The following is a 52,761-nucleotide window of genomic DNA, read 5'->3' on the forward strand; positions in this document are numbered from 1 at the left end:
TATACCATCTACTTTATTTTTATGGGTTTATACTATTTAGTATTTACTTGACTACACATGACATGTTAGAATGACTGCCTATGGTTATAATTTAATCAATTGAATAGTAGCGTGTGATCCATTCCTATGCATTGACATATGGGCAAATTACAACTTATTCATCTGTAATTTGGCCGAAATTTAAATTGTTTACTGGTGATTTGAAACTTAACACTTTACTCACCTAAGGTTTGACTGAAATTTTAGTTGCCTACCTGTAGTTTGAGATCCCATGATGCAAGTGTTCTACTAGATTCTTTTTTATCTTATTTAATCTTGTATTTTTATGTTTTTTATGATTTTGGAGGAGAGAGACATAAAAGTGGATCAAAATTACATATTTAGTCATGTTTTTAACAAAGTTAGGTTACGAAATTCTAACTGAACTAATTAATCTCAGGTAGGTAAAGTATCAAATTTTAAACCTCAGGTAGGTAACTTAAATTTCGGCCAAATCACAGGTGGGAAATTGTAATTTACCTTTGACATATTGAAAAGCAAATAAATTTGTATTCAAACATTGTCTTAGAAAATATATTTCACAAGAATAAGAATTTTATAATTAAATGACCATAACCATTTTGAAAGACGAATTTCAAAGTCTTTTAAAAGACAATTATTAATAGGAAAAACATTTTGTTTACTTGAAATCATTTGATTTTGTGCTCATTGATTTTATATATATACTGTAGGGTCGATTTTTGTAGCCTAAGCCCAAAAGAGATTGGCTATAGGCCCAACGAACCCAGAACAATAAATTTGTAGAGAGTGGGTTGAAGGTTTAGGTGCCGGCCGGCGTCTAAGAAGCCTGAACCTCTTTTCCTTTTATTGAAGAAACACTTGGAATAATTTACAACTAGGAGACGCTCCTCGGCCTATGGCCGAAGAGGCTTTTTTCCTCCCTTCTCTCCCCCCAAAAAACCCCCCATCTACATTTTGGTTGTCCCTCTTATATACTACTCTCTTCTTCTTCCTGTTGATCGTTCATTGGCCTCTCCTCTGGCCGCCTGTCCCATCAGAGGTCGTATCTGTGCTCAAGTGGTTCACTCTGATCGATGTAGCCCTGCCCGGGGGTTGCATCCCCATTAATGCGGCCAGAAGGGTTAGGTGAACGTATTAAGTGCTGAGGTGACAACTGGCTCTGGTTCTGTCCCCCCTTCCCCTATAGTTATCCTTAGTATGCCGAGGACGAGGGGATCCTCGGCACGGATCCAAAGAAGGGTTTGCTCCCCAAATTGGCCTTGGGTAATCATCCCTCCTCGGACTGGGCCATTTGGGCCTGGCTTGGAGTGGGCCGTGGCTGTACGATTTCCTGGCCCCACAATAGCCCCTCAAAATCTTGCTGCACGCATCCCTGGGCGGGGAGAAGGATTTTGACATCCTCGGCCTCATCCCTCCCCCACCCCTTGTTAGTGTTGGGGCTCATTGACCTACCAAGGGCATGTCGCTGACGCTTCGGAGCACGTAACGTGTCCATCATTAAATCCAGGCAGCTCTGTGCTCCCCACGTCCAAGGAGGAGTTATCCATCCAACGGTGGAGATTTGTCTGGCATTCATGAGCGGGAAAACCCGCATGGCTCTTCGATTTGGGGTATAAATACCCGTACGAACCGCTTCTTCCTGTTCCTCATTTGTAATCGAGGATATTCGTGCGCCCTTCCCGAGTCCAGATACCCTCTTACTAGCACCTCCAGCACAAAAGCCTGTCCGAGAAGCCCTTTCTCTTTCCTGTAAGTCGCTCTCTCTTTGGCCTCTCTTTCTCGTTACCCTTTTTTCTGCTTCGCCTGTTCTTTCTTAGTTCTTTTAGGCGTCCACTGCGATGGGTAGGTTTAAGAAATATGTTGATACTGAGGAGACAAAAAAAAAAAAAAAAAAAAAAAAAAAAAAAAAAGACGCTAAGCTTGACTAGTTACACAGTAAAAAATAGAGGAAGACAAACAACTATAAGGTTTGACCTTTGCAAGGTTGCATGGTTGACCTTTCTACTTACATTTTTTTTTTTTTTCTTGTAGGTTAATAGATCAGACCAAAATAAATACCTTGAAAGCTTATGTGACATAAAACAATAAAATAAGAAATCAAATTCTAAATATTTATGGAAATACAAAACAAATTCTGGGAGGTTTTCTTGACTTCTTAATAAAAATTGTATTACTTATAAAAAGAAAATGAAACACAACAAATTCTGCTAACATGTTCAATCACATATTCAAGTTTCCTTTTTCACAGTAGGACCATCATATGACCCACTGCACCCAGCCTCCAACCCGAAGTCAGTCAATTTATGGTAAGTTGTATTAAGCAGAGCAAATGGATTAAGCTTGAGTCAGCATTGTAGATTAGCACAGGTTTTGACACTGCTACTTACAAGGAACATTCAATTGAACAAAGAGAGAACATATGTTCATTGCTCTCCTGAACAGGATGAGAAACTACTAATCAAACCTATATTTCAAAAAATGAATAACAACAATAAAGATACCTTATAGGTGGTAAATACCTTTCAGGACCCAGGGAGAGAAAGAACAACGTATGGATAGTACTAGAAAATTGTTACTTTAATAAAATTGAACTCATGACTACAACGTGAACTCAAGGATACATATGTATAATCCATCAGATTGTCGTAAAAAGGAAGAAAATAGCAGTTATAGGTTAAAGGCATCTAGAATTTGCAGGTTTTGTTAAATTCTTAAGATATAATGGTCAAATGATTTTTTTTGATAAGTAGATATAATGGTCAAATGATGACACATTCCCTACACAATTCAATCCCCTTGCAGAGCCTTGCACGTCTCAAGATGCAACAATTCAAATTCTGCATTAAAGATTTAGTGCTTTTGTCTAATCATTTAAAGAAAATAATTATTAAATTTTTGCTAACATGAATTATTGTTTTAACTTAACTTCAAGTAAAGAAAATGGTTAACTTCAAGTAAAGAAAATGGACAGATATGAAATAAAAATTTTAAAAAAGAGAGGAGATAGGATACAATATGAAACATACATTTTGCTTAGGGTTTTAATATCTACAAAGATTTCATTATAGAAAGTAGAGGAAACAAGTTATTGCAAATAGCACCTTTGTAGGTCCTGATGCATTGCCCTTGTACACTTCCCTACTTATTGAATGTTCCAATATCTTCTTTGCCCACTCCGGTGGACCTTTATCCAAAGCTTCATAAACGCACTTTCTGATCCTTGTTCCCACATTTGTGGGTAGTTTTCTAACAGGTTCCAGCACCTTTGCCCACTCAGGTATATTATCACCATTCACACAATTCTTCTCAGAAGCACCAGTTGCATTTGCATCAGAACCTTCATCTTCTATGGCAAGAACATCATTTTCTCTGTTCAAAGAACCAAAAATTTGCTTTGTAGCCTCTGCAAGCAACTGAAGGTTAAAGAAGAAAAGCAATTAGTATGCATCCTATTTTTTCTTTTCCGTTTTTCAACTGCACCATGAGTTACAGCAACTACAGACACTGGAAAATATATGTACTTTGTATAAATCAGAGATTGACCAAATTTTTTTATACAACTAAAATTAAAGGGGAAAAATATCACACAGCAGTGAAGCCATTGTAGTATTTCAGGAAAGTCGAGTATTTAAAAGGCACTGCAAAATCATTTTCTTGAATCACAAAACCAAGAATCAAAGGAACAAATATTGGAATTAGATAATGCAGCAGGGAAAGCACAACTAATAAATAAATAAAATCAGGCACATATCATCGAACCAAGAAACGTACAAATGAAAATCTAGAGATTGAAAAAATGAAAAAAATAAAAACAAGTCAAACAACTGACATAAAATGCACTTATCTATTACCTTTTGTACTCAGAATTTTTCAAAGACAGCCATAACAATGGGAAACTTTTATGTAGTGTCAATGTACAGATCATATAAGAAGAGTTACACAACAATTCCCACAATGAGACAGGCAAGTTCACTACGGATCACACAAAAAGACCATGAAAAGCTCAACATGCTCTCCAATAATCTCTTTCATTCCTAGGCCATAGAAACAATTTTGCAATTTCTGTATGGCAAGAAGAACAAAACTAAACCACTTGAAAAGAATGCAAATTATTTGAAACCATGATGATCACAATCAAGGGCACAAGGTTCAAAGTCAGAGTGACAAAGTTTAGCTACAAAAATTGGTTATAACCTAAAGCTACAACCTTACACAATATCTGTTTATTGGAGGTGAATTTTGACAAATCCATCATTGGATTACATCTTCTTCTTATATTCTCCATGCTTGCAAAATTTCTTGAAAATTCAATATTAATAGTTATGTCATCAATAAATTGTTTGAATTACAAATTTTGTAGTTTAAAATTATACATAAAATATAAGTTTATAAATTATATAGTAACTAACATTTGATTAACACAAAATTTAACATGTGTATTAAGGGTATAAAAAACATACAATTCAACTGTTAGATTTTGAAAATATGTAGTAATGTTTATTTTATTGAGTAAGGTTCTATCCTTAGGTTACAATCAATTTTGTAGCTAAACTTTGTCCTTTTTTACATGTCCTCGCATGAAATATTGAAGGCAATTGTTCTCAACATCTTACTTCAAAGATGCGTACCAATAAAAATGATTTTTTTTATTTGGTGGATAAGTACCAATCAAAATGATGCTGATGCACGTCTAAATCATTGAATTAGGAAGGTTCAGTAAATAATGGCCATAAAAAAGTAAGAGACTTACAAGGGCATCAGCTTCCATTCCAGCCACTCCGGTAAGTGAGCCACAAAGCACCCCACCATCACCTTTCAAACAGCGAAAGACCTTACCACTTTCACGAGCAGTAATCTCTGCAGAGTCAAGATTACCATCCATGGATAAGACAGCCAAGATGTATCTTCGAGCTAATTCTGGCCAAGTTAGTTCATTAATAGGTAGCATATTGATCTTAGTTATTTTTGCAGGAATAACGCTATCCACATCTTTCTTCCTTCCCCGTTTTGATTTTGACTCTCCGGAATCAAAATTTGGATCAACTAGTGCAGCAACCTTGGATTGCAGCTCACCTATCAGCACTCTTAGAAGAGATTTATGAGCCTTAGTCAAGGCTACACCAGAGCTTCTACTGTAAGTAAGAGATGCAAGTTTAGCTAGAGCTGCCTCCTTCGTTGCCCCTGTTTCCATTTGTATAAACACATGCGGATTTTCTGCATCTAGTGAAGGAGCAGATTTACAGCTTGGGGATAAGATTGATCCACCAGTACCATCAATTCTATGTGACTGTACACCACGACTCCCCTGGGTCTCCTTTTCAAATTTCTCTAGAAGATTTGTGCCATCTGACCATGGATTGATTAGTTCTTCTTCAAGTTCCTCCAATGACAAAGGTTCTTTCAGACTCAAAATTTCATGAAAACGCCACAGTAACTCCCAAGCCTAGAAAGATAACAGAAAACCAGTAAGACTTCAGATAGTAGCTATTGAATCATATGCCACAAAGTACAATTATGATAATTAAATCAATCAAATGTGACACTTGCAAGAGTATGGACATACCTGATAAACATCACCAACAAGTTCAGGGGGAACCCTCAAGCACAAAGGCTTACCAGGAGGAGGACAGTCATAAATGACATGGTTTTCGACCAACCTGGCTTTTTTGGATCTCCTAAATAAACCATCCAATGCTTCTTCTTCAATGCAATGTAAAGCACCTTTCAATTTGACCATTAGGAGCCCATTTCCAACTGTTGGTGAAGCAGAATAATTACCTCTATTTATCAGAAACTCATAGCGTGAACAGGCTTGTACCCCAGGAAGCTGTTCTATGATTTCCTGCACAAATTCCGCATCTAATCCAAATCTATCCTGCTCCAACCATTTTTCCAGTACGTTAAATGAAGTCTCCAGCTCATTGTCAGCCCAAAATACAGATGGGATGCTGAGGGAAGCCTGTGAACTGCAGAATTTAGATAACAATGTCCAATTCACTTGGCTTTTATCAGATGCTATGTAACTATTAGGTATGCTTATTTCATTTTCAACATGCTTGCAGAAGAACTTTAAAGTGCCTTTCCGTTCACAGACTTCAGAGCAAGCAGTAATGATTTTTTTAGCCACCTTTTTCCATGCAGAAGATGACGAACGATCTTCTACTAAAATCTCACCAATTTCATCTCTCAAACCTAAATCGCCTAATGTCTGAACATCACAAGCTCCGTTTGAACAACTCCGAAGACAGGACAAAATATCATTTTCTGAAGGTGGGCAGGGGTCTGAAAGAATAGTCTGAATTCCACTATCATTATCACAATCCATATCATGGGAAGTAATATCATTGATTTCTTCATTAATTTGATCAACAAACTGCTCAAGGTTTTGCCTGCAGATGACAGTTACCCCATTTGGAATGGACAACACAGAGCATGAACACCTTCTGACCCTAAAGATAGGTCCAGAATCACCACCATCTGACACTTCACACATAAAAAGAGAACCAGTAATCTTATCGTGCCAACAGGATCTATATCCTACAGGCCAGATCTGGCTAACATCATGATATGAAGCCCTAGCATCAAGTTCTCCAAGTGAAAGAACAAAAAAATCTTCAAACTGCACAGGAAACCCATCCTGAAAATGTAGAAAATAAACAAAAATGAGGCAAGAAGAACTAACTGAAGGTAATTACATCCAGTTTTTTAAATCAAATAGCTTACATATCAATCCGTAAGCAGAGAAAGAAAAACTAGTTCAATAACATGTAAGATGTAAACTTACTTTAGACTGCTGAGACCCAGAGTAAGCATTCTCCTCTGTCCCAGCTTCTGTAACTTTTACATTATTCCCAACAGTATTTGAACAGACTTCCATCGTCAGGCCATTTGATGAGAGCTCTTTATGATTATCACTGGTCAAAATTTCCTTATTTTCAGCAAAACCATTAGCAATCGAAATTCTTGATGACTTCCTTTTCCTTGATAGATGAGACCTTCCAGACATTGACTGAGACCCCTCACTTCTTACTTCAGGTTCCAAAGTGTTGAAGTTAGGCTTCAGCCCAAGATAACAAGCAACTTCATACACTGAATCAAATATCTTCCCATCTGGAGCACAGTAAACAGCACACAGTTCACAATTGCCCATTGATCGTCTAAAGTCCACGCGCCAACCTTCCTCCAGTACACCATGCCTTTCAGAAACAAAATCTCTAAGAGCTTGCAAAAAAATATCGCTAGGATTCGGAGATGATCGTCTAATAACTGTATTATTACTACTCTTACACCTTCCTAGTGGGAAACCCAAATCTACCTCCTCATATTTTCTATTAGTACTCTGTGAATGTTGCAATATATCTTCAAAACCCAATTTGACAGTGTGTGTCAAAATCCCAGAAGCTTTTTGAAATCCAAAGCCATTTCCCGCATACAAAAAGTTAGGGAATGTCACTGGAGCACCAAATGGATTGCGACCAAAAGAATTATCACCTGGAGTGTGTTTTCTAAAACCAAAATAAATGTAACCAGTAACTACTTATGACAAGTTGCATTTCAAGGTATTTGCTAAATATATTAACAAACAAGTATGGATGACATAAATGAAAAGAAAATTCAATAAATTATGAAATAAGATAAACTCACTCACAAAGAAACAAAATGGCAGCTAAACCCTACAAGCTATTAAATGCTTTAGCAAGCACAAGAATGACCTAAAAGCAGTAAGGAACAAGCTTATGTTCAAATGGATTCCACCAAGCTTGATTATCAATTTGCTTCAATGGTGAAGTTTGCAAATGACACTGACATAAGACCACAATGATGGACTCTTACGCTAGCTTGGAGAAAGGTTTTCAGAGCCCAACAGTAAGAAATATATGTGCGATTATGTATAATGGCTGAAAAGACCGATTTGAGCTAAGAAGTCCGAATCTTGTCGGGTTTAGGTTGTTGGAAAACAAGAATTTTTGTTGCATTAATTTATTTATTTATTATAAGTAACAATTCATCATAGAGCACAAAGGAGTGCAACCCATGTACATGGTAAGTATACAAGAGTACAACAACAACAACTATTGTCTAAATTTACAAAGATCTATCATCTCAAATATATTAGAAAATGTCAGCTATCATGAAGCTGATAACCACTCATTACTCATATAAGGACCTAATTAACATATATTTCACTTCTAAAACCAAGATTTCATAACCTTCAAAAGACCAAGTGTTTCTTTCCTTCCAAATTCAAAGTAATAGTGCCCTTAAATCCAATTTGAATGAAATTTTTCACTAATAAGTGTTATTTTCTGAAATTATATCAACATTGGACATTATGAATTCATTTGATGAATAGTCCATGAGTTACATTAACTTATGTATGTGATTTAGGTGTGTTAATGAGATTAACATATGGAAAATCTAAGTCACAATGCCCTTTTGACTCAAAAACTTTAATTCTTAGGCAGTGATGAAATTGGGTATTGCATCTAATTACACAACATATCAATAATGATGGTCTATCTTGATCAAGGAAATGAGGAAAACCTCTTATTGATATGTTGATGTATTTAAATTACATTGAACAGGTTTGTTATGGGTTATTATTCTATAAATTACTGTCACTTGAATAATTAAACTTGTGACTACTAAGAGCATTCACTCTCAATCTTGAGAACATGGTGCATTCAAACATAAAATGTAGGGTGTTTTATGTATATAAAAGCGAAATCATGAATGGTAAAAATCTCAATATATTGGGTAATCACATTCCTCAAGATAAAATCCATAATCTTGACACCAGACAAGATATATAACCTTTAGATAGATTTAATGGGAATTAATTATTCAAAGTATCAGGGCCTAATCAAACTAATCAAGATATTAAATTAGGAACTCAAGGATTGAAGATATAGTGATAACAAACAACAGCGACAACAACAAAGCCTTGGTCCTAAATTTTTTCAGGCTGGCTAAAAAAGTTTTGGGACTAAGGCTTTTTTTTTTTTTTGTTGTTTATCATCACAATATCTTCAATCCTTGAGTTCCTAATTTAATATATTGATAATAAAGTGACAATAATTTTTTTTTCCCCAGTTCACCATGGATATTTCACGGATGGGTCAAATGCAATTTTAAGTAGTCAAGGGATATCAAAAATAATTAAACAAATCCAACAGTGAAATTATTTTTTAAAGTGGAGAAAAATATAATTAATGATAGTGTTGGGCTACTTATGAGATAACATAACTCCAAAATCCACTGGAGCTAAGTTTTATTTTTCCTTTGGTCCCACCTAAGTTATGTACTTAGAACACCCATGGGATGGCCAACCAACACATTGATTGTGATAAGGGGAAAAAAAATAAATTTTAGTGAGAAATAACTCCCTAGAGTGTCGGCTAAAGCACATAAAAGACAAAAATCTGCTCACATTTTTCTACATCTCCCAACAAGCATACATGGTTTCTAGGAGTTTCAACAAAGAGCTCACTCTCATGGCCAAACACAGTTATTGAGGTGATCAATGTGTTTCAAGATTTTTTACTGGGTTTCTTATTTGGAGCATCTAAACTGTGACTTTTTATCTAAATTTCAAGATTCGCGAAAAATGTTGATTTGTGCAAGACTAGATATAGATATTGGTTTTTAGTCCGCAATGCTTGATATGCATGAGATATATATGCTTTTTCAACATACACCACATAAGGCAGGATTTTCTTTTGTGTCAACATACATGCTTGTATTGTGCTTGAATAATAACCTGATTTGCTCTATGCAACATCCAGATGTTGGTAATTTCATTCCTAAATAAATAGGAAAGTAACAAGTGGGTGATACAATTACAAGTTCAATATAAGGGGAGCCTACAAAGCTACATAGAAAAAATAATGCAGCAGGTATTTGACTACCTCAAGGGGATAAATTACAGTGATGACATAATAGGTATTTGACTACCTCAAAATCTTGCATAGAACAAAAGGTAAAACAGGAAGTCTAAAAATAGCCACAAGACAAGCACCATAAAGGCAAATACCATTGCAAGGCCATGGGCCACATTCACATAGACCAAGTTCTAACTTCCAATAAATGGCATTTCTAGGAGTTGGATGCTAGACATGGTATCAAATGCTAGACATCATTTTTGGCAATGATGTGTCTACCTCACAAAAATGCTGGCACGAAGCAACGCATGGCAGTCATGGGCCGCCAAACCTTCATCTTGGCGCCATATATTGGACTACCGCAGACACAAATTAGCCACCGGGGACTGTTTGATGCATCAACTGCTAGGAAAACACAGCATTGCACATCTCAATTCATCTAACCCAAACCCCAAGTCCAAGTCAAACTACACCATAATAATAAAGTACCAAACTTTGAAAACTAGATTGCAAACTACTAACCCTCTAAACCCATTGCCTAACACTAAGTTGTAAACTAGTTAACTACCACTATGAAGCAAAAACTAAAATTTTAGCCTCTAAAACACAAATTTTTACTACTAACCAACAAAAAGTTACACCAATTTCACTCAATTCAATAACTACTAGAGCAATTCTCAAACTTCAAATGTAACAATGCTAACTTGAGTGAATGAACTCGGGCCGCCGCACTTACCTCGAACCCAATATCTCCACCGTGGCCTCACCGTCGGCATCAGCGTCGCTCGGCGGCGAAGAGTTAATGTCCAAAATCCGCTTGGACTTAACCCCAAGAGGCCAACGCTTGCTCTTCACACCGCTGCACTCACACTCCGTACAAATCCACTCGTCGTGGCTCAAAACCTGGCGGCCGGCGCAGCCGATGTGGAAGCCGCGCTCGCAGCCATCGCAGACGACTACTTGGCCTTTAACCTCAGGCCCGCCACACGCACCACAAGCGCCAGAGGAGCGGCGCGCGTGGTTGATATTGCCGGCACCGGCGTCGTTCTCTGCACTAGGGAGTTCCGCAGGGCCTCCTAGCGGCGGCGGAGGGTTGTCGTGGAAGTTCCGGACGACTTCGAACGAATCGGGTAGGGTTTCGTGGAGCGAAGGCGAGGGGATCTCATTGAGATCGATTCCGAGGCCGAGACCGATTCCGATACCGGACCGAGTCTCCTCGGCCGAGTGCCTAGACTCGTCCCTAACCCTACTGAGTTCGTCGCTTGAATCGGTGAGTTCCATCATCCGAGTCTCGGCTCCGAGTTCCATGTCGGCGAGTCACGATGTGGCTCTCGTAACATTGCTCGCTTCGGCTTTCAAGATTCAGATATGATCAAATCCAACGGCTCAGATTATTTTAAGAGAGAGTTTTGTTTTTTTGTTTTTGGGTTTGGTTTTGGTTTTGGTTTTGGGTTTGGATGGAAAGACGGAAATGGAAGGGTCGGTTTTGAACAGCGTGTGGGATTTGGGTTTGGGTTTGGTGTGAAGAATGAAAAGAAAGTGGATATGAGGGAAATATTTTTTTTTTTTTTTTTTTTTTTATAATATATTTTGGGTACTCGCTCTGTGGGAGTGACACATGGGCGAAAGTGGAATTGGCTCTAACTTCTAACAGTTTCACACCCTCTCTTTTATGTGCTTCTGTCTCCAAGTTGGCAAGTACACACGAGGGAGACTTGGTGGAAAAAAGCAAAGTACACATGGTTGCCTATGTACATATGTGAATGTCAATAGGGCTGCTGCTTTGGTGGGTTTGAACTTTGAAGGAAAACCATCGTCTGGTTGACCCTGAATTTTTCACCAACCATTAGGTTTCAATTTCAAGGCTAAGTGAGTAAAGTTACATTGAAGATATTAGAGTATTTGTGGTTTATGGGATAGTCTAATAGTAAGGACATGTTTATGGTTCAAACTCAACCTAAAATTGTATTAGGGTATTCATTTGAGATAGATTATAACTTATCCCTTTGTTTCCCTGGTTTACTTAGAAGAAAAAATCTTCTACCTTTTAGTCTTTTGAAACTTAAAAAAAAAAAATTGCTAGAGAGATTAAAACCGCCCTATAATTTAATTGTTGCTACAGGGAATGAGAGAATTAAACCCTTGATGTCATAGATACATCAAAATGTGTCAATCAATTGAGTTACAAAATTCTTGGCTCAAGTTGCGTAAACTTACATTTGGTTATTATGATCAACTATTTACCTTTTAGTTAAGGATTATGAAGGTCATCCAAGTTATAATTAACTTTGAGCATTACTTTTTCACTATTACCAAATTTGACAACTTTTAATCCCATTTATTCAAACATTTCTATTATATAGGAAAATTATTAAGTATTTCGGGAGTACACAATAATTTCTTCTATGATATGTGTAAAGCACAATTATTTCCGCATTATTACATTAACCAAGTATGTGTTGGAGATTCCATAAAAATAAAATTAAAAAAGTATGCATTAGAGATGGTTTGTTTTCATTTATTTAAAAAATAAATTAAATAAAAATAAAATTATACTTTTTATTTTCAGTGAAAAAAAAAAAGCCTTTTAAAGGTTATATATATACTAAATAATGAGATATGTTTTGTCTACTTTGCTCCATTTTGTCTTGCCTATAATATTTAAATTATTTTTATACATATATTTAATATATTTTTTATTCTATTTATAATTTATTTTTTAAGTACATATTCTATTATTATCCTTAAAACACTTATTTCTTTGTATTTCGAAATATCTCAATATCGCTCTCTCTTTTCTATTTCATCTCTATCTTAATTAGCGACGGTTCCGCCACTTCTACCCTGATTCACCCCTCTCGTCTCGTAGAGGTTCTTTCTCACCCCCATAGAAAGGAAAAGACACCCATAATTTGACTAGCCACTTGACTTCGTTCCATTGTCATCCCAAAGAGATTGAATCTATATATATAAAAACCCACAAAAGTAAAAGGGAAAGCAAGAACGCAATATTTGGTATATAAGCGAAATATGCCACCAATGGCATTGAAGTTATGGCGGTTGCATGGGTCACACCCATTCAGAAAATTGTAGTGGCATATATAAAGTCGACCTCAGAGTCCAAAATTTCCCTTTCAATCGTCAAAATAACTGTTATAATTAATCTACCAACAACGTTATTATACAATAATCATTATCATTGGAATGGTTTGGAGCATGTTGTCCAGTAAGGAATGCGATAATTTAAATAATTAGAGCCTTTGAATTGGAACTACTTTAAGCCGCGAACGTTGATCATCATCAACCTGCTGGCTTCACACCAAGACAGAAAAGACTCGGTACATTTTTTGGTTGCATGGCTTCACTTATCTTCATTGGCATTGGATACAACAAGTTTGTTGCCTCTTTGTGAGCTATGGGAGCTTCATAATCTCACTAGCTACCACAAAGAATACACAATAAGAAATCGAGTAGAGCAGCAGATCATGACAGAAAGTAATTAAGAATCATCGTTATGTTATCAAATATCAGCATTATAGTATAACGCATTCCTGTTTTCCTCCAAAGTTTTGAGAATAAAATATATACTGATTCGATAACAAAAGTGCAGGAAGAAATGAAGCTTTCGGAGCTAGTTATGGCAGAGTATCCAGGTCAACGGCAGAGTCTAGAATTTTTATTTGGGACTTAAACTATGAAGCATATGTGCTGATTCGGGTTCGGTACGGTGTGGCATCTCGGCAATTTAAAAAAAAAAAAAATAGGGTGTAGTTGCGGCGGGATAGCTTTTTAAAAATTATTAAAAATATTTTTATTTATATTTTCTATATATTGCTAAGAATATTTTTTCATAAAATTGTAAAAATATACTAATTTAAGAGCAATAGTAGATAATAATTAAAACATGATATTCATAAATTAGAATACAACTCATAAGTTTGAAACAAAAACATTCCATGATGTTCGGAAATTAGAATACAACTCATAAGTTTGAAACTAAAAGAAAATAAAAGATAAGTATTCAAGACAATCAAATACAACCGTCTTCCACATTGTCATCAATAGCTTCACTTTGAACTTCACTTTCACTAGTAGTAACACTAGTGCTAGCTTTCCCAATAACCATGGCCTCTAACTCTGGCTCATCAAGTGTAAGGGTAGCATTTTCAAGAATTCCAGTTCTTCCACGCATGTTACTCTCATTCCAAGAGTCTCCTACAATATCCTACATCTTTGTGTTGCATTTACGTACTTCTCATTGTGCCTTGACAAGAGTCAAAGATTAGACTGCACATATACCAAATCCTCAGCAAGTGCAAGAGCCATTTTGTTTCTTTTTAAGGAATGAACGAATTTGTATGTGCTCCAATTCCTCTCAACACATGAGGATAAACAAGGTTGTCCAAGAAGTTTAAAGGCAAGGGTTTGAAGTGTTGGTAATGAAGAGCCATGGTATTGCCACCAAACTAAAGGTTGTAAGACTCATCTATCTGTCAAGGCATCTGATGAAGGAAACCTCCCTTCTGAAAATGTAGCAAACTCAACTTTCACCATCCTTAATTCATACTCATCTTCAAAGTATCGTTCCAAACTCTTGCTCATTTCTATAAAAATTTCATGATCCTGATGTGGAGGGACACGTTTTGGATTCTTTGAAAGCCATTCAATGAAGTAATACCTAGTTAAAAAAAAAAAAAAAAATATAGATGATGAAACGTGTGTTTTACTAATAGAAAATGAAAGTACTTACTTAGGATTTAAGAAATGAGCTAAGCAATGTAGTGGTGTACAATTTTTAGTCTATCGATCAAGGGGCATATCATACACCACATTAAAAAATGAGCTATACTCATCTGCTTCTAGACATGGCAAAACGGGCGGGTCGGGTCGGGTTCGGGTCGGGTCAATCGGGTCGCGATTCAAAACGGGTCACGGGTCAAAACGGGTTATTTTTAAATGGGTCAAACGGGTCGCGGGTCAAACGGGTCGCGGGTCAAATGGGTTGCGGGTCAAACGGGTCGCGGGTCAAACGGGTTACAGGACGGGTCGAGTTGACCTGTATTTTTCAAACAAGTTTNCTTTTAAAGGTTATATATATACTAACTCAAACATAAGATTGCTTTTTTTTTTTTTGCTAAAAAAAAAATCCTAATATCTGAATTTCACAAATCTAAGCTTAAAGAAAGAAAACTCAATATATGAATTGTACAGCATCAATCTAGAACCTATTTAAAAAAAGGTGGCATGATATCCAGGGAACTATAAGTCGGATTTGCATTGCCGTGGTCAAACTAATAAGAGGTACCATGACAAGTGTCAGACAAAGTAAAGCGTGTCATGGTGGAGTTCACGCAAAAAAAAACTAGACGCTTCTTCTTCTTTGCACGGCTAAGAAAAGTGCGATTTCATTGGTGAAAGAGGCAGCACAAATAATTGCACATGCTGACATTACTGTTTTTTTTTTTTTTTTTGGTTTTTTGGTCATGCTGTAAAATTAATTGTAGAAGATGGATTTAATTTATCATGATTATATACAAGCAATCATAACATTCACACCGATTTGGTGTCCAACAGTGGAAAAGTCATAAAGACTCAGTACCAATCTAAACAGGAAAATTGGGCTTATTTGTACGTAATGGGTAATCTAGACTCCTCCAAATTTGACCGATCCAATTTTATTAGATTGTGTTCATTTTCTTTGAATTTGATCCTAGCAAACACAAAACCAACAAAGGTTATTTTATTATTTAACTGGTAAAATTTCTGATAGTTAAATAAAAGATATGAATTCAATCTCCCCTCAATAGGTTGAAACTATATATATATATATATATATATAAAAGGTTATTTCATTGATAGCAAACACCATTGTTAGGTTTTTTTTTTTTTTTTTTTTTGGCTAAATGAAAAAAGAGTATGATCCAATTAGTAAAGTCTATAATGATTGAATAAAATATTTAGAATTCAATCAATACCTACACAAAAAATTAATTAATATCTTAATTTGATAATAAAAAGTTATTATCAAGAGAGTACGTTATAAATTAAAACTCTCTTAAAAATAAAAGAAAAAAAAATAGTATATTCGATATGAGCTTATTGACTCTATGTGGAATGGGTAATACTTTTTTTTTTTTTTTTTGAGAAAAAGCAACAGGCGCTAGTGTTAGGCCTATATGGGTAGTAAATAAGGTCCTTTTACATCATGCTGTGCGAACACAGGGCTTCGTATATAATGCAACATGGAATCATGGGCCATGTCTACTAAAAATCTAAAAGAAAGCTTAGAAGGGTTTCTTAACTCTACACAGGTTAGGCCTTGTCCAAAAAGATTTCAGTCTTTTCCTATGAAATTCTGGGCCCAAAAAGATATCACATGTTCCAAGCTATTTCGAACCTATTGTCAAAAAAATCTAGCTGTTCTAACCAATTTCTCATTATTTCATGCGAGTCAACATCATTCTTACGTAAAGAAAATATATAAAGATCAATCCTCGATGATAGAATTAAACAATAAAAAAACAGAATTCCGTATTTGTCTCTTATATGATTTTGTGCAAAAATTTAAATTAATAATGCATGAACATGTTTTTAGATAAACATAAAATCTTAATTGCTGCAGATTTTAATCATGTTACAGCGTATGCTTAGAAGTTAATTCTAATTAAAGATATGTTCATATGAACACAGCAACACATGATCATAGCATTTAACATGAGATGCATAGATTTAAATTATCATAACAAAAACATTAAAAATAACGTGAAAGATCTATCCCAATGAATGTTTCTTATTTTGTTTTGTTTTTTTTTTTTAATTGTATATCAAAGCATAGTGAAAACCTAATCAAAATGTTATAAAAACAAAAGGGATCATCAAATAATAAAAGATTACCTAAATGTACTCTGGGTTTCGAACGGCTGATGGCCACAGGGTGTACCGATTCTTCGTGCTCCTTTATGAATCTTGGATTGTTTCCTTTAGGTCTCCACCTTGCTAAATGGGTTCTCCAAAAAAATTGATGCTTCCTGTTGATGAAAGCAGTTTCCTATAAACTGTGTAAACTGGTGTACATAGGTGAATCCTAGGGGAACTATAGTGATTTGTGCATATTGTGAGAAGGTGTGTGAGTGGTGAAAATATGCCCAAAAGAATACAAATTCGTGGGTTTTACTGGGTTTGGTAAACTAGCTTTAAAGGTTTCCTAAAAGTGATAATCTGGACCCCTTGGGTCACCACTCACCTGTAGACCTTGAGAGCTGAGACTCCTATTTATATATAATAGATAGAAGTGTTTTAGTCTTTAAAAAAAAAAAAAAAAAAAAAAAAACCCTGAAAAATATATGAATCAACAATTGAGGAATTCTTATCACAATAAGTGTTTGAGTCCATATGGGATTAGTTTCTTGAAAGATGGACGCCCAATAGACTTGGGCTCTTTCTTGATTGTATTTGTCCACTATTACAACTCTAATTAATTAATCAAGATAAATACATTTTATCGAAGATAAATATAATTAATTATCTTAAGTAATTAAAAAGATAATATTAACCACATTGAATTGTTTAGTGCTTACATGTATACTATAATTAGAATCATCAACCAATAGGATATCATCTTTCAACTCAAAATTAATTCATCTTGTTAGCCTGTTAGGTCCAATCAAAATATTTGGTTAGTTTGCACTTTACATTTGCACAAATAAAAATAATAACCCAATCACCTCAATCAATGGCTTTAGAACCACCATGAAACGGCCTACACTGAAATGAAGACTCAGTGTGTTCGATAATTCACTTGCCTTTTTACCCTGTTGATTGTCACCACTAGTAAATGTGACGAATCAAATGGCAATGTCTTCTATTCGTGCTTGGCTGCCAATGCTTTAGTTCTTCGTCACCTCCTCCAATGTTGAACCGTCATGAACCCACAAAGGGAGTAGAAGGCTCTGGTGATGTTTGAACCACTAATCACTAGAGCCAAACTTGGTTGTTCCCATTGCAATGGACTAAAGCCAAAACCTAGGCTGTGCAATCCATGACTTGGTTGAATATTTGTGTGTGTTTATACATACATACATACATACATACATACACATATATATATATATATATATGATGATGTTTAAAAACCTCAACTGTTAAACTCGTCTATATAGCTTGTCCACAGAAAAGGGACTCCATTTATTGTAAGCCGTCCATCCATTTGTCCAGATGGACGAGCTCGTCTAAGGATTCGTTCGTCCATCAATCTAGTAAGATGGACGAGTGTCCTGGACATCTCCCTTTAAGCAGACTTCATTTTTCTATTAGACTATAACCGTTCCTACTTTAAAAACGGTTATAGTTAATAGACCCTAAATAAAGTAACTTTCATAGCAGTAATGGGAGTTACCTCAGAATCCTCCAAACTCCACAATGGTAGGAGAGATAACTGCCTCAAGAAAACACTATATAAATGCTCTTCTACAAGAAGGTAAAGAATGAATTCAGAAATTTTCCATCAGAAAATATTTCCCTTTACTGAGATTTACAAACTCACTTACTTCACCATCGGAGGATCTTTGGCCGGCCTCCACCAGTCTCCTCTGACTCCTTGTTTGTTATTTTCAAGATTTTGCTTGTAGATCGTTAACACTCGGAATTTCAGCCCACTGATTCATTGGATTCATCAGTTGGCGCCGTCTGTGGAAAGATAGAATTTTTTACGTTTGAATTTCATCGTTGAATTCTGCAATTTCTTTCTCCAACAAAGGGCTGAAATGGTCTGAACAAGATCGAGGGCCACCAGTCCAGGCCCTCAACAGAATAAAGACTCCTCTAGCAACCCTCATCATGACCATCAATCGGCGTCTGCCATACAGCCTTAATCGGTCCAACAGGTGCAGTTTATGGCTGCCACCATGGCGGAATTAACCTGCCAGAACCAAGAATTGAGAAGGGAAGTTAATCTCAGAGGGCGATGGCATGAGGTCTATGGAGAGGAGCATGGTCAGAGCCAAGGAGATGGAAGAAATGTAGAGTCAAAAAGCCAATCGAGGGGTAATGCACCAAGATGGGTGCCACACTTAGAAAGGGAGATGGATCAGATAAGGAAAATTATGGCTGAGATGAAGGAGAACATGAGAAGAACTAATCCTGTAGAAGATCTAGTTCACTGAACGGACTCCCCTTCACAGCCTCTATCAATGGCCATCCTCTGCCTCTGAAATTCAAGATGCCTTCCTTGGATTCATATGATGGGACGCGCTACCCATTTGACCATATCGCCACCTTAAGACTACGATGCACCTTCAAGGGGTTCAGATGAGATCATGTGTAGAACCTTCCCCACCACCCTCAAGGGACCCGCACAAGTCTGGTTCAGCAAAATACCCCCGAATTCAGTAAGTTCTTTTGAGTAGTTAAGCAAATTGTTTGTTAATAATTTCATTGGGGGACAAAGACACAAGCGTTTCTCGTCTAACTTGTTGACTATAGAGCAAGGAGAGAATGAAAGCCTGCATACCTTCATCACGCGCTTCAACAGGGAGGCCTTGACTGTGGACAAGGTAGATGACAAGCTACTGTTGGCAGCTTTCCATAACGGGGTTAACTCTGACTTGTTCATACACAAACTTTATGAAAAAGAACCTCAGTCCATGGCTGAACTCATCCACTCCGCCCAAAATTTCATGAACGCAGAAGACGCGATCATAGCTAAGAAGAAGAAGAGAGCTGAAAGAATGGAAACAAACCTTGCTCGTCACTCTGAACAGGGTCCTCGTCCAAAGAAGGGACAAACAGAAGATAAAAATAGGATCGAGATAATAAAAAGCCAGGTTCTTCAGCGCGAAATCAACAATATACCCTTTGAACGTGCCACTTGAGCAAGTTCTTATGCAAATAAAGGACGATCCGTCCTTGAAGTGGCCTGAGAAAATAAAGGGAGATCCCAACAAGCGCAATAGGAACAAGTACTGTCGTTTCCATAGATACTACAGGCATGACACGGACGAATGTTTTGATTTAAAGTAGTAAATTGAGAATCTCATAAGGCAAGGAAAGCTTAGAAATTTCCTTGGACGAGACCACAAGGACGAGAAATTGAAAGGGAAGGTAGAGGAATCATACGACCACCACTGGGCGAGATAAGAGTTATCATAGGAGGAAGTTTGATAGGACAGTTGTCAAATTTTTTTTTTTTTTTGGAAATAAATGCAATTTGTCAATTGTTTCTAAGTTCCTTAACTGTGATTAGATTTTCATTGGTGATACTATTACCACTTACCAATTACCACTAAACACTTGATACCTAAATTTGGTGCAACTCTTATTCCAGCTTTCTAGAAGCTAATCTTGGTATAATTTTTGATATGTTTAAAGTAGGAAGAGAAAATGAAGGTGGCAAGTAAATAATGACAAACTATAATGGAGTACATAACATATTAAGTGAAGAAGAATAAGTAAATATCTTATAAGAATTACACCTCAATCTCAATCTACTCAACGTTAGTAGACGTGGAAAAACGGGCGGGTCGGGTTGGGTTTGGGTCGGGTCAATCGGGTCACGGGTTAAAACGGGTCATTTTTAAACGGGTCAAATGGGTTACGGGTCAAACGGGTTGCAGGTCAAATGGGTTACGGGTCAAACGGGTTGCAGGTCAAACGGGTCGGGTCAAACGGGTCTGACCCGTTTTGCCATGTCTATCTGCTTCCAAGCCTTCATGCCGATATATTATTGCTTTCACCTTCTCTATCATTGAATTTCATATTTCATACACAAGATGAAGACAAGGTTTATTTGTGTCAGCTTCTCGTAGCATATCATAAACAGGTGCTGTGAATTCAATGATATAATCAACAACATCCTTCCAATGATCACTTAGAATCAAATCTTTCACTTTTTGAGCTTTTCCAACATCATCCTCCCTATAAGAAGCCCATTGGTCACTAATAGCTATGGCTTAAAGGCATCTTTTTATCAATTTCAACATTTTCAGCATAACAATAACTGAACCAAATCTAGTATCAGCATCTTGGAGTAGTTTTAATGGACACAATTCATTAAACATTGCCAATCTCATTGAATGGTTCATGATAAAAACACGTATGAAGGATGCATAATCAGCAATACATGTAATCCAACTACATTCCTCATATGTAACTTCATTTTTTTAAGTGTGCTTTTTGCTGCACAAATATCATCAAAGCTAGATTGAGAGTCTGGACAACACATGGTGTTAAAAATATTTTGGAAAACTCACCTTCAATAAGAGCTCCTACAGCCTTCATCACATTAGCATTATTAGTGATGACTTGGACAACTTTTTCATCTACAATCTCTTTTATAGCATCATTTAACACCCCAGCAATAAAATGTTTTTCTTTGAACTCACCTGACCCATCAATTGCCTTTATAAACACTAGACCCTCATCTGATGCAGCCATAATATTAATAAGAGGCCTCCTTTATGGATCTAACCATCCATCAGAAACTATACTGACAACATTTGCAAGCCAAGAGTCCTTAATTGGTTTCAAGAGTCTTTCAACATTAGCTCTTTCTTTTTGCAAAAGTGTTGTTCTCAAGGCATTGTATTCAAGAGGAACATAACTTGGAATGTTATGGGTAGTAGCATATGCATAAGAATTATGATAATTTGGGTTCCTTGCAAAGTGAAATGGAAGCCCACTAGTATAAAACATCCTAGCAATTCTACTATCCAATTAAGGTCTAGCACAATTCTGGAATGCTCTCTCCAAAGGAGAATTCACAATCACCTTCCTCCTCTTACCATCAACCACTGTTTCTATACTACCGCTCCTTTCCTATCTTCAAACCGAGGGAATGGACCCATGCAGAGGTGGGGGTAAGGGAATTCGACTTCTACGTTCTCGCTCTAACTTATTCTTCTCAACCTTATCATGCACTCTCTGCATTTCCAATCTATGGCCCGCTGTCACATTCTTACATGCTCTAATACCTTTACCACTTTGTAATAAATGAGCCTTAACCCTAGAATAGGATCCCACAAAAATTCCATCATAATAGTTGCACTTAAAATGTGTGTTTCCACTTGATTTAGAAGTAGAACCAGGACGTTTTTCCAATTTAGTTACATATTGCCAAAAAGGACCATCTGATGAAGGTTCTATGCTAGTAGCTTCATCCATTGAAAATTCAATAATTTCAATTCAAGTTGTTTAACCTACAAATAAATTGGCGAATATATAATAAGTAAATATGAAATCAAGTGATTAACCCAAGTTTCAACATTACAGCTTATATAAAATTTTTAAAAAAAGATCAGATAATAGATACAGATTGAGGGACAGATATAGAATGAGCAATAGAGCATGTGAGAGTATAATGGAGATTGGAGGGTGAGAATGAAAGCAAAATACTTGAGTGAGCTTGGGACTTGGGTCAATGTTAGTGAAAGCTGAACTTGAGACTTAGATTGAGACCGAGAGATGGAGAGATTGAGATTGAGAGATGGAGACTGAGAGAGCTTGGGCAGTGAGGCAAAGGAAAGATTCTAAATTTTGAGTGAGTGGCGCCATGGGTTAGGGAGTGAGAGAGGGGAGATGGAGAGTGAGAAAACGAGAGAGGTAGAGAGGAATTGAGAGGGATTACGGATTAGGGTTTTTTGTTTGTTTAAAGTTTGCTTCAAAGTTCGAAACAGTGAATTTTGCTTTATATATATATATATATATTTAAAATTTTATTTTTACTAGAATTTCAGCTTGAGCCAAAACCGATTTTGGCTTGATTCAGTTGATACAGTTTGATTCAGCCCGAATTGGTGCAAATCAGCCCGGTTTTGCACCAAATCGGCGTGAGTCGGCATGAATTTGAAAATGAAAAAAAAAAAAAAATGACACGGCGCGAATGCGTAGTCAGCGATGTCGCGCACTGCATGCCACATCAGTGTGCGTCGAGTGTGAGTGAGGGGCGCTGGAGTGGCACCTGTGCTTTCTAGGACTTAAATACTAATATTTATTTTTTAATATATAAGAGAGAATTTGAAAAATAATTTTATTTACTTCGTGATAAGTGCTCTTTATTAAAAATCAAGACACCAACTTTTTAGTTCAAACGAGATTGATTCCAAGTCAATCTTTAATTCGACAAAAAACTTTCCCGTTAAGCTATTTGAAATCCATTAAATTATAGTGAATTTTTTTTATAAGCATTAAATTATATTATTGACATACTAGCCAAGACAGATTCAAAGTATTTATATATATAAATATATGCACACACAGACACAAAAAGTATTTGTAAAATGAGTCATAACCTCAAAAGAAAAACTTTATAACTTATAAATATACTTTAGAATAATTTGCCAACTTTGATACATTATTATCTTCTTAAATAGTGATTGGTATAAAAAATTTGTCTATGCCATTTAGAATACTTTATATTACCATTATCAAATAGTGTCTGTGTCTGTATATATATTAAATCTCCATTATTACTTCAAACACTAATAGTCTATCATCCGTAGCATTAACATTTTCCTATTCAACTACTTCTTTAACCACAATAATGAATTTATCATTTCTCGTCTCAATTTAACATTGACAAACAATGGAAAAGTTAATCAACTAAATATATTTCCATAATTACAAGTTCAGAGATCAAACACATTACTCATAAGTCAAAAGTGAATTGAAAAAAAAAAATTCCAATGGAACAAATGAAGTACTTAAAGTTAAAAATGATTCAAAACTTAAAGGCAAGAGCAAATTGTATTACAAAAAAAAAAAAAAAAATCTAGAAAAAAAAAATGGAAAAAAAAAAACCTGTTTTCAATTTTTATGTATAAAATTGAAAATGTTCAATTTCTGTCTCTTAAAGNGGGGGGGGGGTGGTGGTGCAGCGCAATGGGGGCATACAGCCAAATGAAATTCTTGAAAGGACCAACTCTTATTTTTAAGGGCATCCTAAAAATAGGGGACCATTGAATGTGCCTTTGCAATTTTTATTTTATGTTACAGGTATATATAATGTGATATATATCGATGATACCAAATCCTCGTGACTTTGCCACTATATTAGGCTTTTACAATTTTCAAAAGTTTCTCACTCTTACTTTTTAGGGGCAACCTTTGTTTGGTATTGATTATTATCTAGCTTAATTTTTTAGTTGGCAAGGTACAACTTATTAAAATCCCCCTTATTATAGGTATGTATAATAGATATCAATACTTTTATATATTTTATTTTAACAAAATAAATCAATAAAAATAAATTATAGTCTATAGAAGAGACAGGCTTCACTTAGCCCTTATTGTCTACTGGCAATTTCATAGAATCCGATTCATGTCATTGGTTCTATATAGATAAACAAATTATCACTAAAAATAAGGACACGTTGAAGGTGAAATTCAACATTTGCACATTGACAAGTGACAACACAAGATGTCAAAGTAGAAGAATAGACTACATTGTCTCAAAAAAACAAAGAAGAAGACTAGACTACAAAATTTGAAAAGCAAATGGAGAGAGAGAGAGAGAGGGAGAGAGAGAGAGAGAGAGAGAGATTTTTAGTCTAAATTGACAATTTGTGACCAGAAAATCTTTCTCTCACGCAAATCCTGCCTTCCTGCCCAACCTTAGTGCTCCAACAAGCTCTTGAAAATTACTAGTTGCTTTCATTTTTTTTTTTTTTTGCTTGGACCTGTCCTAACTCCTAATTGCAAATTTAAAAGTCAATTATTGACAAACTGAAATTCAAATTTTGACCAAACAAAGGTCCAAATTGACAGCCAATTTTGTGTTTTCCACTTTTCCTAATACAAAGTATAGAACCAGTGCATGTTTGCCTTTCCACAATGACCTGTACCAAACTTCCTAACACAAAGTATAAGCATGAATGCAATTATGCAAGTTTGTCTTTTCAAAGAGACCTGTGCATTTGGGACACTTATTATTATTATTATTTTTTTTTTTGTAACTTTTTAAAAATGAGCTGTTTATATAGATATATATATATATATATAATATAAATATCAATAAAAAGTTGTTCTTAAAAAAAAAAAAAAAGATTTCATGGTGTAAAACCATTGAACCAAAATCTACTGACCCAACAAGACTGATATCCTACTACTCTTCCATTAGGCCTATTTTTACTACATTTATAGATCACATGTCCCAAAAAATAGATAGAGCCACAAAGGCCCAAACTAAAACTAATTCCAACCCAGCAGCAAATTTACATACAAACTCTAAAACACAGCAAGAACCAAGCCCAAGATTACCGGGTCAACTTCATAGACCCAGACCCAAATCCCAACCCGATAAGACCAAAATCAAAAGGCCCACAAAAAACAAACGAAAAAAAAAAAAAAAAGACTCAAATAATCGCTCTTCTTGAATTCTTCTTCATCGTCATCCATGGCTACCTCATCCTCTTCTCTCTTCAACTTCCTCTCCTTTCTCTTACCCTCAAAACCACCAAAAACCCCACCACCCCAGCTCACTCCTTTTCAGACCCACAAACCCAGAGATGGGTTGGTCTCACTTGTGGCTCAGGAGGACCCACACACTTCATCTTCTTTACCTTCTTCGTTGTCCTCTGTGATATGTCCTTCTCTGGCCTATTCCAACACTCTCTACTTCAGCTCAGCATACAATGTGCAAGTGATAGTAGATGACAATGAGCCCGAGGAGAGGCTTCTGGGTCGGTTCAGAAGAGAGGTGATGAGGGCTGGTGTTATTCAAGAGTGTAAGCGCAGAAGGTTCTTCGAGAACAAACAGGACGAGAAGAAGCGCAGGACACGTGACGCTGCTAAGCGAAATAAAAGAAGGTATGGCCTTTTTTTTTTCCTGAGGAAATGGAAAAGAGTAGAATTTTTCTTTTATACTTGGGCTAATTAGTCTTAATTGAAACAATCACATGTTACTGTTTGACTTAGCTTATTTCTTAGTATTTTCTGTATTTGTGGTTGCTGATGATGTTAAAGGTTGATAAAGTTTTGGTCTTTTTTGGGTTCAATTTAGTTGGTGTCCTTAGTTTGGTAGTTTTTTGCTAATTCTTTGGTAGTTGGTGTTTATATGTGGGATTTGGAGTTCTGTCTCCTTGTGCAGCTATCTGTAAATAATACTCAACCAATGTTGATGTTTGGTTGTCTGGTTGACATTAGGATTAAAACAATTGTGTCTTACACATAGAGTAACAGTGAGAGTTCTTCATTTATGGGGCCTTGGAGACATTTGTAGTATTGACAGTTTGGGGATAAGTTTTTTGGGGGTCTTGTGGAATGCCACCAGTTCCCAAATTTCACCATTATATGATAGGAAGCAAGGACACTTCATTTAGGGTGTTGTCCCCATGTCGTACACGTGTTATACCGGTGTCGTATCTTCTGTTTCATGTTATAATTATTTCAGAAGTTGTTTATGTCGCTGTGTCGTACACATACCCGTGTCCGTGTCTGTGCTTCCTAGATTATATGTGTGATAGTGTGAAACATTTTTCCATGACTCTATTAGTGTGATAGGTTTGCATATTTATTTATAATACAATGAGGCAGTTCAATTTTCATTAGAAATCTTTTTTCTTTTCATAAGGAAGAGCAGTAGATATATGCGTGGTTTCTTTTGAAATACATAATTAATATTTTGAGCTTTTTGTTTCAAATTCACATCTCTCATGTCAAAGTGCAAAAAGGCTTCATCGATTGTGCTTTGATTTTAGGGTGTCCATGTTTAAAGCTTTTTATCTTTGGCTATCTTAGTTGGTGTGGGATGATTTTTGTGATTGTAGTGCATATTATTGTGGTTTTGTTTTTTTAGATCCTACAGAATAGAATATACTAACCTGTGATTAAACACCTCACCTACAAGCAAGCCATGAAGTGTTTCTTCTGTTAAATCTCTCCCTTGATAATGATTATTCACTGCTCATCTGTCTCATTCTATAGCAGGCGCCCTTTTTCAAGAACTCCACCACCAAACAGCCAGGAAGTCTCGAAAAACAAGAAGGAAGATGATGAAGAAGATAATTGGGATCTACCTGCAGGAGGCATTCCCTATTAAATATTAACTGTGTTTCAACTTGCCTTTAATTTGTAGAACTCTTCACCTTTGAGTGTGAGAGGCTCTTGGTCCATGTAAGTTCATTATGTGAATCCTGTTCTTTAGTTGACTTGGTGCATTTATCCCTTTTGCATGTTATCAATCTAAAGTAATGATTTTTCATCTTGCGTCCATTTGAAGGCAATTTATGTGTTTAACTACCACACATGAGAAGATAATTAATGTCAAATAAGGAGGGAGATTTCTTTGGACAGTAATAATTTCTTTTTCCTTGCTCAACTGAAAAGTAGAAGGTAACCTGTGTCCAGAATGGGTGAGGCACTGCCATTTGACCCTATTTTAAGGTTCATCAAGTAATGAGAGATACTCAACTTGGGAGTCTGATGTTCCTATTGATGGACTTCAAATGTTATTGTATATGTTCTTCCATAATGTTATTGTATATCCTTCTCTGTGTTTGTTAGCTATTTTTGGTCTTAGTCACATGCGCACTTGTCTGCTGGGGCTCAAGGTAAATTGAAGAAAACTCTCTTTCATATCCCAGTTGTTGCACTGGAAAGGAATTGATGAAAACAAACTTGCCTCACAGATGACAAGTCTCAATGTCTTCAAATTATCTCTTATGGTAAAATAAAATGGAAATTAAGCAAGAACGTTGCTGCTGAGTTATCAAAATAATCTTGCATATATTTGAGAAAGTTGATTGATATTGCAGAATAACGAGTAGTGGAGAGCCTTCTACCAATTGCTTATCCGACGAATCTTATATAAAGTCAGGTAACAAATACTAATAGTAAGTAGTATATTGTTAAGAGTTTATGCAATTAATTAAGTTAGAAAAAAGCTAATGGGAGTATTAGGGAACAATATATTAATAAAAAATTATTACAGTATAACTACTCTTTCGGACAAACTCTTGGTATTGGTTATTACCCAAATGTCTGAGTTTGATAAGATTGTGATGATGTTAGATTAGAATCACAAGAAATAAAAATATCTTGATAGCATCTAGGTGGGTCTGCCGCTTAACAAGCATTGAGAAACAAGGTATAGGTGTTTGAAGAAATTTTGGTTGTTTTTGGAGAGGAAGGGGTAAATTGTTTACACATCAAATAGAGAGAATTGTCATCTGGATGGCTCAATGAGAGGCATTGGAGAACTTTTGACACTTTTTCTGATGGGGGGAAGTTGTAAACTGCCTACTGAAGAAAGAAATTTTTGTAATTGGCTTCCGAGTAGCTCATACAGGGTATTGGAAAAGTGGTAACTAGCAGCAGAATGTATGTTGGTAATCACTGACTACAAAATTGTTTCCTCAAGCATGTTTAATGGAAGAAAAGTTGAAGCAGAAAGGTGGCTCGGATGAGCTTCTAGTGCTCCAAACAAAGGTTTTGTGTCACTGCACACAGAAATCTAATGAAGTAAGAATGGATTGCTAAAGCATGCATAATTTATTAATTTGCCACTTATTCAAACATAGCTGAATGTTTGTACGACACCATATTTTATTATATAAAGACGAAAGAAAATTTTCATAGATAAGGTCTGCAACTTAGCCTTAAGGAGAAATTTCATGTTTCTGATCTAGACAAACTACCAAAATAAAAGGCAATGGTACTCATGATCTATAAGTTGCTACGTACTATGTTTTGCACAAGTAGATTTTAGAAGCTACCTGCTTGGAGTTCCAGAATAAAACTACCCCGACTACAAATAGTTATGAGCTTCTTTAGAACAGCGATGTCCTTTGTTTATGAGCTACATGGTGCAAAGCTTATGAGCTACATGGTGCAAAGCCCTTTTAGGCAAATGTTAACAAGCACCGTGTAGTGCTTGTTAAGTTTAAAATAATGTGGATTCCACTTAATTAATAAACTGGATAAATTGGAGAAAAAGAAGGACATGGTATAAAGTTAACTTTACAACCTAAAAGACTGGCAAAAATACTGACATAAAGTTAGGTGTTAACGGGCACTGAAAGCAAAAATACTGACATAAAGCTGGGTGTTAACGGATACTTTATAGTGCACGTTAACACAACCCTAGTTTATTTTGCCTTTCAAGTTGATCTCGTGATTAATGTTACAAGCAACAAAATAAGATCCTCTCTATTTTACTTTGCTATTATCTGCAAGGCAACTTCATAGAGCTAAATTTAGGTGTAAGCATTTTTTTTATCCCATGCATTTCTTCGGAGCTCTCCATGTAAAAGAGGATGGCTCCATGTTAGCATTAGTTGAAGTTTGTGCTGTGAAGTTGATCTAGTTATCAAGAACAAGCCTTAGGTCATGGACTTTACTCTTGTCACAGCAGGTTGATTGCATAGTATAACTATAAACCTTACTCATATTCTTACTTGGCTCACAAAATCCTCCAAAATAACCCGTGTCCATATATTTAGCGTGCACTTCATTCTTGTGAGCGATATTGCTTGTTGTCATCTCACAGAGATTTGTTCAGATACATGGGGTACAGAAACCTTTCAAAATGCAAGTGTTTTAAGAATTGGATGGCTATTGGACCAGATTTCATGTTATTGCTTTAATGGCATCGAAATGTTCAAATGGATCCCTAAGCCACATGATATCCGCTTCCTGCAACCAAAAATTAACATGCGTATAGAATCATCAACCTTAAATTATATCATAACCATCATCTAGCAAAAGGTCATATTTCTTCTTATCAAGAATGAGGTGATCCAGGCTTGTGAATTCCTTTCTTATAGCAACTAGCAAGTTTGGATGCAAATGGTTTGAGTTGGAAGCAATGGGGATGTATGGAAGTGCAATATTGACATTCTTGATTATCGAAAGCAACAATTAATCACTAGGTGATTCAAGTGCCGTTGGATCCCTTGGCCAATTCGGAAGCTCTCTAGAAAGAGATCAAGGACAGACTACAGAGCCTGGACTTGCCAATGTTTCAGCAAGAATGGTCATCAGTATGACTGTCCTGTCTTGCATGGATGCACTGTTCAGCACTAGCAACAGCTCTCTGGATTCTAAATTCTAAAAACAAAAGCAGAAAATATCAAACATTATTAGATTTAGTTTGTTTTGTTTAGCAAGATTTATAATGTTATCTTGCGAATTTGTTACATGAGCTAAAGCCTAAAAGCCCGAGGTGGTGGCATTATATCTTGAGTGAACTTAATTTGCCAGGTGCAGCTATAATCTAAATACAATATTCTTCCATAGCCAATATTAAAAAAATGAGTTTGTCTACTTTCAATAAGGCATTTCTATTTTTCTCCTTTCAATTAGAAAAATGAATTTGTCTACACAACATATTTCTCAATTTTCTTTACCTTGAACCGGAAAAGAGGTTTTGAGTTTTTGACTCAAAACCTCTTTTCTATGATCACAACCAATTCTACACCTATTTTCATGGCTATCTTATGTGACAAACTATAACTGGCTTCCTGTCACTTTTTACATACACCCACTATATTTTTTTTTTTTGAAAAATGTTATATTCATAACATTTTCACAACAAATTCTAAGTGGTGGGTTGTTATTGGTTGTTATGAGCAGGTAAAAAAGTAATTTAAGTTGTAGATTTAAATTACAACCAATAACAACTTACCATTTATGATTTGTTGTGAAAATATTGTGAACATAGCACTCCTATTTTTTTCCCTCAAATATTCATAGTTAGTCATAACAAATAGTCGTGAAAATATGTGTGGAATTAGTTGTATTCATATAATTTTTATTAATTTTATAAAAATTGATTGTATAGATCAAGGCCCATGAATATGTTTGCTAGTCTATAACAAGAAATTTTTTGGGATCATGATTAAGACACTTACCTCTCATAAAATGCAAATACTAATTAATAATTACTATAGTTAAATTTTTAATACTTCCATATGAAAAAAAAAATCATAATAAATACTCATTAATATTTACCATAATAAATATTTAATAATTCCATATAAAAACACATTCATAGTAATACATATTAACAACTATCATAATTACAAATATTATATATGGATACATAATAAATGAGAGAAAATTATTTTTTTGAGATAAAATTGAATTTTAAATTACTAAAATATTGCCTAAAAAATATGGTCACTTTCTTATTGATTTTCAAATTGCTTTATCCACTTATAAATTAGATTCTCAAAATAAAAATTATATATATATATATATATAAAAAATAAAAACACAAGTTTTTTCTTTTGACTATAAAAAAGTCTTATCGCACGTGCAAAGCGCGTGTGATGAGGCTAGTAATATGTGTGTGTATGATTTACTCAACTATTCTTTCTCTTGCGTTCAAAAAAAATTCTTTCTGTTTGGCAGAAAATATGCATTACTGCGTGTTTTCTATCCATAAACATTAAAAGATTAAACACCCAATACAAAGGCACATGCAAGAATATTCAAAATAAAAGAAATAACATATATATAGCTATGAAGCATGGGTGCGTTTCCGGATTTGGGTGCGGGTGCGGGTGTGGTGGGGTGCGGCGATTAAAAAATTATTAAAAAAATATATTTTTTTTTATATTTTTTATATATTGCTAAGCATAATTTTTCACATTATATAAACATATACCAAATTTAAGAGTGATAGTAGATAATAACTAAAATATGATGTTCATAAATTAAATACAACCCACAAGTGAGTGAATGGCCGTGGAGAGATTGAGACTGAGAGATAGAGAGATTGAGACCTTGAGTGAGTGGTCATGGGTTCTTAGGGAGTGAGAGAAGGGAGATGGAGAGTGAGTGAGCGAGCGAGAGAGTAAAGAGGTAAGGAGGCAGAGACCAGAGAGCAATCGGTGAGAAGAGAATGAGAGATTTTAGGGTTTTGTTTGTTTGTTTGTTTGTTTAAAGATGCTTCAAGTTCAAACGGTGCATTTTGCACTCATTTTTTTTAATTAATTTTTACTTGAATTTTGGCTTGATCCAAAGCTGGTTCCATCCTGAATCGGCCTATTTCGACCGATACGATCCAATTCGACCCGAATCGGCGCGTATTTGGAAACAAAAAAAAAAAAAAAAAATTCTGACACGGCACTGACGCGCAGGTAGTAGTGTCGCCCACCACACCCTACGTCGGATGCGGGTGCGGCAACCCTGTAGCCACGTTGGTATATATATGTCAAAATAAGAAAAATATTACTAAAATCATATCAACACCCGGAAAAAGGTTACAAGATATGACTTATAATTAAAGTAATACTAAAGCCCTATAAATAAAGATTACAAAGAAAAGATTCTTACAGACTAAAAATTGAGAAACCATTTTTTTTTCCTGTCATTCCTGCTGGTATAGAAGATTGATACAACAGCAAGCATACTATACGAAAACGATTAAGAAAGCTACTACAGGCTTTATTAGTCTTGACGCTCCCATCTCTCTCAATGAGTGAACATTCCTCTAAACTTGTTGTGAGACAGGAGGAGCCTTTATGGTTTTTACAATCATAAGGAAGAAATTAATATAAAAGGAAATAGTACTCAGTGGTAGCTCCAGAAATTTTGTTCAAGTTGTTCTTTAGGAAGCATAAATTACACAATCTTATTTCTTTTTAGCCTTTAGGTAATTAGGTTTGATTCAGTGTTATTAATTCCATTCCATTCCGGCCGTAACGGCTGGAAAATACCGTGCCGGTAAACAAACCGGAATAGTAACCCACCTATTCCACTTCGGAAAAAATTTCGGGTCATTCCGATCTATTTTGGGTGTTTCGGCAAATACCGGCCGAAATTCAAGATTCGGCCGGCATGAACTTTGTGCTTAAAAAAAAAAAAAAAATTCTTAAAAAAATTTGCATTCTATAAACCAAAAAACCTCAAAAAGGAAAAAAAAAAAAAATGAAGAGAAAAGAAATGAACAAAGGTATTTGTACAGCTAAAAAAAAATCGTATTGAGAAATTTGAAACTCAAAACTTAAGAAAAGGCGCTGTCGCACTGGTACTGGTAGAAGACACAGAAGTTACGAATAAGGAGGAAGGTAAAATGTAGATGTAAAAGTGTAGATGAAGATGTGATAAAATTTAAAAGTATGAAGTGTAAAAATCGAGGAGACAGAAAACGTGTATGGTTAAGAATAAACAAGAAAAGATAATTAAAAATGAGAAGTAAGTAATATATGTCTGGTGAGGAAAAATAATATTATAATTAAAAATAATAAAAGATTGAAAATTGTGTTGTATTGGGTAGTGTGCTGAGTCGAAGGAATCAAGCCATTGCCCAACTTGTAGTAGTTTTATTATAATTTTTTTTTAAAGATATTAGTTCAATTTTTTTTTTTTTTTGAGTTTTTCTTTTTTGCTTGCAAGACCCCAATGTATTTTTTTTTTGGGCGGGTGGGTTGGACAGCCCTAGTTTTTACAATCATAAGGAAGAAATTAATATAAAAGGAAATAGTACTCAGTGGCGGCTCTAGGAATTTTGTTCAAGTTATTCTTTAGGAAGCATAAATTACACAATCTTATTTCTTTTTAGCCTTTAGGTAATTAGGTTTGATTCAGTGTTATTAATTCCATTCTGTTCCAGCCATAACGGCTGGAAAATACCATGCCGGTAAACAAACCGGAATAGTAACCCACCTATTCCACTTCGGAAAAAATTTCGGGTCATTCCGATTTATTTTGGGTGTTTCGGCAAATACCGGCCGAAATTCAAGATTCGGCTGGCATGAACTTTGTGCTTAAAAAAAAAAAAATATTTCTTAAAAAAATTTGCATTCTATAAACCAAAAAACCTCAAAAAGGAAAAAAAAAAAAAATGAAGAGAAAAGAAATGAACAAAGGTACTTGTACAGCTAAAAAAAAATCGTATTGAGAAATTTGAAACTCAAAACTTAAGAAAAGGCGCTGTCGCACTAGTACTAGTAGAAGACACAGAAGTTACGAATAAGGAGGAAGGTAAAATGTAGATGTAAAAGTGTAGATGAAGATGTGATAAAATTTAAAAGTATGAAGTGTAAAAATCGAGGAGACAAAAAACGTGTGTGGTTAAGAATAAACAAGAAAAAATAATTTAAAATGAGAAGTAAGTAATATATGTCTGGTGAGGAAAAATAATATTATAATTAAAAATAATAAAAGATTGAAAATTGTGTTGTATTGGGCAGTGTGCTGAGTCGAAGGAATCAAGCCATTGCCCAACTTGTAGTAGTTTTATTATAATTTTTTTTTTAAAGATATTAGTTCAATTTTTTTTTTTTTTTTTTAGTTTTTCTTTTTTGCTTGAAAGACCCCAATGTATTTTTTTTTCCCCGTAAAACTCAAAACGATAGAAAACTTTATTGAAACGAAATAGAATACAAGTTAAAGACTGAAGCATTAAGCTCAGCTAGGGGGAATAGTAAACCATTAAAACATGTCCCCAGGGAAAGGACCAAAACAAAGAGTAGCTCATAGGCATTACACCCCTGTCCACTATGAACCTATCAGACCTGTGTTGCCATCATCCGTTGAAAGACCCCAATATATTGTTAAGTTGCTCAAATTATGGACCAAAATTTAATTTTATTGGCATAAAAAAAATTTAGGATGGTCCCAAATTTTTTTTAAAGGTAAATAAATATAAAATTTTAAATTATATATATATATATATATTTAGGTTAGGGTGGTCCTGGGACCACCCTGGCCATAAGGTGGCGCCGCCACTACTACTCATGATCACTAAGTTGCTATGAATATGTTCTGCACAAGTGGATATTGGAAGCTATGTTCTGCACAAGTGGATATTGGAAGCTACCTGTTTGAAATTCTAGAATAAAACTTCCCTGACTATGGGTCTATTTGGATATTGCTTATTATTGAAAATTGAAAACTTATTGCTAAAAACACTGTAGTAAAATAATTTTTAAATGATAAATAGTGCCTGTGGGACCCCGTTTTAAAGTTAAATTTGTGTTTTTCCGTACAACTGAGTCTCATGAATAGTGCACGAGACCCGGCCGCTAAATGCAAACGCCAAACATGATGAGTTTTCAGTTTGATCCAAACTCACACTATATATAAATACTAGTTATGAACTTCTTTAGAATAACAACAACCTCTGTTTATTTGGGATGTCACAAATAGTCCAATATGTACTATTTTACACGGTGCAAAGTACTTTCAGTTTTTTTCCCCCCTTTCAAATTGACCTCGTGAATGTTCATCTCCATTTTACTTTGCTATTATCTGCAAGGCAACTTCATAGAACTAAATTTAGGTATAAGCATTTTTTTTTCTCATGCATTTCTTTGGAGCTCTCCATGAAAAAGAGGATAGCCCCATACTAGGCTTACTAGCATTAGTTGACATTCGTGCTGTGAAGTTGATCCAGTCATCAAGAACAAGCCTGAGGTCATGTACTTTACTCTTTATATTGTCACAGCATGTTGATTGCATGGTATAAACCTTACTTATATTAGTACCTGGCTCACAAAATCCACCAAAATAACCAGTGTCCACATATTTAGTGAGCCCTCGAAGCTTGTGAACTGCCATCTCACAAAAAGAACGGTTTAGATACGTGGGGAATAGAACCCTCTTAAACTGCAAGAATTTTAAGAATTTGATGGCTTCTGCACTAGATTTCATGTAGAGGAGTCCCTTATCTTGGATTTTGGTTCCCCTTAAAGCGCATGAAATTGTTACACGTGCACGGGGATCGAAGTGTACAAATGGATTCCTAAGCCACATGACATCTGCTTCCTGCAACAAAAAATTAACGTGCACATATATGGAATTATCAGCATTAAATGTTAATGCTCATAACCATCCTCTTAATTACTAGACCAAGAAATAAAAAAGGAAGAAAAAACCTTACCGTGAAAACGATATTGTAACCTAGTTTAATCACTTCAAGCAAAAGGTCATATTTAATTTTTTTTAGCATAAGGTGATCTGGGCTCGTGGATCCCTTTCTTTTAGCAAGTTTGGATGTAACTGGTGTGAACTGGAAGCAATGGGGATGTATAGAAGTGCAATATCGATATGCTTGATTATCCAAAGCAGCAACCACTAAGTGATTCAAGAACCGTTGGGTCTTTTGGCCAATTCGAAAGCTCTCTAGGAAGAGATCAAGAACAGAGCCTGGACTTCCCCATGTTCCATCAAGAATGGTCAGTATGACTGTTCTATCTTCCATGGATGCACTCCTCAGCACTTGGAGCAACTTTCTGGATTCTGAATTCTAGTAAAAAAGTAGAAATTATCAAACATGTTTACATTTTCTTTAGCAAGACTCATAATGTTATCCCGCGAATTTGTCACATGACCTAAAGCTCGAGGTGGTGGCACGATATCTTTATTACTAATGGTTATGTAGGATTTTTTTTAAGGCGGCTGTGGGTGAACTCTGTGATGTCTTTCAAAGACATGTTCTTTTTAATGCGATTTCAGTTAAGTAAGATTGTAAGAACATACTAGTATCTATCGAACTCCGAAGACCCAACTGTTGAGTCAGGAGCTTCTCTAGCATATGTTTGGGTCGAAAAGGAAGAGGGGTGTATATACAGGTTTGGACGTAAACAATAAACATCCAAAACAAAGGTATAGTAATACTCGAAATCATTTAAATATACTAAAAATCATATGTTCAACACCCAGAAAAATGTTCCAAGATAAGACTTAAAATTAAAGTAATACTAAAACCTTATAAATAAAGATTAAGAAGAAAAGATTCTTACATATTGAAAATTGAGAAGCCTTTTATTTTCTGTCACTTCTGTTGGTATAGAAGGTCTATAGAACAACAAGCTTACAACGAAAACGATTAAGAATGCTACTACAGGCTTTATCAGTCTCAACGCTCCCATCTCTCTCAATGAATGGACTTTTCTCGAAACCTGTTGTGAGGAAGGTGGAACCTTTATGGTATATACATTCATAAGGAAGAAATGAATTGCATCCATTACAGAAAGAGAAAGAATAATTTGAAAGGATACATGGCATTTATGTACAACCATCTAAAAGGCAAGTTGAAGTAAATGCTTTCTCATCCATGCACTTGATATATATATATATATATATATATATGAGATAGGTTCAAGTTACATTTTTTTTAACTATTGGATTTAAGTAGATCTAACGATAAAAAAAAGACCCTCATTAATGCTAATAATTTGATTGATCTCATTTATTATCCTTATTTAATACATCCATACTTATTTCTACACCAAAAAAAATTCAAACGTTTTCTCTCCATTGCATGTCTCTCTCTCTCTCTCTCTCTTTGCACAGCTCTTCCTCTATCTCCTCCACAGCCAGGTCACTAGCAGGCAGCAATAAAAAAAAAAAAAAAAAAAACCCACAGCCTGCCGTCCTTTGTTGAATAACACAAATATTGCTATAACCAAATTAAATCAATGCGGTTTGATGCTTAAGAGAAAAGGGAAGGGAAGGGGAGGAGTTCAAATTAGCCGTGAAAAGGAATACGATTTAATTTCAATCTAATTTGAACATGCATTTGATAAGGTTTGTTCAAATGCACAATCTCCATGTGAAAAGCCAATAAATTACAACTATACATAATACAGAGATAGAAACAACAAAACTCTAAATCTTAAGAAGCAACGCCATAATGGCTTTCAATCCTCCTCCTAGCCATTATCCTTATGCAGTAATTATCACTAAGACCCAAGTTGTGGAAATTCCATCTAAAAGCAGATGATTCAGTTACTCTTACATCATTGGACAATGCTCAGGGGAAATAATGGAAAGATAATTTGAAAGCAGGTTTTGCTTTCTTGAGGTAAGGTAGGAAGGAAATTGCATGACTATTGTGAGTGTAAAAAATGAGTAGGTCAAATAAATATTATATATTTTTTACATTTCTCATTCAATTAAAATTTTGCTATATAGTCTCCAAATGAAAATTTTGTTACATTTCTTATGTATAAGATTCAAGAAAATTGAGTTCAAAAACAGCACACAACCATTCATTAAAAAATAAAAAATAATAATATAAAAAAAAAAAAAAAAAAAAAAAAAAAAAAAACAAAACAAACAGCACATAGCCTATTATAATTTTAAAAGTATGGTTAAATTCAATCTCTTAGAATCGAAGAGAACCAAGGACCAAAAACATGGAGATAAGAACAACACGGTAGCAATATTTGTGTTATTCAACAAAGTATGGCAAGCTGCGGTTTTTTTTTTTTTTTATTTTATAATTTTTTATATTGTTGCCAATGACATGGTCGTGGAGGAGATAAAGGAAGAGCCGTGCAAATAGAAAGAGAGAGAAACGTGCAGTTGAGAGAGAACGTATAAATCATTTTGGGTTTAGAAATAAGTATGGAATATGTTAAATAAGAGATAATAAATGAATTTGTAGAGGCGGGCTTTAGCTCTTAGGTCCAAAAGATGAATGGGCTAAGGCCCAAAGAGTCTAGTACAAAAATTTATAGAGAGTGGATTAAAAAGTTAGGCTTCAATGAAATGGATGATGCCCTTAATGGGCTAAGGTTGGTAAGAGAATTAGGAAAAACAATAATTAGACAAATGTGACACACAGAAATTCTTCCTCGGTAATGTTCGAGGAGAGTAGTTTTGGAATATATTTCTCTTAGCTTTGATTACAGTTACTTTTCTTAATACTACAATTTTTCACTACAGATTTTGTGTCCCCCAGCCTTTGGAGGGTCTCTCACATAATATAACTCCCGTTAGGCGATCTTAGCCCTCTATTTGTTGATTGTCCAGTACACCACTTGAGTGGTGTTATCCCATCAAACACCTTCCCAAGCCCCTTATGAGTTGCGGCGGCCAATGCAGCATTGTTCATGGGTCTTTTGCCACATAAATGCAGCCAGGGATTTGGGAGGATGCATTAAATGTGGGGGCAGCTACCACCCCTCAGTCATGTCAGGGCTAGCCCCTCTCCGAAACTTTTTCTTAGTAGTAGGACCTCATCTGGCAATGTGCCATTGATGTTGCATTACTGTCTGAGCGCATGGCCTCCTTGACTTGGCAATGGACTCCTCGGCCATGGATATGACACGTGGCACAGGTGCCTTATTTAAATTTTTGTACCCACAAGATCAATTAGAATATTAGCATTAATGACCATTAGATCTACTTAAATCCAATGATATAAAAATGTGTAACTCCTTAGAGTTACAGAAGTGTAACTTAAAACCATCTCTCTCTCTCTCTCTCTCTCTCTCTCTCACACACACACACACACACACAATATATAGATAAAGTTTGACTCTAAATATATTTGAAACATTAAACTCCAACACCAATAAAATATAATATTAATTCTTGTCATGTGGAATGCACATGACTCAGTTAACTCAACAAACTAAGTGAATCATATGCATTGTACATGATAGAACACACTTTATCTTCTTATTGGTGGTTGGAGTCCAAAACTCTTAACATGCTTAGAGTCAAATGGTATAAAAAATGTGTAACTCCTTAGAATTATACCAAGTGTAACTTAAGCCCATCTCTCTCTCTCTCTCTCTCTCTCTCTCTCTCTCTCTCTCTCTCTCTCTCTCTCTATACATACATATATATATATATAGATAGATAAAGTTTGGCTCTAAATATATTTGAAACATTAAACTCCAACCACAAATAAAAATATGATATCAATTCTTGTCACGCGGAATGCACATGACTCAATTAAATTAACTCAACAAACTAAGTGAATCATGTGCATTGTACATGACAGAATACACGTTATCTTCCTATTGGTTGTTGGAGTCCAATACTCTCAACATGCTTAGAGTAAAATATTTTCCTCTTTTTTATAGGGGAGGTATAGTTGAACTGATGAAGTCTTGCTCACTCTTGCGTTGAGAAAGGAAAAAGTTTAACTTCAAGCTAGTTTTAAGCTATCTTGCTCCAACTTATAATGCGATGATTGAAGAGACCATTCATATGTGGTTTTAGCCATATAACTTTTTCAATAATTTATGAAAATTATTTAAATAATAAACATTGATAGCATTATAAAACGCCACATAATGAGTTGGAAAATATGACTCTAAACTCCAAAAAAAGAGAAGCACTATCTTTAATTAGCTGGACCTTTTTTTCACATAAAATTTTAAGGAGTGGTGTTAATAGTTTTGTAGCTTAACTGGTTGGATCTTCTGGTGCTTTTAATAAAAATTTTCAGGGTTTAAATCTCCCGTTCCTTAACTATTGAATTATTAAAAAAAAAAAAATTTAAAAAGTTGCAAGGAGTGGGAAAAATGAGATTTAAATACAGGTTCTCTTCATGGGAGACATACTAATGACATTAAACATAAGATTGTTTGAATTAAAGTTGTATCTGAAAAAAAGAGTTATATCTTTTGCATCTAGTTAATGGTGTAAAGATTTTGTGTTGTGTAATGTAAATTTGAAGTTATCGCTTAATTTATGAGGAACCCAAATCAAAGATGCAATCAATAAGTAGTTTTTGGATTGTGATAAACGTACTATGCCTATTGGGGGTAAATAGTTGTAATTTTTCACTGCTCGCACAAATCTAATTGAAGGATGGATTGCTAAAGCACGCATAATTGATTAATTTGTCACCCATTCAAACATACCTGAATGTTAATTTGTACAAGATTGTTTCTCAGGCCTCCAAGATATCAAGGAATTTTCCAAGAACACACAATACCCAGTTAGAGATTTTCTAGTATCTGGGCATCCTGCCCAATTTGCATCACAGAATGCTTTGAGCTACAAATCTGACTTTGCTGAGAAATAAATCCCTTGACCTGGTCTTCCTTTTATATATTGAAGAACTCAAAAGTGCTGCTTTCATGTGAGTACAACACCATCTTATCTTATAAATAAAAATGTGGACAAAAAACAAAAAAATCATAAATTAATAAGGTCTGCAACTTAGCCTTAAGGAGAAATTTGTGACCTAGACAAACTTCCAAAATGAAAGGCAATAGTACTGATGATCACTAAGTAGATATTGGAAGCTACCTATTTGGAGTTCAAAGCAAAACTTCCCTACCTATATATAAATAGTTATGATCTTATTTGGGATGCCACAAATAATCCAATACAGGGACGGAACCAGGATTTATATCTGAGGGGGGCCAAAGCTTAAAACCAAAAAAAAAAAAAATTTATGAAAATAAAAACTAATATCTATTTTATATTCAACAAAATACTACATACAAAATAAGTATTTCTTAAACATTTCATATTATAAAGCATATCAACAAAGTATAACATACAAAATAATTTTCCTTATTTTGTGCGCGATTTTTGTTTAATCCATATTTATTTTTTTATTTTGTTTTTGTAGTTAAAGGGGCATGGATTTTATTTATTTTCTTGTAGGTTAATATCTAAATATTTTAGAAGAGAGACAAATATATTTTTTAAAAAGTTGCAAGGAGTGGGAAAAATGAGATTTAAATACAGGTTCTCTTCATGGGAGACATACTAATGACATTAAACATAAGATTGTTTGAATTAAAGTTGTATCTGAAAAAAAGAGTTATATCTTTTGCATCTAGTTAATGGTGTAAAGATTTTGTGTTGTGTAATGTAAATTTGAAGTTATCGCTTAATTTATGAGGAACCCAAATCAAAGATGCAATCAATAAGTAGTTTTTGGATTGTGATAAACGTACTATGCCTATTGGGGGTAAATAGTTGTAATTTTTCACTGCTCGTACAAATCTAATTGAAGGATGGATTGCTAAAGCACGCATAATTGATTAATTTGTCACCCATTCAAACATACCTGAATGTTAATTTGTACAAGATTGTTTCTCAGGCCTCCAAGATATCAAGGAATTTTCCAAGAACACACAATACCCAGTTAGAGATTTTCTAGTATCTCGGCATCCTGCCCAATTTGCATCACAGAATGCTTTGAGCTACAAATCTGACTTTGCTGAGAAATAAATCCCTTGACCTGGTCTTCCTTTTATATATTGAAGAACTCTAAGTGCTGCTTTCATGTGAGTACAACACCATCTTATCTTATAAATAAAAATGTGGAAAAAAAACAAAAAAATCATAAATTAATAAGGTCTGCAACTTAGCCTTAAGGAGAAATTTGTGACCTAGACAAACTTCCAAAATGAAAGGCAATAGTACTCATGATCACTAAGTAGATATTGGAAGCTACCTATTTGGAGTTCCAAAGCAAAACTTCCCTACCTGTATATAAATAGTTATGATCTTATTTGGGATGCCACAAATAATCCAATATAAACTGTTTTACACGGTGCAAAGTCCTTTTAGTAATTTTTCTTCCTTTCAAGTTAACCTCGTGATTAATGTTACAAGTAAACGGAATAAGACCCTTTCCATTTTTCTTTGCTATCTACAAGGCAACTTCATGGGACTAAATTTCGATATAAGCATTTTTTTTTTTATCCCACGCATTTCTTCGGAGCTCTCCATGTAAATGGGGACGTCCCCATACTAGCATTAGTTGACACTTGTGCTGTGAAGTTGATCCAGTCATCAAGAACAAGCCTGAGGTCATGGACTTTACTCTTTACATTGTCGCAGCAGGTTGATTGCATAGTATAAACCTTGCTCATATTTTTACTTGGCTCACAAAATCCACCAAAATATGTTATGTCCAGATGTTTAACACTGTACCCTTTAAGCTTGTGAGTTACCATCTCACAAATCGAATTGTCTAGATAGTTAGGGAATAGAACCCTCTCAAAACGCAAAATTTTTAAGAATTCAAAGGAAATTTCATCAGCTTTCATGAAGAAGAGTCCCTTATCTATCATGGTACTGGTACCCCCTTGTGGATTGGAACCACATGCAAGTGTTACCGTTTTAACAGAGTCGAAATGTTCAAATGGATTCCTAAGCCACATGACATCTGCTTCCTGCAACCAAAAAATTAACGTGCATATATATGGAATTATCAACATTAAATAGTGATCATAACCATCCTCTTAATTACTAGAACCGAAAAAAAAAAAAAAAAAAAAATACCGTGAAAGCGAAATTGTAACCTAGTTTAACCACTTCCAGGAAAAGGTCAAATCTCATTATTTTTAGCGTAAGGTGATCTGGGCTTGTGGATCCCTTTCTTTTTGCAATTTTGGATGTAACTGATGTGAGTTGGAAGCAATGGGGATGTATAGAAATGCAATATTGATATGCTTGATTATCCACAGCAACAACAACTATGTGATTCAAGAACTGTTGGGTCTTTTGGCCAATTCGAAAGCTCTCTAGGAAGAGATCAAGAACAGAGCCTGGGCTTGCCAATGTTTCATCAAGAATGGTCAGTATGACTGTTCTATCTTCCGTGGATGCACTCCTCAGCACTTGCGACAAATCATTGGATTCTGAGTTCTAGTAACAAAAGTAGAAATTATCAAACAAAAGAAGGATAAATGTCATCTTTTGGCTAAATTTCAAAACCAAAATTAGATAAATAAAGTGACTTTGATTTCTCACAATTACAAAAATAAGAGATTTTATCAATTAAGTTAACTGAAACCTTACTAAATAAAATGAATTTAATTTTTCACCATCAAAGTAAAAAAATTTTATGCTTATTAATTTATTTGCCTATCAACCAATCATATTGACATAGGAGACAATATATAAATTAATTATTATTATTATTATTATTATGTCGTAATTTTTGGAATTTCCTTTCACAGGGGTTTAATTCCTTTCTTTGGAGAGTGGAGAGTGATGTGATTGAATAGTGGGATAACATGATACAAGAGGATAAAGTGCATCAAGCATGATATTCGTTCTTGGTAAAGAATGAAAAATATGTTGATTAACTTTCTTTTTCTCCGTAATTATTATGATGTATTCAATTATACAACTATTGATTATAAATATTTAAATTAGATTTATATGCAAAATATTATCAACCAATCAGTATTTGACATGTTCAAATACATTACATTTCAGCATTTCAAACCAATCTTCATTGATGATCAAAATAAAGCATCAAGATTCCATCAATATATATAATATAATTTATCATTTCTTCATCTAGCATCAAAACATAAAATGCGTCAATTAAAGCATAAACACACAATTGTCTACTTCCAACTTTGAGTTCAGCCCACAGTTTGCACAAAATCAAATCTATGCAACATCCATGTATCCAACCAGGTCATCCAATCTCATTGATAAATGATAGAGCAAAACTTAAATACAGTATCTTAGGTACAATTTCTTAGGCACTCTTCTTATATTTTAGACATTTGTCCATTTTGGTGTATATAGGTTTGCCGTAATTTCTGGAAAAAAAAAAAAAAAAAAAATCTCAGTCTCTGGCTTGCTTTAGTTCTCTCTCTCTCTCTCTCTCAAAACCTAATGGCTTCAGATCTGGTCCATTGCAAGCGAAATCTGCCAAACTGTCCAACTCGTTGACTACATCGGCAATTCCTTTAATTCTTACCGCAATCTCACTCAGCAAATATAATAGTGAAAGACATCCATGAGAGGTGGTAATGCAATTTTTGTGATAGTTTCTCTTTTGGCATCAATGGGAGCTTCTAGTGTTGAAATTGTCGGTCCAAAGAGAGAATTAGGTGCTCAAGGTCTTGGAAGTTTTTGTACAGCAAAGTTCATCTCTCCAACCAATAAATCTATTTTAAATGAAAATTGAAGTCAACGTGTTTCATAATTTCGAAAACAACCTATGGATTATGGATTTTGTTGAAGAAGTTTTTCTTTAGATTGGGTGTGAGAAGTCCACAGAAATCTAGTCATTGGGTTTTTTCAGTTTTTGTGAGATAGGAAGAAAAAAGAAAAAAGTAAACCGATAGAGAGGATTTTAACGCCGTTTGGAGAGATGTTTAAATGGATAGATGTCTAAAATTTAAGAGAGGTACCTAAGGAACTATACCTAAGATACTGTATCTAAGTATTGCCCTGAAGTATAATCTACCAAATTGCAAAAAAAAAAAAAAAAACACTTATTACAAGGATAAGTAACATGTAACCATTTATTTAGGAGTGTGTATAAGTCGAGTTCAGGCTAACCCACAACCAATCCAATGAACTCACTAGGCTGAATTGGATTGAGTTGATTTTGGTAGATCGGTGAATTGATTGCACAATGCACACCCCTACATTTATCTACAGATCTTTCATAATCTGTTTATACTTGGGCATGGTGTAGTTCTAGAGAATCCAACTTCTTCTTGATCAATTGATTTTCCTTAGTTTTTTTTTTAAAAAAAATTTATTGGATTTATGAAACCTTGCTTGGGTTATATTTTGAAGACATGTCCTTTTTCATGCGATTTCGGTTAACTAATAAGAACTTAGTATTTATCAAACTCAGAAAACCCAACTGTTGAGTGTGGAACTTCTCTAGCATATTTTTGGGTAGAACAATGGGTGTATATATACAGGGTTTGGATATAAACATTAAACACCCAAAACAAAGGTACAATTTTACTCAAAACCATAGAAATAACATAAATAAATATAAGAGTTAAAAACAAGAAAAATATTACATAAATATATACTAAAATAAAATGTTCAATACCCAGAATAAGGTTCCAAGAAATGACTTACAATTAAAGAAATATTAAAACCCTATGAATAAAGAGTAAGAAGAAAAGATTCTTACAGATCGAAAATTGAGAAGCCATTTTTTTCCTGTCACTCCCGTTGATATAGAAGATCGATAAAACAGCAAGCATACAACGAAAACGATTAAGAAAGCTACTACAGGCTTTATCAGTCTAGACCCTCCCATCTCTCTCTCTCTCTCTCTCTCTCTCAATGAATGGACTTTTCTCTAAACTTGTTTTGAGAAATTAAGGTGGAGACTTTATGGTTTTATAATCATAAGAAAGAAATAAGTTGCATCCGTTACACACAGTAATCTAAAAAGATACTTGCCATATATATACATAATACATAGTATATGAGACATCCATCTAAAAGGGAGGTTGAAGCTAATTAATGCTTTCACATTCATGCAATTTTTTCTTTTTAAAATTATTTTTTGGGCTAATTTTTCTTTTAGAATCGGGTAAGTTGAAGTCTTGCATGTAAAACATAGTACGCTTTCAAAGTTTAAAAGTTCAAACCCTTTTCTCATTGCTGGCTTTTTAAAATCCTCTCCCTTATATTTATTAATAATTTAAAAAAAATTACTTATTGGCCCTCCTTCTTATTTAAAAAAATTGTAAAAAAAACTCATCTAAAATGTTAATTTCTCATTCCTTCTAATATTCACTTTTGTGTCATGTATAACTCATTAATTTTAGAAGTATTTAAAGCATATGTTAAAAAGAAAATACGTATAAGTTTTAAAAAACTGTACAAACACTCATTTAAAGGAAAATTAAGCCAAAAAAAAAAGTATAATTATTAATGTCACATTTTTTTTCCTATTATTCACATTTTTTTTTTTCATGTATAAATAATTTATTTTAGGATTATTTAAAGCATATGTTCATGAAAATATATTAACTAGGTAAACTCTCTAGTAAAAAAAAAAAAAAAACCCTACTCTCTCTAGTCTGACTTTTTTTTTTCCTAACAAATTGCAACAAGTGGGAAAAATGAGATTGAAATTCAGGTTCTCTTTCATGAGATTGACTAAGAAATGTCATCAAGCCATTTTTGAATTAAAGTTGTAGAGGATTTATATCCTTGCATGTAGTTAATTGTGTAGGGATTTTGTGTTGTGTAGCGCAGATTTGAAGTCATTGTTTAATTTATGAGGAACCCAAATCAAAGAGCAATCAACAAACAGTTTTTGCTATAACTATACTGGGGTAAATAGTTGTAATTTTTTATTAGATAAAACCTGCCTTTAAATTGGATTGAAAGGAGATTCCTCCAACTTATTATGTGATTTAATTCTTAATTTATAAAATTATTCATATGTATTTTAATTATATATATATATACACACACTAGTATTGTTAAATAGTGTATATAAATCACATTAATATATAGTAAGTCATTTAATTAAAAGTATATGTAAATGTTCATTTAAATCACCATGAAGTTGGTTCAAAGAACTTTTCTTCAAACTTTATTATACCAGTCAACAACACGTGCTGAACACAAGAAAATTCTATAAAATTAAATTTAAAAAAATTCTCTCTCTCTTTTTTTTTTTTTTTTGGATTAAAGAAAAAATTCTCTCTCTTTTATTTTGTATTCAAACATGAAATTTGATAATTATAATAGTTATTAGGAGACATTTATTTTAGTTGTGTTTGTATATGAAATATTAAATATGAAATATAATAATTATGATGATTATTAATGGAATTTATTATGATTGTGTTTTTTTATATAACTCTTAAATATATCATTATGATAAGATAATTACTAATAAATAATTATTATGATTGTGTTTTTATATAGAATTATTAAATCCCAAGGGAAAAGGGGCATGCTAAAGTTGACTCCATGGTGGACAAATCTAAACTAACACATCCCACCAAAGCACGAAAGCCAGGATCTTTTAGAAAATGAATTCCTATTCGAAGAGTGCATAATTGCATGGATTCCACCCTAGCCAATCACAACATACATTTCATCATTTAAAAAAAAAAAAAAAAAAATCATAACGTACATTCAATCACTTTAATGCCTCAACTTGGTTACAAGCTTACGTTACTAAGTTCGGCAAGGTTTGACTATTAAATATATGGACAAAGTGTGACTACATATTTGGTTGTAAACAATGACTACTACTCTCACAAAAAAATTATCATAGCTACATATTTTGATAATCTAGTCGTTCAGTTGTATTTTCTTTATGCTCTTATTATGTATGTTAAATTTCATTTCAATAAGATGTTATTTACTATTTAATTTACAAACTTATTTTTTATACATAATTCTAAATTACAAAAACTTGAAATTAAATATTTTACTGATTACATAATTATTAATTTTTTATCTTCTGAAATTTTTTCAAGTATGGAAGATATAAAAAAAAAGAGATTAAATTCAATAAGGACATGATATTTTATACCCTCTAATCTCAATATCCTACATCATTATTTCACAAATAGTTACAAACAATCAAATAGGGTGTGCCACACAATCAATCCTCACTGATACCTATCAGAAAACCAAAACTTAGCAACACAAACTCAAATCTAGATAGTCTTCTCCGGCCATCTTCATCAACGGCGAGTTCTTGGGAGGCGGAGGACAAGGGGGAGCATGGCTGAACTCTATTTGTAGTTTGTCTCCTTCTTCATCCTCAAAGCCTTCCACGTTGTTTTCTATATGCCTATTTTAAAGTGTGAGTTTTTGTTTCCAATTTGCAATAGAGGGTGGTAAAGTCAGGCTATTGTGTGAATGTTTGTTACTGGGTTTGTTTCACAAAAAATTATTTTCAATTCTTCACAAGAGATATGGGATTAAAGGGTTCTTGGTAGCGATGGTAAGGGTGTGTTGCATTTGCTAGGAAATTGGTATCAATTAAGCTTTCAAATCCCAGATTTGACTTTTGCGTTCTTGGCAGGCCATGATGGTCTTGATATGACCCAAGAACTCGCTGACACCGTCGATGAAGATGGCCGGATGGGCTACTGCTGGTTTTCTGGTGGATATGAGTTTGCGTGGAAATTGGTATCAATTAAGCTTTCAAATCCCAGATTTGACTTTTGCGTTCTTGGCAGGCCATGATGGTCTTGATATGACCCAAGAACTCGCTGACACCGTCGATGAAGATGGCCGGTTGGAGCAAACGCTGTAGAAGACTAGCTGGATTTGAGTTTGCGTTGCTAAGCTTTGATTTTCTGGTGGATATAAGTGAGGATTGATTGTGTGTGGCACAACCTATTTGATTATTTGTAATTCTTTGTGAAATGATGATGTGGCATATTGAGATTGGAGGGTATAAAACAAGGGTTTTATACCACGTCCTTATTGAATTTAATCTTAAAAAGAAAATGTAGATTAATGGTGGATTTTTAAAAGTTCTCATCTGATGAGAAGATTTTTTTTAAAGAGAGTTTCAACCTATGACGTCCACTCCTGATGATAGCTCTTTATTATCAAATTAAGACACCAATCGGTTTTTGTTGTAGGTGGGGATTGAATCTCAAATCTCTTATTCAACCATTAGAGACTTTACCAATTGAGTTAACTGGAATCTACTCATCTAATGAGAAGATATTATGTAAGTTTTTTTTTTAAAGAGTTTCAACCTATGACGTCTGCTCTTAATGATAACATTTTATCATTAGATCTAGGCCTGTCCACGGGTCGGGTTTATGCTCAATCCAGACCGACTCGATCACTTCAGGTCTTTGATACTTGGACCCGTTGCTGACCAGCCTAAGGCAACGATTCGGGTGGTCGGATGTCACCGGTTTATGGTCGGGTCTCGGTTGGCGTCGAAATCTGCGAATCGTCATTGGAATTTGTAGAAATTAGTTGGATTTTGCCAAAATTTGCTGGTTTTTGTTGGATTTGACCCGATCTTGACGAGATCTTGGCGGATCTCAACGAGATTAGGCCAGATCTTGAAGAGATCTGGGTAGATCTCACCGGATCTCGACAACGATAATGATGCATGTCACAACACTCTCGAGGTCAAATCCCAATCTACAAGAAAGAGAGTCCTCCTTTAGGTCATGTTCTTCAGAATGAGGGTCCATTGGGTATGGGTAAAGTGGTTTTGGGTACATTTTCACTCCTTTCATTGGGTTTTTAATAACTGATACAATCGCTGCCACAAACAGGATGAGATCTCATCGAACAAAAACAGACAGGTGAACCCTCTAATCGGCAGAGAACAACAACTTATGGTGTATTTTTCGGTTGGGTCGGTTTAAATCGGTTTTTCATGCTCAAACCTATCAATTGACTCGTCAGTCTCAAGTTTTGGAGGCAGAGACCTGCCGCCGATCGTCGCTGGCGTCAGGTTAGACGGTTCTTGGGCCGGATCGGTTGGTTTGGGCGGGTTGATCGGGTTCTGGGTTTGGTTGGACACCCCTAATTAGATCAAGACACCAATCGGCTTTTAGTGTAGGCAGGATTGAACTCCAGATCTCATATACAACTATCAAATATTTTACCAAATCTCAAGACAATAAATGATATTTCCTTAAAAATTTGGATTTTTGAATCTGGACAAATAAATTGGGATAAAGGGAATATATATATTAGAATATTGACGTGTAAAATTATGAGAATTCAAAATCTTGTGGGGTAAAATATTATAAAGTTAACCAAAAGTCAAACTCCTTTGGTTTTATATACGCTAGACGCAACCCCTCAAAATGCGTGGGACAGTTACAATTTCTCTCTCTCTCTCTCTCTCTCTCTCTTATATATATATATATATATATAGCTAGGTTCAAGTTACACCTGGTGTAACTCTAAATAATTTTACACCACCCAATATTTTGTAATTAGATATGAATTTTGACTGCTAGATTATATTATCTTCATATATTTTTCATACTTACAAAATTTAAAGATAATCAAAGATCAACAGTTATGTCATCAATCAATTGTTTAAATTCAAGTTTTTGTAGTTTAAAATAATGTATAAAAGATAAGTTTATAAATCGAATGATAGATTACATCCAATTGGCATGCATGTTAAGACCATATAGAACATGTAATTTTATAATTGGATTTTCAAAATATGAATTCAATAATAAGTTATTACGTGGTGTAACATTGCCTAGAGTTACATCAGGTATAATTTAAACTTAGCCCATATATATATATATATATATATAGTAAAAAGTTTGGTGCTTTTTCCAATCACACAACAAAGTCATCAATATAAAGAGCTAGCTTCATGCAGTTTTGTTTTGTCATATTAACTATTTTGAGTGCTTGTATGCAGATATATATGATCATTCTTCTTAGAGAACAAAGGTGACCATAAATTTATTTATGAACAAATTTCTGCTATATATAGTATGTTAATTAAATAGGTTATACATTACAAGAAGAGCTACACAGGTCAATACAAAAAAGCTTTCATGTGCTCATTTATTCATTTAAAAGGTTAAAAGAACCATAGTTATAGCAATCTCCTAATGTCTATCTGATTTAGAAATTGGCCTTCAAATAAATTATATCATATCAATACTATGGTTTTAAAAACCAGTACGGTCAAAGAACCAGAAAAGCTCTCAATTTCCAATTTTGACAAATTTTGAGGGTTTTTTCCAGATCAGATTAGTGCCTGGTTCCAAGTTGAACTAACTAGTCCAGTCTGATTTTTTAAAACTATGATCGAAATACTAAAATTGTGTAATTCACTAAAAAACTAAAATACTAATATCAAATAAGGGGAAAAAAAGAACAAATAAAAAATGATAATACAACAAATCATTAAATTAAACAATTAAAAAATAATAATATTACTTTTTATCATTTTTATATTTTAAATAAATTTGGATTTAGAATAGGTATTCTCCATCCAAACTTGTCTTTTCCCGTTCTTAAATAAGTGCAGCGAATTAGATTGACATGAACAGAAATAGACTAAAGTGGACAGAATAGACCAAAGTGGACCGAATCATTGACCACATGACCAATTTTTTTTTTTTTTTTGATTTGTTCTTCTATTTTTTTTTATAATACTAAATATATTAATCAATTGAGTTTACACATTCAACTTGAACGTTTTTTTTTTCTAATAATATCTTGGATGGTTTGATATATTTAATATTATAAAAATTTTAAAGAAACAAATCAATTAAAAAATGGTGATGTGTCCAATGTTGTGGATTTCTCAAAAATCCAACAATTTAACATAGATTTTACTAGTTGATAACCTATGCAATGACAAAATTTAACATTTTTTTTTTTTTTTGTCTAAACATGAAAGTTATAATGTGAAAATTTATGTTGTCCCTTGCTTGTTGAGCTCCCAAAACCATGTCATTTGAGGGTGAAGTTTTTTAGGGCTTAAAAACCCTACAATTTGCTACGACTCATGATTAGTGTAAGTGAAGTCCAGTGCTGGATCAATGGGTGAGACAAATAGTCAATTGCTTAAGGCTTCCAGTGAAAAAATGCCCTCAAATTTTTATCATTAGAGAAAAGAGATAACCCTGTACCAATGGAAGTATTAATTAAGCCTCAAATATTCATCAATAGATATTAAGTAGTTTTTTTTATCAAAGAAAAACTCGTTAAAGAAAATTCTTTTCTTTGGCTATGGCAATGATTGTTTATTTTTCTTAGTTTTAGAGTGTAGAACTCATTAATTTCCCACTTGTAAATAAATTTATGCTCAAATTTTATTTAGAGATATCAAATATATTTGTTTTAATTTGTAATTTTGCATCTAAAAATATATATTTTGAATGGAAAAAAAAAAGTTAGATAGATCTTTTATTAATATTTAAAATATAAAAATAGACCTCACTTAAAGTAGTTGCCTTAAACTCTATAATGCCTTGAGCCAGCCCAGTAATCTCTTTATAAATTTGCAATACGAGTAATCTCATGATTGTGCAGATACAGTTTCACTAAGTCTATCCGTTTATAATACGATAGTACCAGCAGATTAGGATTTCTCAAAACAAATAAGTGGTAAAAAAACTTAATTATGCATGTTACCTTATTAATTTAATTTTAAAAAAATTATATTATCAAATAATAGGAAGTTGGATCGAGCTCCAGGTTGGTTGATTATATATATATATATATATATAGGACAAATGCATCATGAATTTCATTATCAAGACCAAAAAAAAAAAAACCCACACATGGCATTGGATGATAAATAGGAAAAACATTTTTTTATAGGAGAGAAATAGGAAACGTTATTTGGTCCTCTTGGAATATTGCAAATGAAGAAGAGGCAGACATGTGGGGTCAATAAACCCATGTTGATCCGACTAAATAGGCATAATTTTAATAACCAATTATTATGCTATGAAACTATGGATAACGTGTGGCCTTTCAGACACTGGAAGGG

At 34.3% G+C, this 52,761-nt stretch overlaps 4 protein-coding genes across 5 annotated transcripts; 1 reads left to right on the forward strand and 3 right to left on the reverse strand.

Moving 5' to 3' along the window:
- Positions 1 to 3,003: 3,003 nt before the first annotated feature.
- On the reverse strand, positions 3,004 to 11,453 carry LOC136064013 (methyl-CpG-binding domain-containing protein 9-like). The gene is made up of 5 exons (XM_065765130.1): positions 10,639 to 11,453; positions 6,806 to 7,526; positions 5,585 to 6,658; positions 4,772 to 5,464; positions 3,004 to 3,434 (listed from the first exon to the last, which is right to left on the reverse strand). Exons 1-5 carry the CDS (start codon positions 11,208 to 11,210, stop codon positions 3,084 to 3,086), a joined length of 3,411 nt encoding a protein of 1,136 aa, XP_065621202.1. The 5' UTR covers positions 11,211 to 11,453; the 3' UTR covers positions 3,004 to 3,083.
- A 13,781-nt stretch (positions 11,454 to 25,234) lies between these two features.
- LOC136061018 (small ribosomal subunit protein bS21c) lies at positions 25,235 to 27,093 on the forward strand. Of its 2 annotated transcripts, none has more exons than XM_065765137.1 (2): positions 25,235 to 25,700; positions 26,817 to 27,093. In XM_065765137.1, the coding sequence occupies exons 1-2, from the start codon at positions 25,288 to 25,290 to the stop codon at positions 26,929 to 26,931; spliced, it is 528 nt and encodes a 175-aa protein (XP_065621209.1). In that variant the 5' UTR covers positions 25,235 to 25,287; the 3' UTR covers positions 26,932 to 27,093. The 2 variants fall into 2 exon arrangements, with proteins under 2 accessions (XP_065621209.1, XP_065621210.1); XM_065765138.1 differs by having other exon boundaries at positions 26,820 to 27,093.
- Positions 27,094 to 29,459: 2,366 nt separating this feature from the next.
- LOC111991938 (uncharacterized protein At4g15970) lies at positions 29,460 to 36,808 on the reverse strand. The gene is made up of 6 exons (XM_024023744.2): positions 36,659 to 36,808; positions 35,722 to 36,087; positions 35,198 to 35,606; positions 35,080 to 35,090; positions 29,847 to 29,939; positions 29,460 to 29,525 (listed from the first exon to the last, which is right to left on the reverse strand). The coding sequence occupies exons 1-6, from the start codon at positions 36,806 to 36,808 to the stop codon at positions 29,460 to 29,462; spliced, it is 1,095 nt and encodes a 364-aa protein (XP_023879512.2).
- Positions 36,809 to 42,200: 5,392 nt separating this feature from the next.
- On the reverse strand, positions 42,201 to 45,623 carry LOC111991929 (uncharacterized protein At4g15970). Its single transcript, XM_024023736.2, has 3 exons — positions 45,454 to 45,623; positions 42,834 to 43,199; positions 42,201 to 42,724 (listed from the first exon to the last, which is right to left on the reverse strand). Exons 1-3 carry the CDS (start codon positions 45,580 to 45,582, stop codon positions 42,248 to 42,250), a joined length of 972 nt encoding a protein of 323 aa, XP_023879504.2. The 5' UTR covers positions 45,583 to 45,623; the 3' UTR covers positions 42,201 to 42,247.
- Between the last annotated feature and the right edge of the window lie 7,138 nt (positions 45,624 to 52,761).

Source organism: Quercus suber, unplaced genomic scaffold (genome assembly GCF_002906115.3).
Source record: "Quercus suber isolate HL8 unplaced genomic scaffold, Cork oak 2.0 scaffold_609, whole genome shotgun sequence".
NCBI lineage: Eukaryota > Viridiplantae > Streptophyta > Magnoliopsida > Fagales > Fagaceae > Quercus > Quercus suber.

Excerpts from the sequence above, each read along its gene's own strand:
- LOC136064013 (XM_065765130.1), bottom strand. The coding sequence starts at position 11,210 with ATGGAACTCGGAGCCGAGACTCGGATGATGGAACTCACCGATTCAAGC. Across the intron at positions 6,659-6,805 it reads CTGGGTCTCAGCAGTCTAAA|GATGGGTTTCCTGTGCAGTT; the intron begins GTAAGTTTACAT and ends CTACATTTTCAG. Across the intron at positions 5,465-5,584 it reads TTGTTGGTGATGTTTATCAG|GCTTGGGAGTTACTGTGGCG; the intron begins GTATGTCCATAC and ends TTATCTTTCTAG.
- LOC136061018 (XM_065765137.1), top strand. The coding sequence starts at position 25,288 with ATGGCTACCTCATCCTCTTCTCTCTTCAACTTCCTCTCCTTTCTCTTA. Across the intron at positions 25,701-26,816 it reads GCTAAGCGAAATAAAAGAAG|CAGGCGCCCTTTTTCAAGAA; the intron begins GTATGGCCTTTT and ends CTCATTCTATAG.
- LOC111991938 (XM_024023744.2), bottom strand. The coding sequence starts at position 36,808 with ATGGATGCAATTCATTTCTTCCTTATGAATGTATATACCATAAAGGTT. Across the intron at positions 36,088-36,658 it reads CATTCTTAATCGTTTTCGTT|AATTCAGAATCCAGAAAGTT; the intron begins GTAAGCTTGTTG and ends CTTTTTTACTAG. Across the intron at positions 35,607-35,721 it reads GTTACAATATCGTTTTCACG|GAAGCAGATGTCATGTGGCT; the intron begins GTAAGGTTTTTT and ends TTTTTGTTGCAG.
- LOC111991929 (XM_024023736.2), bottom strand. The coding sequence starts at position 45,582 with ATGGGAGGGTCTAGACTGATAAAGCCTGTAGTAGCTTTCTTAATCGTT. Across the intron at positions 43,200-45,453 it reads GGCTTCTCAATTTTCGATCT|AACTCAGAATCCAATGATTT; the intron begins GTAAGAATCTTT and ends TTTTGTTACTAG. Across the intron at positions 42,725-42,833 it reads GTTACAATTTCGCTTTCACG|GAAGCAGATGTCATGTGGCT; the intron begins GTATTTTTTTTT and ends TTTTGGTTGCAG.